Below are 72,089 nucleotides of genomic sequence, written 5' to 3'. Positions count from 1 at the left end.
ATTCCTGCCTAGCTGCCACCGTAAAAATAATGATGTTAAAATTGATCTTACCCTGTTTTCCATTGTTACTGCAGAAAAATAGCATTTTTTATACATATAAATAAACAACTGCATTCCTGTCTGGCACATTTTATGACTAAGAATGAAAAAAAAACAACCAGAATTAGGGTTTTGAGCAAACTTTGGAAAACGCCTGAGGAAAATCCAAATTGTCACAGTTAGGTATTCCTCATTTGGTTAATGTGAACTGCCCAATTCTATCTTGGCCTAACAGATGACATTGTCGAGTCTTCATATAAAAATGTATGAAAAAATTTCCCAGCTTGCTGTGTCTGCAGTGACTGGAACTAGTTTTCAAAAATCTTTATTCTTAAGATTAGTACTCACCTAGTGCAGGTGTAATGGAAGTGGGAAAAGGTGAAAAGTTGCTTCATAAATTAGGCTTTCTAAAGGTCTTATAGAAATCTTGTTTTCTGAAGGAGGGATATTCCATTTTGCAGTGGTCAGTAATGATCTATTGAGGCAAAACCACTTTTTTATTATACCTGGAAACAGGCAAAAACTTAAAAGTGAATTCTTGAACCTCTGTTATTTAGTGAAGCTTTTAATCCAAAAGCTTCTTCTGAAGCATTTTTCATCTGAAAGTATAGGAAAATGAAACAGTACTGCATTTTGGCTATTGGCTTTATTTGCGGACAAGATGAGAGAACTGTATTTGGTGACCTAAGATATTTCTTCTTTTCTGTTCGCAAATTAGTCCTGATCAACATCTTAAGCAGATTTTTCTCTTGAAAAATTTCACTCCTAAAGTCCTTACTGATACAGCTGGAGTCTATAAAGAACTTGAATAATATACATGTAATCCATTGTTTGTGAAAATATCCTATAAGATAGATCATATGCTCACAAGATTGTGGAATTTGGGATCTGGCTGAGTATGCTGAAGCTTATTAGTAAGATAAAAGTCTTATATTTTAGAAGAGCAAACTTCAGCTTACTCAGATCTCAGCTTGGAAGTATTCCATGGGAAGCTTCCATGGAGTAAAAAAAGAGCTAGCAAGTCCTGGGAATTTTTCAAGAACACTCTCCTGGAAACTCAAAGCCAGTTCATCCCCTTTAAAGGTAACAGAAGTAGATGGAACTCGGCATAACTGTGAGCTTCTGTGTCTGCTCAAAACAGAAAAGTGTACCAGAGAAGCATACAAAGGCATTGATGAGGTATGCAGAGATGCAGTTACTAAAGCAAAAGCTCAGCTTAGATTGAAATTATCCAGAGATGTCAAAAACTATAAGAGTTCTTTAGCCAAGAACAAGCAGAAACAGAAGGAAAATACTGGCGTGCTGTTAACCAGGAGAGAGGAATTAGTTACCAACGGCACTGAAAAGGCAGATTCCTAGCATTTTATTCACCTCTGTCTTTACCAGCACTGTTGGGCCCCAGGCCCAGGGAGCAAACCTCCAGGGCTGATTCAACACAGACCCACCATCAGTGAAGGAAGAGTTGATATATGAATTATTAAAGGACTTTGATCCTTACAAATCAATGGGTCCTGACAATATCCACCCAAGGGCGTTAAGAAAGTTGGCTGACATCATTGCAAAGCTACTTTACATAATCTTTGAGAAGTCGTGGAGGTTGGGGGACATCCCAGAAGACTGGAAGAAGGTTAACATCACCTCCATATACAAGAAGGGCTCCAAGGGATATCCAGGAAATTACAGGCCTATTAGTCTTACTTCAGTCCCCAGGAAAGTTATAGAATAAATCCTCTTGGGGGCTATCACAAGTCTAATGAAGCATGTGATTGGGAAAAGCCAGCACAGATTCACCAAGGGTGCTTGATGAACCTACCTTTTACAAGAAAATAACATGCTCAGTTAATGTGAGGTGAGGGGCAGGCATTGTCTAGGTCACAAAGATGATCAAAGTATCGGGAAGCCAGCTGTATGAGGAAAGGCTGAGAGAACTGGGTTTGTTCGGCCTTGAGGAAAGAAGGCTTAGGGAGACCTCATCACCATGTTCTGGTATCTAAAGGGTGGGTACAAAGAAGACGGAATCCCTTTTCTACAAGTAGTCACATGGAAAAGATGATGGTTAGTGGGTGCAGGTTATTCCCAGGAAGATTCTGATTTGATACAGAGGAAATTTTTTCACAATGAGAAGAATCATTCTTAAAGACTTAAAAGATTCATCTGGACATCTTGTCTAAACCATGCTTTAGCCAAGAAAGATTGGACCAGATGATCTTTGAGGTTTCTTCCAACACGGTATTCTATGATATGCTGTGACCTTATGTTTCAGGGATTTCTACCTAATTTAATAAATTCACATGTAATGTGTTTCTTTTTGTCATCTTAATTTGGATCCTCTCATTTTTAAGATTTGATTATCCATCCTGCTAGGTAGGATAATGATATCTCCTCTGTCTTCTGAAATTAATGCTTATGAAAAAGTTACTTTTGCCTTCAAAAATATTAATAGTCAAGTCATATAAAAAATTTGGAAATTTGAAAACATAATATAATAAAGACCAAAGGGGAGACTGGGGAGGCAGGAGGGGTTGACAAACAGAACTACCCAGAACATCCTTTACTCACCATGAGAAATTCTCTATTCTGAGCATTTGCTCACTTGAAGCACCCATACCCTATCTCAAATCCAGCAAATCAAACAACTATAAGAAACAAAAAGTTTATATGTGAAAAGCTTTAAGAAATACCGTCAATATAGAAGGAATAAACAGAATGAAGAAGTGTGTGTGTGTGTTGCTTTTTTCTCTGGGTGGTCTCTACAGCTGATTTCAGCACTTTATCTTTTTGGGGGTTGTTGGTTTGGTTTTTTTTTTATCTATTAGCCCCAATCCAACAATATTAAAACCCAAGAGGTAACTTATGAACATGTGTATTTGCCAGAAGTGGATAGCAAGAAATGTGCAGCAATTTATAGACAGTTCAGAGGATTTGTGTTAGTCTCTTCCTCAGTGGAGGAGACAGAGAATTCTAGAAGAATCTAAGCACATTTAATTTGCTTCTTTGAGACAGAAATAAAGTGATATGTAGTCAGTGACACGTAAGCAAACAACTGAGCATCATTGATTTTTCTTATTTGTGGAATAATTATAATTTGAAGTGAGTCTTGTTCGAAGCTAGTTGGATGAACGGTAATGGCATCGGACATCTTCAGTTCTAATTTATGTGTGTATGTGTTACAGCTCAGTAAACTGCATGTTATCATGCAGTTTGTCAACATCCTAACTTGTATAATCTTACGTCTTTCTCTTGCATGTCACTATCCCTAGGCATAGGGATACACATAACACATAACACAAATGACAACAAAACATGGTTTCAAATTGTAATATTTGTCAAGTTCATTAACATCTGCAATTAATATGAATAAATTTTACCCATGCCTGAAAAAGAAAATCTTGATCATCTTTAAAGATAAGCAGTTATTAGCTTTATGATACCTCCATCCCATTAGCAGCTCGCTTAGCTCCAGTATTTCTAATTAATAAATACAAACATAAAATAAAATTGCTGGCTAAGATTCCTGAAGTATATTTAGATACATACCAGAACTAATGATGATTTATAATGTGTAAGTTACAGCAATAAATATTTTCCTACTTGGAAAAGACCAGAAGTTGCATGTTGAGCAGGGCTTGTGGTGTGGTCCATTCCTAAATCTGATTTTCACAATTTCATCTATACTGAATTTGTCTCTCTCACCTCCTAGAAAAAAAAGAATAATGCTGCAAAGGCCCTACTAGGGAATATGGGAGTGGCAACATGAGAAGATGGAAGTCAAAAGACTGCAGAACTATTAGCTTAGCTAAATAATCAGCTGAAACTCCATTTTATCATCCAACGTAAGCAATGTAAAGAATAACAGGTCTGTAAATACCTGAGCAAGCTAGAAAGAAAAGAGAAAACTATTATTTTTTTAGGAACAAAATCCAATCTTATAAACCTAGTGGTGAATAAAATATTTCTTCTTGATGTTTTTAGTCTTTTTGTGGCTAACAGTGTTGATATGTGTTTTGATACAAGTGACCCTACCCCTTTTGCAAAGCAAAGCTCTGGTCCTGAGGGTATGATCTTTCCACTGGGAATCTGCTTTCAGTGTTACATTCAGTGATCAATGAAGTGTATCACTGAAATTAAAAATGCAGTTTATATCCATTATCTCATTTGCATTAGATTTTATAAATTAAAATTTGAAAAGACCTGAAAGTTTTAATGTCAATATGTCATTTCAAGTAATTTGCTTGTTCTTTTCCTTTCTTCATTTTGGCACCAGTTTTGAGAAAATATGAAAGCATCTGTGAGAGATTAAACTGTGCTATGCTTAGTGCATACTAAAGCCACACTTAAGTCATCTTACAATCATCCTATATTCATTTTGTCTTTAAAGCTGTAGTAAGACATTGTTAACAGTGTGAAAGGCAGCAGATATAACTGCATATTATATCATAAGAAGAGACAATTATAAAAAGGGTATGAGATGAAGTACTTGCTTAGGAAGTTGTAATTTTAACCAGTAATTAAACTCATTTCATTTTCCCAGTCAGCTCATCAGTGACTCTAGAAAATATATGATCTGAAAGTGAAATCCTTTGGGGAAACAATAGTAATTAATTACATTACTCAAGGGACAATATATTCCCAAAGATTGTTTCTGGGTAACCTCTTGAGCAACAGACATTACAATATACAGGTGGCAAAGTAGGGAGGATAAGAAAAGATAATTTAATTTGACTACTCATGAAGTTTCCAGTCGGGCTTACAGTCTACCATCATTTTCTTCAAAATCACAGAATCAATACGTTACCCATAGTATGTCAAAGTTAATATCTATCACCTTTGCTGATATGAAAATAAGGGAACAGTATTCCACAGGATTTGCTGCAGTATGTCCTCTGGCATTCTTCCAAAAGTTAGTTACACTTACAGAGGAATTAGTGATAAAAGCAACAGAGTAGGCCAGAAAGTAATATCTCTTTGCAATGCAGGAATTCTCCCAGGAGAGCATCCTACTATGGTTTTCCTCTATATTGGATTTAAGACTTGAAGTATTGGGAATTCCCCTTTTGTTCTGGGAAATTAATCAATTATACTTTTCCTATTTTTTTTTCTGACTAATTTTTCTTCTGATTAATTTCCTTCAGTTGCCTCAAGTTATTGCGTTTACTCCCTGCATGGCTATCAATCCCTTCTTTGTTTTTGTTTAGCTACTCTACACATATTAAAATTTTAATTTATTCTTGTATGTCAATCCCTTCAGACCTCTTACACATTTCAGTATTTTTCTACATAATCCTCCCATTCTACATACTTGTTCTAGTTACCAGTCACCCACAGTGAAAGCTGAATTTAAAATCTCTGTTACTGAAACCAGAGATTTTACGGAACAAGGTAAAGACACCTTCTGAAAGAGAAATAGCAATCCTGAAATTGTTGAGGTAAAATACCAACTTGTTTTTTTCCTTCCCACCTGCAGAAAAGATGTAAAACTGTGTCCTTAATGGCTATTTCATATTGTTTGCTTGTTATTAAAGTGACCTTAAAAACGGAAATCAAGATGAAGCTTTTCATGACAGCTGAAAAGTGGACAAGACATGTTTCACAGCCAATATGAAAGATAAACAAGCATGCTCTCACAATACCTCCCAGGACAGGCAGCAAAAGTAGTCATGCTGAGAACTGCAGATTTTTAGCTCAGACAAAGCTCCACAATAATTTGGATGAATCAGTTTTGGGGCATGAGTGTGTTTCTTACTTGTAGCAGCATGTAGCTTTATCTACCTATAGCAAGTGAGATACCACAGCTACCCAGCTGTCCACGAAAAGGCAGAAGTTTGCTGCTTGGGCAGGAGCAGTATGGTATCATCCTTCTTCACAGCCCATTACGCCAGCCTCAAAGTAGCATTTTTGCTATTTTCAGTCAAGCATTGCCAGCATGCAGAATCTTTCAGAATAAGGGACCACATGTGACACATTCACAGTGCCCTGATCAAGCACTAAATGAGGTTGCGGGAGAGATTAGATTAGCTGAACTATCAATAACACAAAACCCATGATAAAAGTTAGAGACTCTTAGGAATTATTCACTGAACATCAGCATTTTCTACCTTATGAACAGGGTTTTTTTTTTCTACCCTTGCCATTGGAGCTATTATAAATTAGAATATGTCAAGGGGATGTGTTTCCAGTTGCTCAGTCTTCTATCTTCAACATGTGATCCCTCAGACATCTTGCACCACTTGAGGAGCTATCGATAGCTTTATTTAGGAGCGTAATAAATATTTAGAGAAATAAAATCTGCATTACCAGTCTATACCTCACTGAAAACATCTTTGCTTATTACAGACAAAAATTTATCCTGCACTTCCACATCCAGAATGACATGGTTTAAATTAAAAAATTGAAACTTAAAATTTTAACAGCATAGTGAAAGAAACTAAGGTGATTTCAAGACTCTTCCTAAGCATCTGAGATATATCCTTTCACCTGACATTACATCCTGAAAGTTTAGTTGATCAAAGAAAATTCTCATATATCTTTTAATTTGCTCACTTTTATAGTTAAAACACATTGCTAGAGCATCATTCATATTTAAAGTAGCCAAAGTTATGAGATAGCTAGCTTGTAAGGAAGAGTCCCTAGTGTTTTATGCACTTAAGAGTCATATTATGACAAAGATGAAAAAGCAACCTGTTTGAAATCAGTGGCCTGTGGATAGAATCCAGCTGTTCTGAGACAGAGTTTCAACGCAGGGGTCCTAAAACCGACCAATGCACCAAGATGACACAGTTTATGATGGACTCAGTGACTAAAAGTAATCATACTGATGCATGAAGCTAGAGGAGTGTTCTTATCCTTGTGACCTGTCTAAAAAGCAAAGATAGGATGACATAAGCAGCAAGAGTCAAAACTGAGAATAACAAATTGTATAACATAATATGTATTTCTTTGAGTTTCTAAAGCAAAACTTTAGCAACAGATTCTTAATCTCAATTGTATACAAGATTTCAAAAAACTGAGGCATATCAAAAACTCTGAACTCAATTGCAATATTGTATTTGTTGTTTGTATATTTATGTATTTCTTCGTTTTTTTGTATTTCTTCTTGCCCAGGGGCAATTGTACTAAACAGGCAAGTACATTGCAGATTGATTACCGTTCCCCAGGATATCTTGGAGTGTAAAATAAGACGACAAACAGATAAAGGGACCTTGGTCACTGAGCTATTTCTTTGCACCTGCAGATCTCAGAATACACCGCAGATCTATGAGTAAAAACAGGGAAAAGAAAGCACAATAGAAGTGCAAGAAGTACAGGGATGTGTGACTGTAGCAATACATGAAGTGCTTTGACGAAGGAAAGCATTTAAGCATATACCTTGACTTAAACATATGAGGGATTTCACTGGCTTTGGCTATAATGTTTGGTGGAACTAGATAAAAAATTTGCAAAAGCATGAGAAAGTAAAATAAAAAAAAATAAGAAAATCCAATAAAGCAATTACTAACCCAGTAAATTCATTGAATTTCTAGTTTAGCCAACTATTGCCTAATTAATATCTATATTTACATGAAATTATTTCTTTAAATATACTCAAAATCAAGACCCATAGAAAACCATCATAGTGAATCCAAATATTTGCTATACTCATTTGAATTATTTTTGAACTATGTTATTTACAGTCTTTGTTAACCTCCAGTGAAATATGGTTAACAAATCTTGACCTGACTTTGATCTTTTTGGAGAATAATTTATTTTCACTTTTAGTCTCTTCAAACTATTTAGTTAATTTAGTTAATTTGTAATATCAAACTAAAAATTAAATGGGATTAGAGTGCATTCTTTTGGTAAACATTGCAGTTTAGGGAGTTCAATTTACAATGAGAGGAAAAGAGATAATTTTTCTGCCTGACGAAGAGAATATACTTAGGTTCTCCTGTGATTTCTTTTCATGCATGTATGCAGTGTCCGTTTAGAATCTAGCACAGGACTAAAGCCTTATATGCGGGAAACAGAGAAAAAACACTTTTTTGTTGGGATTTTCTGAGCCTGACAGGTATCACTGAAATTTAAAAGAAATTAAAACTTAGACCCTATTCTCATAGAGATTTTTTTTTAAGGATTATCTTTATGTTTACTGAAGAGGAAAAATCCTTAGGCTAGCACCCTAGCTGCACAAAGGAAGTGAGAGGAAAGAATGTGCTCAAATCTTTGTTCTTTAAAGACTGCTTACAGCGCAGTATGGGAATAAAATACTACCCCAAGGAAACAGATTAATTTTGTACAGACTTAAATGACTACAGGCAATGAAGAATGAAGGCCAAAGTAAGATCACATGTACATAATCAATTTTGCTTGCTAAAATACCTCTTTGCTCATGTATGTAACAACTATTCTCTAAGAACAGAACAAAACCACTATTTTTGATATATGGCTAAAGAAGCAGATTGAAATTTATTTGAGCAGATAAAATAATCCAAAACTTGCTGCAATTCATTTTGAGCTGCCTGGCCACTTCCAAAGTCAATAGCACCAAATAAAAACAGTGGTTCACTTTCAACACCGGTTTAGCATAAATTTACATGCAAAATCTACAAGTTTTTTCTGTGTTTTCAGAATTATAAGAATAAATGTGAAAAATAAAAATCAGACATAATGAAAAATTACAAATCACAAAAGAAAATAGCAACCTTACTCCTTAATTCAAAGGATGTTTTTTTTAAACCAAGTTTATATTCATTGGTTAAAATATTTCTGAGATGGTTTTGTTGCTCAGATAAAACGGAACAAAAAATCTTGTAGAGCTGATCATAAAACTCACTAAGACTTTGATAAAGAATTCTTTCACTACTGATTTTATTTTTGTTATTTTTACTTTTAGAATATTTTTTCTTCTACTATGGTTTAATACTTGGGTTTGTTTCCATGATTTTTTTCATACTTCAGAGGTTTGGTTATAAAATTATCTTACTGAAGTTTTCTATGTTGGGCAGGTATTTCCAACATACTATAAATTTTTATTTCAAAGGATATATTTTTCCTTAATGCTGCACCCTGTGATCTATTCTGTCTTCAACATTCAATGGCCTGTGTTGTAGTGGTGTAGCTACATCCTCCAGCTCTTGTAGCTTCATTTGGAATGTTCTTAAGGTTTATGTGTTCCCAGCCCAAGGTCTCCTTATGAGTATGAGCACTGTAAGTTGTTATTGTGATTATCTGTCTTCAGAAAGCACTCGCAACTAGCTCCACATTCTGCAAAACATAAAAGAAGACATAGCTTTTGCCCTACAAGTTTACAGACAGAGTAGATGGACAATGACTGGACATACAAATTAGACACAAAAATACTGATAAATCTTCTTTCCTAATGCTCTCAGAAAGGTCCATAACCAGGTATCTATGCTAGACTATTATCATTCATGTCAGTTCCTTAGTAATACCATTAAAATATCTGGCTAGAATCTGTGGATGATCTCTGAGAAGGGATGTTGAAGAGGAATTGGAAAGGAGAGGGGCAAGACTGGGCAAATGCTACATTAGCAGCTGTGTGAAAAAAAATTAACTGAAGAAGAAAGTTGGACAGGCAAAGTGAAAAAATTAAATTTGAGATATAATTGGAAAAAGGCCAAACATACAATATATTCTAAAATTAATAGTAGTGTTAGCGTAAGAACTGACACATAACCACCGGAATGGTTATATGAGGTGCTTTATTGCAGCGCTGGGAAACCAGGGGCACCTACCCAAATCTGGCTTCAACCCCGTCACATCGCGCTCACAATTTATACACTAAGAATTTCGTAGCTAATGCATATTCAACACAGATTGCATCATTGACTAATACATATACATCAAAAATTGCCACATCAGTCTATTATGACATCAGCCTCTTCTGCGCTTGCGCAGCCCCCTCTGGTGGTCGTCCTGGTGAAGTAAGGAGTCTTCCTCGGATGAAGTAAGAAGTCTTCCTCAGCTTGTCCTGTTCACCTTTCTGTTCCTTGGACATGTCCCAACCATTATGTGGACGCCAGCATTCTCTTATTTTCACTTGACTACTCCTGGTACTTTCGTGAGTTCTGCTTCGGTAGAGTTTCACAATACTCCCCTAAATCCACCCATATACACTTTCCCATATATGGCTATGTTAATTGCTTATCATTATAGCTACCATTGTAATGCTTAGTTATAAAGTAACTAAGATACACAATAGAAGAATTTCAGCTTGTTCTTAAACTTTCCTAATACATAAAACCCCTCTACTGTTTAACAGATTTTCAAATATAATAATCTTCTCTTTTTCCTTCTCTATTATTGTTTCAACACACAATTTCACCTATTACTAACAGTAGGGTGGCACAGGGAACAGTGACTTTCTGTCCTTCCTGCAGCATGTTTTTACAAAACTTCCTGGATAGTACATCTAGAAGAGGCTAGACAAAGCCAGCCACTCTTTGAATGCAGATATCACTTGCTGGCAGTCAGGAAAAGGACTCTTGATATAGCACCTAAGCAATACAGCTAATGGCAGCACATAAGGAGGATGACAACCTGACCTTTGCAAGAGCCATGACTCTTCAGCCCTGAAAGAAAAGGGAGGGAATGTAATTTTGTGAGAATTACTGCTCCTCCTGGGCTGTTGAATCAGGCAAAAGGCTCAAACTAGCTATTAAGACTAAATAGTCAGGAAAATACATGAAAATAGCAGTAATGTATAGCTTCTATTTTCCTTAGCTTTGAATATTATGTTGAAAATTCCAATAAACCCTTACAGGCAGTGGTGTTCGAAAATGACATATGAACATAAACTTGTAGTTTTTAATTACTTTCTTACTTGCTGTACAAGAAACAAGATTTAAAAACCTGTTCCTATAATTTGCTCTTATCTTTTTACAATATTACCAGTAAGTAAATAAGATACTTGGTTCTGACTTTTTTTTATGCTATTATTTTATAGCATATGCTTCACACACACAAATACCCTTTTTGTACTACATCAGGAAAACAGAACATATAATCTAACACAACATAAAATATATAACTGATAAATTGCAAAAATAAAATGACTGCAATAAGGCAGCACTGTGGGTTGAACTTGTGAAGGGTTGGGGCATCCAACAAATGTTAGATTCTGCACTACAAAGAATCTTCCGAGACTGCTTTCCAAGTTCCTATTGTTTGAGATAGATATTCAAATAGTCCAGCTTACATGCTGAAGGCATCTTATGAAATCAACAGAATTTAGACTCAGTAGCAGCTGTAATATTTGGCCTCTGCATAGTGTAAAAGAACAAGAAAAAATTATTCAGGAATTGCATATATTTTATGAGTAGAAACAGCAATGCTAATTGAATTCTACAAAGAGACTATCATTGAATTGTGAAGAGCCTTTGAGCAAATTTATGGCCACATTATGCCTTTTTTTTTTTTTATCCTATTGTGCTCATCTGGCTCATAATTTGGCTCCAAGAGCCAGATCCTCAGCTGCTATAAATTGGTGTAATTCCACTGAAGAGAGAGAAGCTGCATTGGTGTATGCCATCTGTGGACCAGGCATGTTCATTCCTTCTATTTTTTTTTTTTAATATATTTGAATGAAGGTATAGGCAGAAAAGCTACTATGGACTAAAAAGCAGATGAATAAGCATAATTTGAAACAGATCCAGCGTGGCTATAGCATTTCAATTACTTGAATAAAAAAGATAAGCCCTAGACTACAACTGGAAGTCAATTAATTGGAGATTCAGAAATCTTCCTCGCATTATAACCATCTGCCATATAAGCAGATGCATTCAGCTCAGGATCATTTAAACCTTCATTTTATTTGTAGAAAACCAATTAAAAACAAGATTTTTGGGTTTTTTTTCTGAGGAAATTTAGGTCTTGTGTGTTTGGTTTTATATTTTGTTCACCAGGACAAATTAAGGATATAGTCTTTTGTGTGTCTTTTGTGACAGGCTGGTACTGACCCAAACACAGGCTGCACACCAAAAGGATTGGTGGGAGCAGGGGTTCCCTCTTAAAAAATATAGTGAAGAAAATAAATACAAAAGAAATTCTGAGAAAGGTGAAAAGTGTCCCTTTGTGAAGGAAGAGGTTATTGCTCTTAGGTAATTAATAGTGATTGCTGGCATTAGAGGTGTGAACTTCAACCTGTGGGGAAGGCTCTGTCTGGATCTCTGTCCTTGCAGATGAGCTCAAACACCTGTGGCTGCTGCTGGCTCCAATACCAAGGCTTTCTCCCTGTGCTATTAAAAATGCTGCAGTGAACTGCATGTATAGTACAATTCAGTGTATGTAGAGTATGCTCACCCATTCCTATTCTGAAGATGTGCCAGTTCCTTGGTGTATGAAATGGAAAGCTACAGTAGGTTATAAAACTGTAATGGATGATTTAGGTGGCTGTATTCAGCTGTAAGCAATAAATGCTGAGCTTGGCAGAAACTACTAAAGGCAAAACCACAAGTGATTTACTAGCAATTTAAAGCACATGAGATTTGTAATGCATGAGGCCCTCAGGCCCATCACTTCTCTTCAGTAATAGAAAACAATATTTTGGTGAAAAATGGCACATTTAATTTCAACCTTGTGTTGTAAAATATAAAAGCAGCCTAGTTTTCTTCATTTCTCAGGGTATAACCATTTGAATCTTACTCAAACTGCAAGTACATGTTGAAAAAGTTGGCAATATTAATATCTCTTGAGTAAATTTTATTATGAAGGACAAATAAGTTATTTCAGGATAACTAAACCACCACAGTTTTAAAATTAAGTGATTCAAATTTTATCTTGCATATGATAAACTTGTGTACGATTAACTCCATAGCGAGCCAATACAGTTATCCTTTGAAGGAGAAAATGAAAATGTCATCTATTTCTACCCGAGTACTAAACAGCTAAGTAGTTCAAATATTAATTTTAATTTAAGGGGCCATGGTGGGTGGAGGGATGCTGGCATGAAGCTGAATACTGAGACATCAAATATTTGGTGTGACAGAGAGAAACACCATTCAGCTGGGAACATATGCTGAAGTTTTCTTGGTATGTAAAATTTTCAGTTCACAATGCAACCTTTAAAAAATACCATTTTGAACAGTGAGCATATGAAAATGATGTAGTAGATCCCACTGTGTGTTTGGAGGACTGGAGATAAAGGTACAAAGCATCTTTTAATTTTCAAAATGCCCTGTATGACCTAGAGACTGGAAGGCACAATAAACCTTACAACATTGCATTCTGAGAAAACTGGCATTTCCACTCAGCAAAGCTGTTCAGGTTTTGCCAGTTTTCCATGGGTTATTTCCAACATGGTCATGTTGCTTAATTCTTGACTTATCACCTCTTCTCTGAAAAATGTGTTGATGTAGGTGAGTTTTTCAAACAGCCAGGTGATGAGCTAATGGCTGCAAATCCTCCCCTAGCTAGAAAATATCAGGTATCTGTTTTCTCCTGTGCTATCAGTAGCTGAGCAACAGGTTACTGATAATCCAAGATTTGGTTTGGTCAACTTCCTATGCACTCCTCTATATATGCCACCTCATTTGCATCTCTGCTGTATGCAATACATTGCCCTCCCCTCTGCTCCCATGCCTCTATGGTGCCCACCATACATATGTGTACCTTTGCAGAAAGGATTTTTTTAGTCATAAAATAGCTGTTGTAAATATTCCAGATTCCAATGGTAATAAAGATGTCCTGAAATACTTCTTCTAGACAGATAAAATAGATTAAAATCGTATCCATTCATGCATTTGCTAATGGAGATTAAAACTCAGTAATAGGCAATGAAGAAATGATGCTTCTAATTATTTTTCTTTTAAGACCTTAGTGGAGTCTTTCCATTACTGAAAACTTTAACCTTTCTAAACTTTATTTATCACAGCTAAGCTCTGTCTGAGAAAGTTTCGAACTAGAAATAGAAGTTACAAAAATAGAAGTTACAAAACCCTAGACCAGCAACATGAGGACTGGGGGAGTGAGTTAAAGCTATGAACTAGATATTTATACTTTTATATCTGAATCTATTGAAACCATAGTCATACATCAGTCATTCTATTCTGCCCATGTAACCCCTCCTAACTTTGTTAATAGAAAGAAGATGAAAAGGAAGTAGTAAAAGCACTTGTTGTCAAGTGGTAGTATAGATACCCACTTAAAATCTAGTATCTGTACAAGGAGCCATAACTGACTAAGAGGCAGTTTTCATGTCCTACAATGATTTCCCCAACCCCCCAGATTATTCAATTGGAATAAAAAAAAAATCAAAATCACAAAAGCTTTTAAGAACTGAAACCTCAAGGTAAGTCAGATCAGTCAAAACTTTTCAATATAGTTTTTGACCTTATCCTTTTAAAATTTTGTTTCCATTTTTAAACAAAACTCCATTTCTTTTTCCAGCAAAAGGTTTACCTTATTAAAAGACTGTGCTGAACTTAATTATTTGGACTAATTTAGGAGCAACAAACTGTTTAGATAATAAAAAAATAATAATAGTAAGAACATTGAATAAGGAATTAATGAAAGTATTTTTGAATGGCCTTGCAGGTGGGGACATGAAGGATTTTGATATTCAAAGCTGCTTTCAGAGAAGCTGATCTTAGTAACCAGGTTTTTATGAGAATGGGTAAGAACGTTTTAAATGACTGCCAGAGGGAAGGCTGTAGAAATTAGATGAGATGTTGTGGATCTTCAGAGTTTAGGGATGTTAGGAAAGGACAGATATCACAAAAACCATGGAAGAAAATAACAAGAGTTAGATACATTATACACTGATGGCATGAGAAAGAGCAAGAGCTGTATCTCCTCGCAGTTGCTTTCCATCTGTCACACACAAGCAAGCACCAGTCCAAGGACATATTATGCTCCCTTTCCCTTGCGTGCAGAAAAAAAAAAGTGAAGTGGTATTTTTACCCAATTCTTCCCCATTCTCAGAAATGTCTAAACATCCAAATCTTTGAAGGTGTTAAGACATTTCCTTTTGACCTCTTTAATATCATTTCCTCTTTTACTTCTCCCTCACCCCTCATTCCCCACTCCCACCCCCACTATCTAGCTTCTGTGGAGTCCTCTTTTTTTCATTTTTATGGGCAGTGTGTTTACAGCATTTGAATTCAAAGAGATCAGATCACAGGGTACAAGAGATCACTGTTCTTCTTGAATCATACTTCAATGGAAGTCTAGGAATAGGAAATGATTTGCAATTTATGATCAATAAGTGGAGGAGAACACCTGGTAAGGAAAATATTAGATCTTCTCATTTAGTGACAAACAATTAAACAGTGGTGTCCAATGGCTCTTGTAATGTAAATTGATTTCAAATTATTATGGAGTCTCTCTTTAGTTGACCATGATTGCATAGATATCCATTTAAAAGAGCCAGTGTGCTCTAAGTCCATGTTTTTTAAATCCATGTGTTTGGGTTTAAGTATCATGTTTTTCAGTGAAGACTGTTGAAGCTGTGACTGCAGAATTTACTTTGAATACAATTCCTTTCCCTACTAGTAGATTTTTTTTTTTATTTGTTTCCATGAAATGTGCAATATCTGACCACAGTAGTCAATTACTATCATTTCACACTCTAGAGTCTGCTGAAAGGCAATAGTCATATTTTTCTCACCTCTTTCTCTTGGCTGCTGCCTCTAGTCTTTAGTCCCTGGAAAATTCTTACAAAGTTGCTCAGAAACAGAAGGCAAGGAGTCAGAAGCTGCAGTGCCCACATAGCAGGGTGTCTGCTTAAACTGTACCTGGCATTCAGATGAAATTATGGTATGCATTAGCAACAGAACCATTTCTGCAAGTGTTTGGTCCCAGGAAGATTGTAGTATCATTTACCATTGTATGTCAATCTATTTCAAACTTCCTGTTATAACAATATAAACCCAATGGCATACCCAGATTGTGTTCATGAAGAAATCAACTATTGTTTTTTATTTAGCAGAGCAACAACAAAGATAGTAACATCCAAACAATGGATTATTTTTTTCAGATCTATTTGCCTGAAATTCCCTTTTTATAGGATATATTTTAGTAATGAAATTGTAATACAGTAATTGAATTTTAGTAATGAAAATTACTAAGTCAAAGCAAATTAAGTCAAATGTCTGTTTTCAGGAATGGTGTCATATGTTAATAGTATTAATATGTTTTTAACATAAGTCATATGTTAATAGTATTTCAATAGACGCATATCTTCCAGGATGTGATGGAAAGATAGAGAAGGATTAAATAGCTTTTTATAACATTTTTGTCAGTCATTTGAAATGATTCACACTTTAATAAATGATACATTATATACGGGCATACTATTAACCTGAAGTTTCAGCCTTTAGTCATTGAAAACCAGAACTGTACAAATTAAACATTTCAGAGTAACTTACATGGGGGCAGACACTATCTTTCCCTTTTCACTTACAATTTCAATTACTTTTGAAAACATGTGGGCACAGCTGAGCCTAATACTTTTAAGTTCCTGTCTTTAAGATCTTTAAAATAGAAGTCTTACTGTGTTACATCATGTATGTTTTTAATTATTCTTCATTCAAGAAAAAATGACATTATTAAACTTTAGATTTGGAGGGACATTGTGATATCAATAAAAAGGTAACTTTTATGAAATATTCAACGTTCACTCTTTTTGAAAGATTGTGCTACTTTGCTATACTCAGATATATATGTTTAACATAGTAAATTATGCTTAAAATTTGTTTTCCATGGCTATGCTCTTACTATATGAATTTAAACTACAGTGAAAAATTTGGAAATGCTCATAAACAAAAACTTTTAAGTTTGATCTAAAAATGGTGTTTTCTTCTCATGGTCCTGGAAATAGCCTGTAATTATTTTTGCTAAGCATAATTTTCTATTGGAAATCATCTCCAAGTTTGGTTTAGTTAAATATCTCTTTCTTTATGTCCTTATTTGAGAGTTCAGATATGTACTTGTTTGGTTCTACAGTTGAACTAATAACTTATTTGTAACCTTATTTTGCAGTGGAGGCTTTTCTGATGAATCACAAAGCAGAAATCCTAGCATTGCCCTCCAAATGCCTGGGACAATTCTTCAACCAGCTTATGTAATATGAATCTGGAAGTCCAAACATTAAAAAAAAAAAAAAAAAAAGAATCTCTAAGCAAAAAGTTATTAAAAATATCATTCTATGTAGCCTATATGGGTATGGGCTACATAGGGTGCAAACAGAAAGAATGACCCACATAGTGAGCATGGTAATTCATGCCAGTTAATATCCTGTTTGAGATTATTAAATCTGAATGACAGAGGTGTATGGAATAGGGCAGAAAATCATTTTTTATTTGAAATGCAAGTCAAACTCCAAATTCCAAATGCAAGCCATTGTCTTGATGGTTCAGCAAATTTTAACACCTTTTGTCTATTCTTATGACATTCACAAGTAATTCTCCTAGGTAAAACAAAAAAATTACCTCAATTTGAGATGCTGAAAGCATGGTAACCTGTACAGAAAATGTTCAGTAATGGCACAATTTATTCCAGGTGTAAGAATTCATAGCTAAATTTAAATTTTGGTACACCACTAAAATGTTTTTTTCTCTTTTTTTTTTTTTTTTTTGTGTGTGTGTGTGTGTGCCATGGATAGCCACAGACAAAATTCTCTTGGCCAAAATACTCTAAAATCTGTTGTTGATCTGGAGATATGTTGCCCAGATAAAATCAGAACCTACAGAAAATCTATTTCCATATGTTTTTTCCATGTCCTTTGGTTAAATCTGTTGGTTTTAAAATACTGAGTAGTCAAGCAAAATCCATTGAGGCTCTGTGTAATTATGTCCACATCCAGCAGGAAGACAGTGACCATACAAACATGTAATCTGTTATGAGTCACTCACATGACATATTTTGAAGGAAATTTGAACTTACAGAAGTTAGTTTAGCCAAGACAAATCCTCTGCAGATTTATCCATGACTGTTAGGTTGGGGCCTTCCAGTAAGTGTATTCTGAGCAAGATTACATTATATACCACTGCCATTCTGTCACATCTGAGATATAAAGACTGTCAGAATAAATTCCTACACAGTTTTTAATGGAAATTCTGGATGTTTTCTGCATGCTTCTGTACAAATCCAAGGGACTTAAGGGCATGTGGAGTGTTATATTGTGTTTACATATCTCACTTCTTCACAGAACTCAAATATCTGGAGATTAGATACCTCTTTCTTTCCTCTTGCTTTGCCAAATACCATTTGCCTGAAAAGCTAGGCTATGGAGAAAAGACAGTTTAGATAAAGGAGCTTAATAACTTAAAGAAGTCTGTTCTCACATTAATAATCACAATTCAACCCCTGTGTTTCGAGCTTGCCAAGTGTCAATATTTGGATGAGAAATTAGAGTGCAATTTTTAGGGGTGAAATTAAATAATCTTTCTGGAATATTTAGCACCACAATGATGCAGTATATAGTTTTGGAATAGCCAGCTCTTTCATGCAACACAAAACAATAAGCTTCATTTCCTTTTGAGTTTTTTCAGTCCCCTTTGAAAAAAAAAAATCCTTTGTCAGGGTAGGCAATTTCTCAAAATAAAATAAATTAGAAACATTGACAAACTTTATTTGAAAATGTCAAAAGACCTCTATTGATATTTTCTACCTTTCTTTTGCATCTTTATTCCTTTTTTTTTTTTTAATTTGACATTCACTGAAAAAACACATTGCCTTGGTCAAGGCAAAGTGAATTGTATGCAAGCTTTGTGTACATCTGAGGAAGCAGGCACAGTCATATGGTCTTTTACTGGGAATTTTGTGGTTTGCAGTCTTGACTAACTCAAATAGTCACAGTTCTGAAAGAGAGCTAGTGCACCCTGCTTAGCATCTGGACAGACTTTGCCTGTCTCTGTTTGCAAATGAGCCTTACATGACTAGTACATATTTCTTCCTTTTACCAACTCCGGTCTCTCCTATCTGTAAAGAAATTCCCCTTTCCACCAACAGAATTACAAATTGCATCTTATCTTTATTATCATCCTTGAATAGTTCCAAGCAATTTATATACATGAACCTTTTAATTAACTTAAGATGCCTTTCTCAAGAAAATAAGAATTAGTTAGGAAGCATTACTAAGTAGGTCAATTTCCATGATGTTGTAGTCTCTGGATAGTCGTCCTTTTTATGCATCAAAAAACCCAAAGGATTTTTCTTACCTCATCTTTAACATGTGGAAAACTAATGTTCCCTGTGAATTCAGAAGAAGAGGAAGAAAGAATTAATATTTAAACTGAATTATTACCCATACCCCCCCCCAACAAGAATATATAACTTGAATCCAAGCAAGCAACAGAGATTACTGGCAAAACTGGTGAAGAAGCCATTACCAGAACTGTTTTATTAGGAAGCTGAGAAGAGAATGAGAATAAGCATTTATTTCATGAGGGCAGATATTCCCTCCATTACTCTTCCACAGGGAACATATTTTAATCTACTAATAAAGGGGATACAGTCAGAGAATTTTAAAGCGTTATAGTGAATAATTACTAATTATATAGTGTTTAATCCAAAAGCATTTGTCTTGGCTTCTGTCCAAATCTCTCACATAGTTATGCAACTTTCTCGCTGGTCTTTTGGCTAAGCTCCAGTAAAACATCAGTTTAATATTTACTAAGTAGGTTAGAAGTGTGAAAACTACATCCTGTCCTAAGGACGTGGACTCAGTGGTCTGAAAGTTCTCTGCTGCAGCCACCATGTTTCCATGACTACCTTTTGTATAACAGTAAGTGTTCATCCCCTAAGACCAGAAATAAAATTCTTTCTTGCAAGGTATGGGTTGATTTTGGTTTTCTTTCCTCACAATTAGTGACTTCTCCAGCTGACTTTCATCTTGGCTCTCAAAAGAACTACTCTCATATTCCAGTTCCCTGTTAACCACACTCTTTTTTTTTTGTGGTAATCACAAATGCATTTGGGGTAGAAGTCATAGAAGTCAGGCAGTGTTTGACTAGTCTGGCTGTAGTTTGACTAGTCTGGCTCTAGTTGATAACATAAGCCAGAAATACAAGACGCACATCAGTAATTGTGAGCCGTGAAAATTATTCAGTGACCCATGGATGAAAGATTGACTAACCTCCCACTTTTTAGTCCACATAAATACCAAAATTCCATTTTCCTACTGTTCACCCATAAAAAAACACTCCAAGGTGATACACCTTTTCATGGAAAGAGTAATATGGACTGTCCTCATGCATTTATCTTATAACAATAGAAGCCTTAAGTGGTTTTATATTTTATTATACTGCTACAGCTGTTGAGCTGGGCAGTGGTAATGATGAGAGCTACTTTGCCAACCAACAGATGGCGTATTACTTTGCAAATTGCTGCAATGCTGCGAAGACCGTGGAATCCCAGACTAGGACGAGAGTTTTGCTTTCAGCCGGGGTAGTACTTTAACAATTAGTTTCTCATCATGATAGCAATCATAAAAGTGTATTATTTATGTTCTATCCTTCAGAAAACATAAAGACAGCCATTTGTATCAAAGAAGTTGTTATGCTATTTTAAGAGCGCTGTAGAGTACCTTAGATAGCACAACTACAACTATGAAGGCAGTATAGAAATACAAAATGCTGTCCATAACAGAAGAGGTGAAATTCATAATTTGTGAAAAGAAGCAGGTCAAAGTTTATGTAACTTGGAGGCCTATGTTTTCCCCCTGGGTAGTGTAAATAGGAAAAAAGGAAAAATGTGAAAAAATAGAACCCCCCCCTGCTCATTGTAGGAGGGTTGGACTAGATGTCTTGGGAGGTCCCTTCCAACCCTACTATTCTACGCTCTTTTGCTTCTATGAATTTATATATGAGGCACACACTGGCAATATAACATAGAAGTGAGAATGATTTTAATTAGAGGTGGACAGGACAAGTGTTTATTCTAACTTTGTGATGAATGTTTCAATTCCCTCACATTTGCATCTTCTAGCGAATATTGTTTGTAACCAGTAAAACCCCATCAGATAATATTTTTAGGGTCCAAATTCATCCCCTATTGTAATACAACTCACAACAGTAATTATGCTTTCAGGGTGTATTTTAAAAGACCTATACACATACTGGATGAAAAAACTTAGAATCTGGTATCAGTACTAGAACACTTAAATAGCACCTGGACACCCATGTAAAATTATATACCTATTTCTATATCATATGCAGCTAGATTTTTTATCTTGATTGAAGTGTTGTGGTTTAAACCCAGTCAGGTAATTCGTTCGCTCACTTCCCCCCCTCCTTTCTTGCCCTCCCCCTGCTCTCGGAGGGACGGAGAGGAGAATCAAAAGAATGCAACTCCCACGGGTTGAGATAAGAACAGTTTAGTAACTAAGGTATAACACAAATCACTACTGCTACCACCAATGATAATAATGATGAAGGAAATAACAAGGGAAGAGAATACAACACCTCACCACCCGCTGACCGATAACTCGCCCCCCAGGCCCAACCAAGCTCCGACCGATACCTCCTCCAACCCTGCAGTAGTGATTTGTGTTATACCTTAGTTACTAAACTGTTCTTATCTCAACCCGTGGGAGTTGCATTCTTTTGATTCTCCTCTCCGTCCCTCCGAGAGCAGGGGGAGGGCAAGAAAGGAGGGGGGGAAGTGAGCGAACGAATTACCTGACTGGGTTTAAACCACAACAGTTCTTTTTGGCGCCCAACGTGGGGCACGAAGGGTTGAGATAACGACAGATTTGACTGGATTAATAGTCATTCGTCACAATGCTGATTTATTGGGTATCAGAATTGTTCTTCTTGATCTCACAGCTTCAGACCGTTGTAACTTACGTAGAGCCGGTATTTGCTGTGATAGTGTTTATCAAGTGTGGGGCCTGGGCTAAGGTTCTTGTCTCACTGTGCTTTATGGCAATGTCTTGTAATAAGGGTGGGCTCCAGCAGCAGGGCGGGACGGATGTGGCCGTGGACTTGTACCCAGCCCTTCCGGCTAACTCCCAGTTACATCCTGGGCATGACGTGCTGTGGTATGGAATAGCTCTTTGGTCAGTTTGGGTCAGGTGTCCTGTCTCCGCTTCCTCCTGGCTTACCCTCCTCCCTGGCAGAGCATGAGCCTCACAAAGTCCTTGGCCAAACCAAAACATCGCTATCAGCTGTTCCCGAGCTGAAAGTCAAAACACTGCACTACACCAGCTACCAAGAAGGAGAAAAATGACTGCTACTGCTGAACCCAGGACATTGAAGATTAATGACATGGGGCATCAATTTAAGATTAACAGAATAGTTACCAGTGCACACTTTCCTTCTTCATATAATTCCTTCTGTAATAAAATGAATTAAATTACAATCTATTTTCCCTGATCTTTATATTTTTGTCTTTTTAAATTTTACCCGTGCCTTTCTTTCTAATAAAAAAATCATCTAGAAAGCAGTATGTTTGTTACAAGTCAATAGTGAAAAGTAAAGGAAGCAAAAATATATCTGGGATGTTATAACAGTTATTGCAAAATTATTCCTACTAGAAGCAGAAAGATTTCTAGAAAAAAGAATGAAGTTTTATGTATGTGATGAGCATGAGAGAAATTATTCTCTTCCCCCGTGAAGCTTATGATCCAACACCCCCACCTGTAAACAGTTACGTAAATGCTTAATTTGAAGCATATGAGTCATCTCGTAGCTTACAGAGTGTTAAGCAGTTTCCTCATTGAAGAAGTGAGGCCTAGATCAGAGTGATAACAAGGGTGCTTTTTGCTAAGGTTTCAGTAGCAATTTGCTTAGATCCCTTTCCAGTGTCTAGCTATTCAAGTTTTATTTATTCTTTTTCTAATAAGCTGAAAATAATACTGCCCTACAGATTATAGAATTAAACTTGACACCCTTTGTATAAATGCATTAATAAGTCTTCCCCTTTCTTCACACTTCTTTATGTAGCCTGTCAAAACAAGTAACCTCTTTGAGGAACAGATGAAGAAATAGTGACTGAAGAAATGAACAGTCACAAATGTAACTAGCAATACTTGTTAGCACAGCGACATTTACTGCTGCCCACCAGAAGGAGGATCCATTGCAATTTTATTCTGGTTTGTACAGAAGAAGCAGTAATGATAGATCTACAGTATGTAATGCATCCTACAGTTACATTGCCAATGTGGTTCAGACTGAGTGGCCTCTGGTACAGAAGCAGTACGGAGGATCTAACACAGCATTTACAGCTATATGGCTTTCAGGACTTTAGCCATTATATCTGCATATTGCTTTACTATGTAATGTACCCAGGCTTACCCATTCATTCAGCTGGGGCTGGACAGTCTCAATTGTGGAGTCTCATTGACGTGCTGCCCTTGCATTTTAATTAAACACCAGCCCCAATTAAGTTACTGTCCTTAACAGAAAAACCCTGGAAACAAAGATTGGCCAAAGGTCCAATAGTGTTTCCAAGCCTCTTCTGCAGCACTTGAATTCAAAACCTGTAAATCCTGGGAGAGATCCCAGCATCTTGGCTTAACAGGTCAGTCTTGATCCTGGGACTGTCCTGGGCTAAAAGCTCTGAGGTGCTGTCTATTCAAATTAAATAAACTAATCAGAAAAAAAAAAACAAAAAAAAAAAACAGAATTGCAAGGCTATTTTACCAAAAATCCTGTCTCCTGGTAACCTCTGCTTTTCCATCCCATTGTCTAAATTATGGAAACTTAATTCTATTGAACCCAGTGTGTCCAGAATATGTATCATTCATTTATGGTCAGTTTATAAATAAAAATGTAAAAATTCTATACAAGGTATGGTTTTCTTCCTGTCTAACCAGTCTAACAATTTGCCTTGGTAATTTTAAATAATCTATTGGAGCATTTAATGTTTCCACTTAGTGAAAGGATGAGCTAGTAGCTTTGTATTTTTTGTCTGTCTTTGTGAAAATCTGGGGTTTTGCAGCTCTACACAAACAAGAGCTCATCTGCAATATCTCCCATGTCACCAAGATAAGTTTTTATTCATAAAAGTGACATTTAAGTAACTAATAGCTTTTTAACAGTAATATCTCTAAAATGAACAAAAAAAAGGAGGTTTTTTTCCTTCAAAGTCTTCATTTATGCAGAAAATGTCATGTCAACCTTTTTTCTTCTGCCTTTTTGACAAATGCTCTTTTCAAATTTACACTTCATTCTAATACGTAACATGTGCTAATCATATTAGGAATGATTCATTTTATTCAGGATTGCAAACTGCTTCTCTTACCTAGTTCTTATTTGTAATGCCACTTGTAAACCTGCTGTCAGCCAGTTTTCCCATGCCTCTTTTGCAGTGTTGCTTTATTTTGTTGGGGTTTTTTGATTCCTTATTACTCTTCCAACAAATTATTTTCATAATATTTGACGATCTCTTATGCTAGGAGCCTGGCAGATTCCAGTCTTCATAACTTTATGTGTGAAGACCAAAGTGTAAGATGTATTTCCATGTTAACAGGGTTCAGGCTGCCTCTCACCTGATCTGGGTGCTGGAAGTCAGTCTTGGAGTTGTCTCTAGGCAGAGAGGGGCTGGCAATTGCAGAAGATCTTTCAGGATGGGAAGGAAGGGATGGGATGAGAAAAGGTGACTGTGGAAACATGAGGCAATGGGAGTGTTGTGGGGTTTTGTTTTAAGGAGAAAAAACAATACCTTTCTCTTTCATCTAAGCCTTTTACCGGAATCTGCTCTTTGACTACTGCAGTGACACCAAGTAGGTGCCAGAAACCCATCTCGAAGGGGATATCACTACCATAGACACACCCATGAAGAGGTCAAGTCCTGATCTCAACAGCAACAGTCTTTTTCTGCTTCCCAGTTACTCCTTCCACACATTGCTGACCTAAACACTGAAAGCAGAAATAGCTTTTAAAAAAGTCCCTATTCAGCAGGACAGTTAAAAGTTACTACTGATCCCAATGAGTTAGCTTTTCTCTCACGCTCATTGGAACAGGTATTAGTTGTTTGTAACAGCACTTACAAATTATTACATCAATAAAAATCAAAGCCTATAGCTGCAGTGGTATTCTTTAGACTTGATGATGGGCTATGCAATGCTAATGTTAACATAGACTCTTCTTCCCCAGATCTGGATTAAAATTCTAGCTCCAGGTCACAAGTGAAAAGGGGTTTTGCCAGTCTACCCTGGTACCTCTTGGGTTTTTAGTGTTTCAATGCTAAAAGCCATCATGCAGCTTGGAATGATTGGCAGCCTCAAATCTGGAGGGGCAGAGGACTGAGTGAATAGTAGAGCAGCTGCTCAGAATGGCATTCTGCACCTCTGAAGAGAGATGCGCTGTCAGAGACACCAGCCTGCCACTTCCCTACTTTCACAGTTTGTATTGTAAATATTGCGTAATGAATATTTGTCTCTGTTCCTATAACCAGCAGCTGTTGTACTTTACAAAGTCTGGTTTTAGTCCTTTCTTTGAGACTGCAAAAAAAGTTAAAAAACAAAAACAACATTATAGACAGCATTCTGCATTCCTGGGGCTTGAATGGGGCAAGGTGAAAGTTTCCTTTACTTTCACCTACTTCTGAGACATGTCACAATTCACATACTTCTCTGAGAACTTAGAAAATTAAAACAAAAATTACAGTACTGGTGAGGAGGGTAGATTGTGTAAATCGATCAGGAAATTCACAATTATGCTAGTAATAAGGATTGATATTCTGCTTGCTGACCTCAGGTATTTGGCTTCAGATATAGGAGCCCTTAATCTCTCAGATGTTTGGCTGGCAGGACCCTATACAGTACAACTGTGGAAATTACAGCTAAAGGAGAATGAAGGCGGATTAGAGAAACAAGGCCGATGCAGCTGCTGCAAGAACATAAATAATTTAAGCCTTACTGTTGTCCAGACATTCCAGTACTGAAGAACATTGGCAAAAACATGCCAGAAAACAAAATAATTTGATGACTAATTGTTCTTGAGAAGGAAGTTGTTTTGGATGAATCACATTTTATGATGCCTAGCACCACACCTACTTCAAAACACACATGGGGACATCAGGCATGCTTCTTTCTATTGCACCTGCTCAGGCCATTTTCCTGTTAAAGGAAAATAATAACCAATGTAAAGCCAGCCCTCGAGCAGGTGTTATTTAGGAGTACAAGAGCAACTCTCCCCTTCTTGACTGTGTGGCACAAGAACAGCTACTATCTGTGGAGGAGGAGAGAGATCACAGGTCTTCACCTCTCCCAAAATCAGAGTGATGACGGGGCTGGGAGAAGTGGGCAGGCCCCATGGTGGAGCAGAAGCTCTCATGTAGAGCAAGGACCAAGACAGAGAATCTGCTGTCTGGCCCAGGAGCATGAGGCAGGAATCCTGCATTCCGCCAGACCCATCTTTTTTCCTGTGGGAATTCTGGTTATAACACAGGTCCTCTCCTCCACTCGTATACCTGTAGGTCAGAAAGAAGGGTATGGCATTGAAAATTCAAGTTTTTCCCCCATTTCTATACTTCTTTCCTCTAAGGTCAGGCAGCACATATGGAGTGCTCAGTGGAGTCTTTTTATTTATTCCATTGGTGACATTTATGCAGCTTCCCTCACTAAGTGACATCTATAAACGGGCAATTACATAGAAGTAAATACTGAAAAAGCCTGTCTGCCTTTCGTGTGGAAAGGAAGATGATTAATAGCAGTAAATTCCAGCATGTTTATGGTCCATATATATGGTACATATTTGTCATGGACAAGCAACTGAGTTGGTCCATTTGCATTTTTGTGAATGAGAGGGTTTTGTTTTCATGGATTTTGTTTCAAGGGCTTCTTTGGAAAACAGGTGACTAACTCACACATGCAAGAGAAATAGAAAGACTACATGGTGTAATGACCATGGTATAAAACCAGAAAACCTAGTGCAGTTAGAAACAGCATGCAGTCACATTTTTATGCAATTGAAATATCTGATGTGTTGGGACTTTTGAATTATATGAAAAAAATAATAGTCCATGTGATAATTAAATGGTAAACCAGCTATTTCTGAGGTTAGGCTAAGAATTAGTATTTTCTCTCTCCATTGCACTATCTTCATGACATCAGGATTTAAAGCAGAGGTACATCTAAACTATACATATATCATTCTTTTCTTTACAGAGAAAAGCACAGTATGAATAAGCATGAAATAACTTCCCACCCTCAGAAGCTTTATTGCAGTAAAAGGGAAAGTTGGTGTTTATTTTATTTATCTGTTTATTAATAATCGACAGGATCAGTTAACCAGAGCTTATATTTTCAGTGGTGTTTAATGACTTTCCCGGTGAAAATTTGAACAGTGGTTTAACACAATTTTGTACCAAATCGAAATATTTTGATTCACCTAATAGATGTGTTTTATTTCAGTTGTGTTTATCCTGTTGTGCCACACTGCTTCATGGGAATGGTAATTTTCCCCATCCAAATGCTTGCTAAACTAGCCTCAGTCTTTTCCAAATGACATTTTCCATCATGTGGTGTGATCTGACAGAACTGATTAGTTCATGAAAATCTTAGAACTGCTGTTGTTTTCAGTGTGTGCTGAAGAGTAAAGTTTGTCAGAGGAAGAGATAGTGTTTAATTATTTGTTGTTAGTTATTCGGAATCTCAGTTTCCTTAATACTCACCTAGCAGGTTTAGATAACTCTGTGTCTGTTACTTTCCAAAAGCTCCACTTTAATAAGAAATCTTCCAAATGCAGCCTGTTTCTGTCATATTTCTCAGAATACTTCCCTTGCTGAACAATCCCCTGCAACCTCCATGTCTTGCTTCCTTATGAGGAAAGATAAAAGGGAGAGGAAAACTGTAGAGAGGCTGACCAATGAAAAATAAACCCATAACTTACTATTTAACATATATGTATGAGTCCAAAGCCGAGGATTTGCTATCTGTACTTGAATTACCTAATGATTGCATGAACACTACAATCCCTCTTTCCAAAGCAATAAAAGAGCAGGTATTATGAGACATTACAGTAAAACACAGTTTCTAACACTCTTCATTAAGTGCTATGTCTGAAGAAATCAACTGGCTGAATAGTTAGGGGCTGAAATAACCGCAAGAGTTATTAATAGCTGGCAATTTGTATGAAAACTGAATTGTGTGATCTGTTCCTTAAGATTATTGATATTGTCATTTAACTGTGATCTGACACAATAATTTGTTTGCTACAGATCCCCAGAGGTAACCTCTTTTGGAAAATAAGTGTGTTATTTATCATTATCTAGAATCCAGAACATAGCCTGCATTCACCTTGTACAGAAAGTGTTGTGCAGTGCACCTGAGACAGATACTGTGAGAAGGTTCTGAGGCTGCTGCTGGTTGTCATGATTTATGTGCAGGGGTTTTTTGACATGGAGTAGCACTCACTAGAGACTGAAGCAAACCCACTATATTCTGTTCAGAAAGAGCAAGAAAACAGGATTTATAAGAAAACCTCCACAGCAAGTCATTTGAATGTTTTTATCTTCTAAGCCAACATTCTTCAGGTTTTTAAAAAAAAAAAAAAGAAAGAAAGAAAGGAAGGAAGGAAAAAGGTCAATTATTTCTACAGTTTTCACAGTTAAAGATAGTAAAGTGAAAAGAAAGCTGTGCTATTGCAAGTGTTCTTTATTAGAAAATTATTGTCACTGTAGTCATGGGTGGACTGGATTTATCATTGTGTTCAAGTAGCTCCTTAGCATAACAAGTCTACCAACAGCTGCATTCTGAGAGGAGCCGCCTAAGTCCCACTTCCATTCTGCTGTTGCTTTGCCTCTAGATTTGGTATGGGAAGGAAGAAAATGTTGTCAGAGCTGTAATGGCTTGAAACTTCCTTAACTAATAGAGAAATTATTACAGCTTTGTAATTTCTTGGGCCCCACAGTAACATCCAGGAGGCTACAGTCCTTAATATATTTATAATCAATAAATACTCTTTACCAGAGGGATACATATTGGTTTTGGTTTGTTTTCTTTTTTTTGGGGGGGGGGTGTGTTTTTTTGTTGTTTTTTTTTCTCCTAATCTAACCTCTTTGAAATGTGAAAAGATCAACAGTAAAGCCCTCCTGCTTTTCTAGGTGTTTCCAAAGACGTAACCCAGACCAGGACTTCACAAAGCTGAAGTTCCAAGAGGCCATTCTGGTGGTCAGAGACTGCTGAGGGGCCGTGGTATCCCTGGGTGCCTGACCTACCTGCCTCAATTTCAATGCACAGAGACCATAAGGAATAAGGTGTTTATATGGGACTACTTACAGCAGTCCTTATGGGACTCCTTTATGCAAAAGGAACTTCAGGCTGCTAGCTCACGTTGTTTTCTTACTAATGTAGCATCATTAGAAAGCAAAAGCCACAGCACCATTGTCAACAGCAGCACGGTTGAAAAAGAATCCGGAAACAACACACTGAACAATATTGAGCTATGCACAGTGTTGCCAGATGTAAAGTTCCCAAGTCATGTCTGTAACGGCTAAAAAATTGTGGCTTTACATTTAAAGCCACCTCCATATTTTATATTTGTTTTAATTTTTTTTTCCCATTGGATCTGTTTTGTTGTCTAGGATATTTTCTTGTGACTTGTATCTAAAAATAGCTATGCTTTTAAAACAAAACCTACTTTTTGATTTGACAGAGAGGGCACAGGAAAAAAAGCATTTGAGAAATGCATTTGTCTAAAACTAAATCATGAGAAAAATATGAGCTCCTAGAGTAAAAGTTAAGTCAAGCTTGTAAATCAATTGCAGTGACTTTCTTTTCTTTAGCAACTCTTGCTTTATGCTTGTGATAGTTGTTTCCCACTCCAGCTTCAACTTCTGAAGAGGAAGGAATGAAAAATACTTGCTGAATAACTAATTTACCAACCTGACATTACCATCTATCAAGAGGAGAGACCTGCTGTTAGGAAAATCAAGATTATTGGTTCAGGGGTTTTGTTACCTCTTGTGAAATGACGGTTAGTTTAACAATGTATGTACCTGAGAGATGTTCTGGGCATCTTGAGGCCAAAGTCCCATACATCAATTCTTTTTCTGCAGTCTGCTGTGGTGGTTGCTTTCTTCATTGACTTTCTCTCTGACAGTCCTGCTGCTAAAGAGCTCATTCAAAGCAGAAAGGATCTGGGTTTCTTTTCCTTCACAAGCTATGAAGCAGTCCACAAAAAAAGTTTAATATTCTTAGGTTAATCTTAGATCTTACCATATATGTTTCAATACAGCACCTATTAAGTGTTGAAGACTTGAATATCTCACAGCTGACAGCAAGGAAGATGTGAACAGCAACATAGAGACACATACAGACCTTCATTAAGTTTTCTGCATTGAACTGTATTTCAGCAGCTGGAAGCCTTGCAGCGTAAAGGGCTCGTCATATGGCAGTGGATGACTGTCAGAGGTCAAAAGAGTTTAGCCCTATGGTAAATGAGGGCTAGTTTATAAGTAAAAAGCCCCAAACAACCAAAACCAAAACAACAAAGAAAATCCTTATGAAAGAACACTTTTTCCAATTAAAAAAAAAAAAAAAGGGGGGGGAAAATTCAGGGAAGTGATTTTTTAATGTCACAAATAAATAGTCATATCTTCAAATTCAGTGAAAGTTCAAGAGCTACAGTCTCTCTCTGATCTTGTTGCAAACCTTTAGCTGATTTTTTTTTTTCTTTGGTGGATGAATGGTAATGTGTACTCTAAATTTACACATTTATAGCCTGAAGAACTTATTCACTATGTAGTTCGCAGTCCCGTGGAACCAACATACTGCTCTGCAGCATAGTAAAATATGGACAGGTTTATTAATGAGGAGATATACCTGCATAATCACACTCAGCCACTTTGTATGATGCATGCATGATAGTATTTAGTGAAATGATAATACCCAGCCCTTTCAAACCTACATTCAGTGAATTCAGAGAAGAGGGAATTTGTACATTTTATCTTCACATTTGTATGAATGTAAGGCGATGGCTTTCCAGACTTCACAACACACCACTCAGTGATGAGACTAGAGCTTAGCAGTTCCAAGCTTACAGTTACATTTCAGAAAACACTTTTTTTAATGATTTATATTTTAATTTGGCCTAACCTGCTATATGAAACATGCAGCAAGACAGTTACAATCTGGTGAGACAGCACAAGATACCAACGTGTGAAAATACGTACGTAAACTAGAGACCAGCATAGCAGTAGGTGATGCTTTATTTAGGCAAGAAAGGAATCAAGAGGAACCTCTGCAGTTCACCCTGCTCTAAGGGAAGACTTACAGATCCCAACAATATAATCATCTGATGAAGGCTCATGGCTCAAAAATATATTGTACCTTATTTTCTTTTGGGTTTTGTTGTTTGGGTTTTTTCTTAATCATGTTTACAAGAAGACTTTCAAGAAGGGTTGAACTGGTTTAGGACATGGGACTCTGAATACATGAGCAGCTTCTACTTACCTGCCAGCTGGGCTTGGCAGATGACACTGGTAAAAGAAGTGGGTTATTGACTTTGTGAGGAGTTGCCACCTATTCCTCACACCTAAGAACAGCTTTAACATCCCTCCACTTGGAAGACTGATATTTCATCAGTACTTTTCTCTTATATGAGCAGAAAGAATTATTTTAATTCATGTGTGAGAGATTTTGACTGCATCTGCCTTGCCCTTTTATAATTTCATTTTGGAACATTAACATTACAAGCAAATGGCATACTTACATTATAAATGGCATACTTATAAGTGTGTATGTATTGCCTGTGCATTAGTGTTATAAATGTTTTATGTTGTACAGTAAAAGAAAGTCCTGCATTTCAGTACACTTAACATTTCCACTTCCATAATACATCTTTGAGGATTCTTCTAAAAAACGATAGCAGAACTCTGATAATTGTCATTGCTTCCAACAAAAATCGTTGTCCTTCACTGAAGAATCTGTCAAATCTAAGACTAGAATGAGTTCCATTACAGTGTATGCTAACTTATATGACTAATGGTGCAAGTGTAATTTAGACTGCCCATACAAAATGACATTTCACTAACCACAAAACATTCACTATTTGCTAATTACAACTAACAGATTCTTAGCAGGGTGATGTTTTTAATTATAGCTTATGCACTAGGAATTTACTTAGATTTTTTTTTGTTTTTAATGTTTAGAAGGTAAACAGTGCCCTCTCCTGCACATAGGGTCCCATAGCAGTAGTTTTCATGGTGCCCCAAATGTTTCCAGTTAGAGAAAATGGATGCAAAACCGGTGTGTTGCTCTGCTGAAGGGATTTGTTGGTTTCAGGGAAGTACACTTTGTTGTGGTCCCTCCTTGCATTCTGCTTTACTTGGAAGCATACTATGTAACAAAAATTGCTCTCCACTTAGAGGGCAAAGAGCTTTTGATTAATTTAGCTTGAACCAAGTTGGCTGGAATTGATAGTGCAAGTTTATCACAGTGAACAGCAGGAATATGTAGTACTATATATTCCAGTTTCTACAAACATCAGCTCAGTAAAAGCATATTCATCATCAGAAATAAGACTGATGGAGAAATATTCAGTTGAAGCTTACTTTTGGGGTGTTCTTTTACATGTATTTATTACATTATTTCACAGTAAAATATGATAATCATACTGAGAAGTCAAAAGCCTCATTTTTTTATCCCTTCTTGAGGATGCTGTGTTTTGATTTGATGGTTTTTTTTTTCCTTGGGGGGGGGGGGGCTGTTAATAAAAACACTATCAGTTTCACTTACTAATTCTAATCTCATGCCTTTTGACTTTTCCAGGGTCCATAAAATAATCAGTTTACACAAGACACAACCTGAGACAGAACATTCTCAAGAATTTACAGCATCTCACAGCAAAGGGGACAGAGAGAAAGAGATAGATTTCCCTACTAATTTAATTTAAAACATGTAGTTAATTTAAAACATGTAGTTAATTTAAAATCTGTATTTATATTCCATCAAAAATAGACTATAAAACTGCAATAATCCAGCATTTACAGGAAATTTGAAAATATTGTCATAAAAAGCATTACATATCCATTCATCAAACTTTTACAGTTCTTAAATCACTTCTATAGTTTCTCCCAGCACACAAAATACATGTAGAGGAATAGTTGTGTAGGGTTAACTGAGAGCGATTTCTATTGATTGGCTGACAGGTTGATTTATACATTAACTTAAACATGAAGCTACGCAGCTCTTGTATTTGTTTACTTAAATTTTGAATGCTTTCTAAAAATCTGCAGGCTTCTTAAAACCAGACTGCCCATGCAGAGCAGCTGCAGCTGCCAAATTAGGCATTATCTGTCTTCTCACTCCAAAGGTGTACTTCTAGGGAAAAATGCAGCCCAACCTACAGCATACACTTACTCACATGAGGGCAGGTCTGGAGCAGAGATCAAGATGCAGTTCAAAAATACTCTGTCCACTCCTAAAAAAGCCCTTCAGCCGGCCTTTGTCCATTACTTACATGCGCCTACAGTTGTAAGCATCTCTGCTCCACCAAGTGAACTCTACTGCCCTCTGCAATGAGCTGTGAGCTTTGCAATAACAGACCTCTTCATTAATTGTCACAGTTGGTCATTAGCTGGTCACTGAATCTTTCTTGATGACCTGCTAATGAACTTCCCACTGGCTTACTGTGAAGATTGCTTAAGGTAGATGGTATGGGTAATTTATAGCTGAACACCCTGCACACTAATGGCCTTTGCTCAGTGGCTGCAATTGACACAGAACTACTAAGAGGTGTTACATCCTTCCTATTGTATTTCTCAGGTATAAATATTTCTTGATGAATAGAACCTTTGAATTCCATGTTTAAAAATATGTTTACTTATGTTTTTTCAAGGGAGAATTTTCTTCAAGAATTTTATAAGGCAAAACAATTAATGTTACAAATTATTTTTTTCTTACATTTTTTGCCCTTTACAGAAGAAGTTTATTTTTAAAAAACAAACCCGTGTCCATTAATATTCAACTATAAAAGGCTTTGAGGTCTGTACAGCACAAAAATCAGCTCTCAGTGGATATCTGTTAGCTGTAGGAGCCCGGAGAGCTTCGGTGCTTCAGCACCTGTGGTGCCTAATTTGTGTGAATCATGGATAAGGTCACCAGAAGCTACAGTCCCTTTAACTGTGATCTTGACAGCTCTTAAAAGCTGAAAAGTTTCAACAGGGCCTTGACTTGGTGGGAAAGCTCCAGAAGAAAAAGCCCAAGAACTGAGAGTAATGCATTAGGTAGCACTCTTCCCTTTAATACAGGGAGATAACCACAATTATCACAGGGACCTGCTTTTGATTCTGATGTGCAGGTACCTTCTGCTTTAAGAGTGATCAGAATCCACCAGTGCTGTGGTTATGAAGCATTTCACAGCCCTGAATTTGTGCTAGATTGGATGACTGTGGCAAGATATTCATAATCCTTTAAGGTTTTGTATTTTCATATTCACATTTCAGGTATGATAATTATAATGCACGGCATGACAAAAATCCAGTTTATATCTGCTGTGCAACTGCTATAATAAACTGGGTTTGCATCTGTTAAAATGTCCAGGCAACAACCAGAAAGTTTGTCATGTTCTATTACAGGTTTTCATGCACTTGACCCGTGTTAAGTGGTTCCCAAGGCTTATCTCACATGTTAGTCAAAGATTCATTTTCATACTTTTTGATTATGAATGAGACTCTCCTCTCCATCTTACTTTCAAGAACTGGGATACTCCTGTCTCCTTAGCAAGTGTTCCTGACAAAGAGTGTGCCACTAACCAAAGGTTCATGAGATGTTTAAAAGCAATTTAATTCCTAAATAGCTTGTGAAAGCAACATAGATGGTACTTGGCTTGGTGTTGCACATTTTAATTACAAACATTTGATTCTGCACCTTTTACAGTGTGGATGTGAGAGTTCAAACCAGACAGAAGAGTCAGATGCTTTTACAGAAAACCAGAAATAGTTCCAGATAAATAAGGCATTTATTTAATAATTACTCATCTTCTTTTTATACATAATCTTGTATTTGTTTCCATACTGAAAAGTAATAAGATGTTCAAAATAAATGTTTGAAGAAGGTTTGAGAAGGACCAGGTCCTGACCCAAAGCAGTATGTTTTTAAGAAAATTCATTGAACCCAGATGGACTTCTCATGGCATCTCGATACAAAGTGAAGTAGTGTTAACAATGCAGTTTTTATTTTTTTATTTTTATTTTTTTTTAATTTCCAGGAGCTGTGGTCAGTCAGCTTTACAATCATTAGATCGAAAATTGAAGTGTAAATAAAGTATAAGTTTCATCTCAGCAGGAATATAAACTCCATGAAAATACTCTCCTCGGGGAAAAAAAACACTCCTTAAATCACAAAACTTCTTTAAATCACTGTGTAGTTATCTGCTAAAGAAATTGAAATAGTGGTTTAGAAGAGTTGTTGTATGTATCCACAAACATCTTTACAGGAGCGAATGGGAGATCTTTAAGTGTGGTTGTCCTCTAGTTTTATCCCACTTTAGCAATACAAAAAATGCCTGCAAAGCACTATCTCGATCCCTATATGTGCTCTAGTTGAAACCCAAAACCAAGAACTGCTAACACAATGTAAAACTCAACAATGAAAATAAACCAAAGTGAAGGTGTATTACCTTTTTAAATTTCACTCAATTAATTATGCTGCATACATATTGAATTTCTACTCTTTCCTGCATACACTTAATGGTTATTCCTATTCATACAGCAAGACATGTCCTATAATATACAGAATGAGATCACATGTATTCCTTTTTCAAGTTTCAGTGTTCAATACTTGTCTGCTAAGTTAATTCAGCAATGAGCACTCATCTTTCTACTGGCTTTCCCCTCGAAATGGTACCCTACAGGAATCTACCAGCCTCTTTGCAGAAGCCATTGCAAAGCTGAACTCACACAGATGTGATTGCATGTCTATTTTACCTCATCTTTATCTGTTCTCAAAGAAAACATGGAAAATCGAGTTAAATTAGCTCTTTCTGAGAAAAAACAGTCTTTCATTTCCTTACCAAACAGAAAGCTTGGTGAAAGAATTCAAAATTGAATCCTGTTCTCATGTAACATTTAATTTCATTTTTATTTTATTCATTTTCAGAAAATAAATTGAACACTAGTTCAATAAGTAGTTACTTCTGGATGCTTTCAACAGCAGCTGGAAATTGAGGGTCTCTACAGATTATTTTTTTTTAATCAACAAAAGCAACTGATTCAAAACTTTTTGTTTTTAATTGATTTTGAAATAATAAATTGTCTTACATTCTTTGTAACAGGCAGTTCTACTAATCTAACCTGCCGAGCTTTCTTTGGGTATAGTGGAGATGTCAGTCCTTTAATCTACTGGATGAAAGGGGAGAAGTTTATTGAAGATTTGGATGACAGTCGAGTCTGGGAAAGTGACATCAGGTAAAAGAAATTTTTTTTTTTTTTCCAGTTAATATATTTTCTTGGTACTGTAATACTTGTTATCACAGACTAACTCAGGAACACTTTGTTTCTGATCCCTGGTTTTGCAACATCCGTTCTTTACCTTTTCAACTCCACCCGTACAAAACAGAAAAATGCATGCCTTGGCCAGGTCTGATCTTAGAAATATGCAAAAGCAGAACAGCATCCCAATGAGTATTGTGGTGTTAAAGGACTAGAACTTGCACAGTGACTTTTAAAAACTGTGGCAATCTACAATAACAACCACTAAGACAGTTACTAAGATGAAATACAGAAAAATAAACACAGCAAGAAAAACAGCTCAAAAGAAGTCTTTTAAAGCATGGAGCCATCATAAATACTGATGTCTGGCTTCTCTTTGAAATATTTTGCTTTCTTCTCTTCAAGGCAAAAACTGAATTTCCTGAGATGTTATCTGGCCTGTGAGAGCCAAGCATCCTGTTATGTGAGCTGCCTTTATCTGCTGAAATACATGTTTTAGAGAGGATCTGGCAATTCGCACCATGTACTTCTATGGTTCCTAAAAGTACTGCCTCATTTGGAAAATAAGAAAAAAGTGGTTTTGTATTGGGAATTACATGCTTGACATAGCATACCAACTTCTATTCAGTATAAAGTATCTACTTGGATCTGAAGAGAGTTCTTTTTCATTTAGAATTCTGCATGTGTGTATGTCACTGTGTCTATATATCATGGATAAACCCAGAAATTAAGGCAAATCTAAATGTGCATTAAAAAAAGACGATAAATAATCATGGTTATGTTATCTACATGATTGTTTATAATAAAACAAAATAAGATTATTTATACTTCACCTTTTACATAAGGGTTTACTATATCATCAAAAGACATGAAGTCGCGCTCATTGTCACCTAAATCTTGGGATTCTTGATTGTAATCGAAACAACAGACAATTCTTTTAACAAAATCAAGAAGGCCACATAGACATTCGAGTTCATCATCCCAGATGCAGGCAAAATGAAAGTGTATTTCACCCCAACATACTTTAGGTTTATTTTATAAATACACTAAATGGCACATGACAACCAGATCAGCTGTATTTCACGTCTAAAGCTCTTCCTAACCCTTCAACCAAAGACTTGCTATTTTGAAGGCTGACAAAAAGGTGGCAAGAACCTCATTACAATTCTCTTGTTTTGTGGAGGGAGGAGCAGGAAAGCTAGTTTCCACTTCTTTTGCCAGGTGTGAGGTGAGAGAGCAGCCTGGAAAGTTTTGTCATTTGCTTTCCTGGGTTTCTAAAACCACTGATGGTCTTGCTAATAGGGAAAGAAAGCAATGTGAAGACAGGCATGGTCTTATGCAGGAGGTCTTTTATTTATCATCTGTATGAATGAGCAGCATGTGGTATACACATTCTTTCTATTGATTTATAATACCTAGTCAAATTTCATAATACATTCTATAAATAATTTTTCAGACCATAGCATGAACACGTTGTTTCAGAGTGACACATTGAAGAACCTCAGAAAGTGCACAAATAGTGTGTTTGGTCCAGACACCTAATGTGACTCTAAACCCCAAAATAATTGTTTTCACTTTTCTAACATTACAAGACTTCACATACTACTGACCAGGGGCTCCATCAGAGTGTGCAATGATATATTACCAGTGTGTCCATCATTCCTCTTACAGAAGACAATTAACTGAAGCTGTCATTAACATTTACAAAGCCAAATCTCCTCATTAGAAGTGAGGAAGAAAAGGGCATGATAGAATTAAGATTACATCAAACCATAGCCAAATTTGAAGCCAGAGAGTTGTGAATTGAAAGGAGCATTATTATGTCATGATGATGTCGTGCTCTGCTGATACAAGCAGAATAGCAGAGATGGTTGCTTTTTTTCTCAGGGTTCTCAAGGAACATCTTGGGGAACAGGAGGTTTCCATCTCATTGATTATTGACTCTGTGGAAGAGGCAGACCTGGGGAATTACTCATGCTATGTCGAGAATGGAAATGGACGCCGGCATGCCAGTATTCTTCTACATAAAAGGGGTAAATATGCAGCTTTTCACCATGAAATGGTATAATATAGGAGTGGTCTGTTTATAGAGCTTCTTTCTGATGAAAGCATGCATTTTGGCCTCATGAGATATTAATAGACAACAATTATTTTTCTCCGGGAATTTGTTTCAAAATAAAACAAAAAGGTGATTGCTAATTATGCATGTCACTGGGAAGAATACAGTCACACCTTTTAATTGTATTTATATGAAAGGTGCATTTAATAATTCATCAACTTTAAAACTAATAGAGGCTCAATGGAAAAAAAGAGGTGGTAAGAACCCAGAGGTGACAAAACTGTAATAATTTTCTGAAAGAAATAAAATCAAATATTAGAAAAGCCAAGAATAAATACATTCTACCAGAAATGCCACCTAAACCCCATGCCAGGGCAGTTCTTGCATAGCCTATCTATGGACATTTTCCTTCTAACACATTTGTTTAACACCAATGTTTCTGAAGTGAAGCATCATGACAGAAACTGCTAAGGACCTTCGTGTTTCTACTCACCACTTACATCCCATGATTCCCATGGGATCTCCCCATGGAGATAATTATGGAGAGGTGGAGAATCTCTTGCAAAGCAAGGTTCTCAGATCCACTTTGTTCACTTTACCTCCCAGAGGGTGCTCCACATGCTTGGGCTTGTCAGTCACCATCCTCATGCACTATTCTGCTGGTTTATGAGAGCAGTGAAAATCAGGAGCACTGTCTGTATTTTGCTGTCATTACTATGCTTGTTTTCTTATGCTGTGTACCTCCAATTAATAGAACTAATTTGTAGCCATTTTTCTGAACTCTTGTCATTGCTTCCTAAGGGAAGCAGATATAAATAATCAGGTGTTCTACTTTGGTATATTTTCCTGAATTTACTGATATGGGAAATTAACTTATTAAGTAATTGAACCTCAACAATTTACCTGCTAATAGTCATATACTTCTAATTCAGAGAGGTTTGAACCCAGAGAAAGAGCTTAACCCAACACTGAAATCCAGTGATTGTCTTTAATAATGAAATTAGTGCATGGGAGATGGAAAATAAAGGATTTTTAAGGTTCAAATTACTTTGAAACCAGTACTTAACTGACATGTATTGAGCCACATGCTGATGGTGAGTCCTTATTTTCCCTTCCATAGAAGCAGTAACTCCAAGACTGACAACACATAAATCTTTTCTGTTCTATGCCTACCAGCTTTTTAATCTAACAATACCCATGCATAAATTTTGCAAGGGTCTACTTTCCTTGCTTCCTTTCTGGGAGAAATCAGTATGTCAAACAAACCACAGCATGTGGCCTCATGATAGCATGCTTAAGAGGAAGCAATCTCAATATTTAATTGCCCTTATAAATAGCAAAAAGCTAAAAATAGCAAAAAAAAAAATCCCCCCAGTATTTTTTTCCTTCTTTAAGTAAGGCTGAACCTGAAATTTTGATTTGGAAACAAAGTCTGTTGTGCCCTCAGAAAACAAAAGGTACCTGATAGAAGCCTTCTACTTACTTTCCATGTTGACAACTGTTTCAGTGAAATGATAAATTAACCATGACAGATAAAAATTTGAGCTAGTCTCTCAGGTCTCCTAGGAATAGGAGCTTTGCACTGCTTGCTTAGTCTCCTGTATAACACCATGACAACATTTTGGTTTAGGTTTCCTTGTTTAGATGCACATTTAGTTGCTGCTAAGAATGAGTTAGCTATTTATTAGTTTTTGATTATTGGCTCACTTAGAACAATTGGGACCTAAGAATTAGGTAAATTTGCTTCCTGAACACTGAGGCATTTGTAGAGGTATTAGTTGTGACTGGTTTTCTAGTTGGTGGTCTTTTTTTCCCAGCAGTATAAGCCAACAAAAATGCTGAATCTGGAATGTTCACTGGATACCTGAAAAAGAAATTATAATCCTTCATGATCCTGGGAATAAATTTATTTAGGGTTAAATTGCAGTGAGGATTCAGGTATAAAATTTAAGCCTTTCAAACATCCTTGCAACTGCTGTTTCACATTGTCAATATATTCTCTGTAAACTTAAACTTCCAAAGGGAGTTTTGGATATTCCTGCAATTACACAGACCCTGAAAGGGCAAAAAGTTCAGAGTAAATAGCCAGCAAAACTGTGGATGCATCTTCCTTACTCTTCCTGATGGTCAGCCCAGCAGGGACGCACATTCACCTCACAAAAAACACAAGGAGGGTCCACCTGATCGTGGTCCCCACCACAAAACAGTGCCTGGCACATTCAGTCAGAGACAGGGAGCTTCTGCTCTGTCCCCCACATTGCACTGGAACAGGAACCCAGAGCCTCCCAAGAGGAATTTGAGGAGGGGAGCAGGACACAGCTCCTCTGGGCTCCAGCACCGCCTGTGCAGGAAAAGCAAACCTGGTTTGGTCATCCAGCACTGGGACAAACCTGGAGCCTTTGGTATCTCTGCATCTCGAGGAGGTGAGCCCCCATTTTCTTCTGAGCTTCTTCTACTTTCATACTGCCAGTGGTGAAAACCTATGATCTGTGGTTTTGTGCAGCCAGCTAACCATTTTTAGACTCCTAACTTTCTTAAGACCCTATGCAGAGGGAGAATTTAACTCAGAGCTAAAGGCAGTAGAGCATTTTAAGCATGAAAATACCGATACTGTTTTCTTTTCTGGGCCAGTCATACAAAAATTGTAAAAGATAATAAAAAAGAAGAGGGATCAGAACCCTTCCTCCAGCTGTTGGCCAAATCTCTATTACTTTTACAATAACAATTTTCTCTTTTGTGTGAGAAATAAAACATACCTACTTGTTATAATCTGAGGATGATTTTCTTACTTATGCGTGATAGCTATCATTGATCATTTGTAGCAGCTACAGGTTAATCTTCAGCCATGTAAAGCAATCTTCTAGAAATTAATTTTGAGAGTGGTATTGACAGCAGCTAAGCACAAATTTATTAACAACAGACCACATATTGCAGATGATAAAAGGAGTGGATCACACACTATGATTTGATTTTTTTCATGGGTTTTTAATTCAAGAAGACAAGCCTATAGTCTATCAATATAGTAGATAGAAATGTAATGCATGAAGAGAAAGAATGCTCTTCCACAATGTTATGTATTGAAAAGTATGACCTTCATTCCAGAGCAAAGCCTTCATAGTCTTATTCAATTATTATCTAATTTTGTGATTATTTTTCTGAAAATTCTTATCTACATGTCTGCAGTTGAAACGCTAAAGCAAAAATAATGTCAAATTCTATCGGCGTTATTCTTTAATGTTGCTGATATTATTTTAAAAGTTTAATAATATACTACCTCTACTTTTCATGAGAAAGACTCAAAAACTAAGAACAGGTAACATACTTTATACTTTTTTTTTCTAAGTGTCACCTGTACTTTCTTCCCATTTTCTCAGTGTTGTCTAATTTCCTATCCTGGGCCTCTTTTATGCTCTGGGCTTGCTTTCCTCTTATAGGTGTTTTCAGTGGACATACATGGGTTTTGTTGACTATAAGATAATGAGGGATGGTTAAAACAACTCTTTTTCTGTTGAAAAGAAACAAAAAAGACCTTCACTGAAATAAATTGCTTAGAGGAAGAGATTTATTCTGTTTGAAATAGCCCATAAGAATATATGTTTGAAAAAGAAACAATATTTCTTATAGGAAATGCATCTTGAAGAAACCTCCGAATAGGTAGGCCTTCTTTAAACTCATGACTTATTAGTGCATAAACATCAAATTAATATTTCCTGTACAGTTTAATACAATTTCCTGTATAATTTAATAGCAAATTCTTAACAGTAATTCTCAATTTTCTTCATATGGTTATTATTAACAATACCAGAATTGCTGATGAGCACCTTAAATTACTGTGTCATTCATATAATAGTGTAGATATGTTATATTACTTATGTACTTGAATATGTTAAGGCTTTGATCTCATGAGCATTTTCAGTCACTAGGACACAACTTCACACAATGGTAGTGATGAGTGACAATTAAAAGAGAAAAGAAACTAGTCCTTTTCTAACCTCTGCAGAGAAACCACGTTTGTCATAACTTCATTTGTCATAAACCTTCAGGATGCTTCTGAAATTTCTGAATGGGAGATCATAGTTTAAGATGTGAGTGCAACGTGATTTTATATTTCTGCTTCTGCTGAACTGGTTCTAATTACCTCAGAATTCCAGCAAATCTCTGAGACTCAGTAGAAGCAAAGCTGTTGTAAAACTCTGACCCACTTGATCAGTTAAGGCCTTACAGATACTTATCATCCAGTGTATAAAGCATTCGGGTTTTATTCTGCACAGCAGGAAAAACTTTTCTGAGTTCCTCACCAAGTTTTAGAATCGGAATTGAAATTTGGTTTGATGGGAATTGATTTTTCAGTGGCCCCTGTGGCCACTGAAGAAGCCTTCAGACTGTCACTGTGCTGGGCACTGCAAAGGTTTAGTCACCAAAAAGGTCATGACACAGGGTCAAAAGTTTAATATCTCCTCCTTTCCTGTCCCAAACCTAACTGAAAGTGACTGTTCTTTTTACACTCAGTCTCATCTAAAATCAGTAAATAAGTAAAATACTAAAGACTACTCCCTGAGCAAAATTCTTCATAAGACTACTTTCTTCATCTTTCAGAAATCTGGAGTAAAACATCTCCAGTAAAAAGATTACACAGATTATCAGATTACGTAGCATCTGCCTAAATCTGATTTTCCTCTGACAAATCTAATTTTCCTCTGATACTGTCAAACAAGGTGGTTTGTTTAACAGATTCATTTTAAAAACAGATTTTGTACCACTTTGTCATAGATCTTCTCTTTATATAACACCTATGTGCAATTCTAATCTTGATTGCAAGGATGAAAATATTTTAAAATAAAATGTCACAAATTGTTCTCATAACCATGCAGAGCTAAATTATTCATTAATGCTATCCTCAGAAAAAAATGTAAACAGTATGTTTTATGATCTTAAATCACTGGAAATTTAGCACCTCCCAGTGCTTCATACATTCATTTATTTCAGAAGCTCTAAAAGAAGTAGTTGTGTGGGCTGTCTGATTTCTGTAGTGCAATAAGCAAATAGAAGCTCTCCTAGTCAGTAAGGTTTTAAATCATACACAATTCATTTGTCTGGGGAAGCTAACCAAAGATTAATGCAATTCTGCAGCATGACACTTTTTTCCTTCAACCTAATGTATAAATTGCCTTTAAAATTCAGTGTTCTGTATTTAAATGTAATAAAATTCAGTAACATTGCAGCATCTATGTGTTTTCCACCTTATCCTCTTTTGAGCTAACATACTGTTGGAGCTAGTCATTGTAATTAGTCTCCTGCTGGGAACAGGTATCCTTCACTTTTCAGAAGAAATAAAAATGTCATCAGTAAGAATATACTTTTATTATAATAATTTACTATCTCTATTCTAATAATACTGGAAATCCAGCAGCACCAAGACTCAGATATGCTGCCTGCCATACTAATGAACAGGTTAACAAGATCCCTGTCTTGCATTTGAACACGCATATACATATTCATATATATTCCCAAACCTGACTGTCTTCTTCATAGATGAATTGGGAATATATATTAGGTATTGATCTAAAAACTAAAGTGAGAAGCCAGTTCGCAATAGTTGTAATAAATAAAATGAAATTACTGCATTGAAAACCACATTAAAAACTGCAACTAAATTTAGCCACCTTAAGTCAATTCTACAAACACCTTCAAGCTTGTATGGGCTATGCTGGAAGAAAGCATATACTTTGTGCTAAGAAATTATTTCATAGTCAAGCTAATGAACATCCCAAATCTATTTCTATTAATATAAGAAGTATTATTCTCCTACAGTAACCATCCACAACAGAATCCACAAAGCCATCTAGGTGCCTTAAATACAAACAGATTTTGTTTGGCTTGTTGAAACAAACAAACAAAAAATCCCATATAATGTAATATTTGTCTGAAATAAGACTCAGACAAGTAATTGTGTGTTAGTCAGCCTCCTTCCTTTAGGAAAAACATGTCCATTTATAACCAAAGCTGCATGTTATTACACATCAGTCTTGCTCTGTTTGTTGGGATCTGCTTTCTTTACCTTCTCTCAGATGTCATCAAAGGAGCTTTAGTATTCTTCAACTGCTCCCTAACATATACCCCCCTTTATATTTATTATCTTAATGTTTCATTTAATAATTTCAGTTCATGAAAGCATACCTAGACAAACAGACTGTCTCTAACCAAACCTTGTAGCTTTGTGAGTTAAATTATCCAAGACAGGCAGAGAATGGAAATGAATTTAGGCCACAAAGATGCAAAGATTTATGTATGCATTAACCTGAAGCTCTGTGAATAGTCCTGTTGACTTTAGAGGGATTACTTATATTCCATAAAGTTAAGGAATCTGCGTAAGTGGTTGAAAAATTGAAATCTTAGATAGACTGTAATTGGATTTTGAAAAAGGCTCAGAAATTGAATACACAACTATAAATCACATCCTTGAAGAGTTATAAATCACAAAAAAAAGAATGTTTAAAATATAATTATTTTTCTTTGTAGCTCAGCTGTATGTGGACTAATGAATAGAATAAGATTAATTTTAAATTATCACAGATCATTACATGTGAAGTCCCTGAAGCATGTTGTATAAGTCAAAAGATATGAATCTTTGAAGGCACCCTTTTACTTACTTTCTTGTTACAGCTCCAGCTACAATAAGTGAATTACCTTCATGACACAGTGAAAGGAAGTTCATAAAATATTAAAGCCAGGTGAAGATCAAAATTATATTCTAAAAATATGCTTAATAATTAGGATATAATCAGTATAAACCAAGTAGATTTAGTATGAGAAATATGCTGGATATTTGGAGAAAACACATACTTTGCTTTAATTAACTATCTCTTTCAATGGGTTGGTTGGCCAAAGCCTCCTGATAAGAAAAAACAAAATGTAGCTATTGGTCAAAATGCTTGTAACAAATCTTGTTTTAAATCTGAATTTTATTCAGAAACCAATCTACTACTGCTGCAGTAATCAATGTGTTTTCCCTTGGAGTAGAACAGTTCCTGTGCTACTGGAGGAGTATTGTTAATTGCCTGTAACTAAATGATTGCTGTGCTTCTGGATGTAACTCCCTGGCACTCACTCATTTGTTGTGTTTAACAGAATGCCTGTCCCCCTAAGGGTTAGCTGAGTAATTTTCCTCTACTATTTTCAACATTCAGTCTCAGCTCCTTAAGGAGGGCCAAGTCTGTAATTTGAGCAATGTAACAGAGAGGCTAAATAGATTTTAAAAGGTTTGCACTTTTTGTCTCTCCCCTCTGATGTGGAACTGGGCTGAAATTGAATCTTTTTAGCATGTAGCTACTACAGGAAACTTGAATTTCAGCAAGAAATAAAAATCACACTTCAAAGAGAGTGTAATGCCTGCTGGAGCATCCCTGCTCAAATCACAATTTGCAGCAGCAGAAAAAAATGTTATTGTGAACGTAACCTTACACTCTAACCTTGCTGTTACACTTTAACTGAGCTTTAACAGTCACTGCATCATTGTTGACATTGCTAGCATAAACATCACCAATACCTTTGGTGTTCTCATACAAAGGACTCAGAAGCATCCTCCCCAATTCACTTTGGGAAAACTAAGGCACAGAAATGTGAAATGGCTTCTATCACCCAAGAGGCCAACACCAGAGGCAGGACCAAGCCTTTTGCTCTTCACACCTTCTCCAGTTCAGTGCAACATATATTGCTCATAAAATCCCTACAATTCAGGCAGTGTCCCCTTAGGGCAGGGTTTAGGGTTTATCATCCTGCAGAAACACTAACTCAAGGCCTGAATGCAATCAACTCAGTGTGGCACTGTGCCCAGGCCAATCTGTCCCTCCTCCCACGGCACTACACAGATGTAGTTGTCTTCCTCTCAGCACTTTGGGGATTAGTTTAGGCATTTGCAGGGCTGGGTGTGAGGATGCTGGGCTAATCACAACTCCTGTCTGTCTCTGAACCCTGAAATATAACACCTAAGGCGAAGTGCAAACATATGCTGATAGACATTGTCCAGCACAGAGGAAAATACAACCCTGCTCTGCAAGGTGGGTAGATCATGAAACTCATTTTGCAAACAAATCTGTTTAAGAACAAAATACCATATCTTTTTGATTGTAAGTGATCATGATGGCCTAGAAGCAGGTGATTTCGAGTACAGAGTGACTTAGAGAACTTTGTTGTTGGCTTTGGTTGCCTAAATTAGGACATTTTCTTGTATGTTCTGATAGACTACTGCAGTAAAAATATATGCATAATCTTGAATTATTTGATGTGAAAAAAGATAACTAAGAGGGACTCTTTGATGGCAAAAATGATGCAGTGCATTAGCCTAATTACATGCACAGTGACAGAGAACAGTTGACTACCTGCAGTTATTTTTGTGACATAATCTCAAAATCATTAATTTAGGAAAAACTTCTGTGTTCCAGTTTTAAAGTTTTTCCTTGCCTTTAATGAGTCATAACAGTAAGCACATAAATAGAATATTTTGTGCCTAGCAACTTGAAATACTAAAGCCTTTCTTCTAGTTACCATTGAACAGCTACATCACCTGTAGTACAAAATGATAAACAAGGTATACTAGGCCAGTGCAGAGTAATTTCCCCTTCCATTTGCATTCTAAAATACTGTATTACTTGTCTATGCAAACAATTTTTTGGAGGGTGTTTTTAATAATATTCCCTTCTCAGGACCAGAGAAGTATTGAAAGTCTGAAATAAGCATGTTGGCTTGAAAAATAACACAACAGAATTTCCATCACAGTTTTGGAGGGAATGACATGGAATATAAATGTCTTTTATCTTATTGCATTTTTAGTGTCTTCCAGAGAGAAATGACTTTTTCTTACTTTTGCCTCAAAAAGTGTGTGATTCTCAGTAGATGTAGTCAAAATAAATGGAATTGTTACTTTTTCCTCTAACCTTTTATTTCTCTAATTGAATTGTATTGTGCTAGAGTATCATATCTGTATAACCACACACGCACATATAAGGTTATTTTAGGGTTACCCTTCTTCACTCGGACAGAAGCTGCCCACTGGTAGAGGATACTGTGAAAATAACATGGAACTGAGCTTTCTCTGCCACAGATTTTTATGAAGCAAATTGCGTATCTTAGATTTCCAAGACTCATTTTCTTGGCGTTCCTCAAAATTGAATGATATTGGAAAAGTATTGGTTGGTGGTCTTAAGATTTGCCATCTACTACTCATTTCAAATTATGAAATTGTTAGCAATGCTCCTCTCCTTCCACCCTCCTTTTTTTAACCTTGCAGTTTTCAGTCAATAAGCAAATTAAAAGTAACAACAAAATGGATGCCACAAATCTGTGTAGGCTGCCTGGAACATGCAACAGTTAAGACTGGGAGAGGTGAAAGTCCGTGATAGCATATTACTTATGTAATGATAAGTGGCCCCACTAAGAATACTGCTGGTGGTAGCTGGTTTTGGCCATATCTGACCAGATGGAATGGAGCTACACGGCAACATCATGTGAGATGCCAGTGGTAGAGTGCAGCAAAGGCATCAGGGAGTCACAGTATGAATGAGAATGCCAGAAGGACAAATTGTGGTGGTTTGCTGTGACTACATATAAAGTAACCCCAACTGAGGGAAAGGGAAATTAAAGATGAACTACAGAATGTTGGGAAACTGTTATAGATATTAAAACATAACTGAGATGTGAGGATGTGGGATTCTTTGGATGATTTGCCTTCACATCTCTCAATTTGATTTTTTTTAAATTTATTTTTATTTAAAAAAAATAATCAAATCCTTAGTTTAATCTTATCTAGAACACTGAAACTCATTTTTTGTGTGAAAAAAAGAGAAGCTGTATTTGCATTATAGTCCTCCCCCCAAAAAAGCCATTAATCTCTGCTTTCATTGTAAGTAGAATCTCAACATTATCTGTGTAAAGCAAACTGTGATCTATCTACAGAGAAAATGGAGTTATCAAATGTCTTGTATATATTCTCACACTCATACATATACACGCACAATCCCAGCAACTGTTATGTTTCAAATGAGCAACTCAAATGGCTTACCAGAGGAAAAAATAGTTTATTCAAGGAAAAAAAACAAACCACCTTATAATTATGTAATTCTTCAAGGGCTTTATAACACAATAAATACATGATTACCCCATCATTCATTATTTTATTTTAATTTTTAATATGAGTGTGAGATCTGCTGCTAGTATTTCTCTGTTTTGGAATGTGGTGGTTATTGCATTTTGTAATTCTTTGCAGAGCTGATGTACACAGTTGAGCTTGCTGGTGGACTTGGTGCTATTCTGCTGCTGCTCGTTTGTTTAGTGACTATCTACAAGTGTTACAAGATAGAGATTATGCTCTTCTACAGGAATCATTTTGGAGCTGAAGAACTAGATGGAGGTAAGGAAGATTCTTAGTATGCTTCCTACTTTCTAAGTATGCTTTTTTAGTTCTCTCCACCAAGGCCCAAATTTCATTTCAGTTCAAGATATGTAAACAACTGCAGTTTTTATTTCTCACTGCATTAGGCACTGACTTGAATATGCAGTCCTCATACAGCACATTAGCAGCAGTGATTGCTGAGCTGATGTACTTGCTGCCCTCTGGAGCTCCAGTAGACACCCAAGTCTTTCAGATTTTTATTCCTTACACTGAATGCAAATTACCAACATTGATGCATTAAAGATTTTCACTTTGTGTCAGTACTGTAAGCCAGCTTCACTTCTCCAGAAGCGAGGGAGTCTTCCCTAATTGTATTCACCAAATAGATAGAGGTTGAAGTGAATCTCAACTTACTATTTGTGTAACTTGATCAGTTTCAATAAACTGCACCAAGTGTTTGGGAATCTACTCAGCAGTTAATTTTGTTGAGTTCATTTACTTAATCACTGAAAGAGCTGTTAATGGTCATTAAAGTTGTTCTGTGTTTCAGGGGCACCCAGCCTAAACAAAAGTAATCCACAATGTATGCACCAGTTTGTGTCAAATGTATACACCTATCTTCTTCTCTTTTTAAGCACTCAAGAGAAAGGTGGTCTTTGCCTCCAGCCTTACTAATCAAAACTGCTGTCAAACAGTGAACTGGATTGAGCTGCAGGCTTTGATTAATTAGTTTTGGTATCTTGGGTCAGAGTTCCTGATGTTTTATGCTACCACTATATCTTTGGTGACAGGACCTTCTTTTTAACTGAAACACTAATAAAAGTTATTTTACAGTTCAAGGCAATAATCTGTGGGGAGAAGTCACTGTAACATAATAAAATAAATTAAAATAAGCAAACACTTGCAAAATCTGTCACTGATAAGGGAGAAGAGCAGCAGGAGAATTAGAGGTCCTTATATAAGGGAAAGACTTCCATAATAAGATCACTAGGGAATGACCCATTTCTGCCTCCCATCTAGAAATGCACAAGCATTCAAAATAGAAAATGCTCAAAACAACAAGATGAAGAGCATTAGAACATTTTGTATCCTTGTACTGGATTTACAAAAAAGGATTCATTAATATAGCAGATCAGTGGAGGAAAAAATCAGGTTATTCTACTTGTTTTACAGAGGAGGAAACTGAGGCCCAGAGGGCTTGTGACTCAGGAGGATTTTGGCAGACACCTTTGTTTTTCAAGAGCTAAGACCCTCTCTTTTCCACAAGCAGCTCCCAGCTTAAAATGAGCATGCTTACTTGCATGAATTGTGCAAATTTTATAATGGTCATATAATGCAATGCAGAAATAGTTTAATTATAATTGTTTAAATCAATGCAATTAAATGTTTTCTCTCTCAGTATCAGGAATTCTTACCTTCACTGCTGTCATTTATTGTTATCTCAAATCATTCCAATCCCTTTGCAATATTCCTCTACCAGGTGTTACACGCTTGCTTCTCTCTCTTTTCCCATTTCAAACATTGGTCACCTGGAAACATCAATACTTTAATCACACATTTTAAACAAAAAAAAAAAAAGTGACCTCTAAAGGATACTGTTCTGGGATTCAGAAGGAGAAAAACCAATATCCATTCAGTTTATCCTTCTGAACAAAGGTCATTGTTAAAAAAGGTAAAGCATGGATTCTCCTTAGATGATCAATGCAAAGACTGATAGCTTTGGTGCTTAATCACAATAATATAACAATAAAAATACTGCTTTCAGATTCTTAATGCTTCTACTTGTATTCAGTGTGCTAGCAACGTGGTTATAACCCATTGTGCAAATAAAGTTACTGCAGCTGGACTTTTTTATTCTGTCTCTTTCACTTGCACTCTTGAAAAAGCAAGAAGACAGAGAGAAAATGCCCCACAGAAGACCAAGCCACAGCTTCTGCAGAAATAAATTGCAGACATACAGTGGCATCCTTTCCTTTGGCTTAGTTTGTTGCTGAGAGATACAAAATGGTGAACTCTAGTATCTTCTTCTAACTACATCTCCTGCAGTGCAACAGCAGAGTGCCCACATATTATTCATAATTTTCACCATGTTCTGTCATACAGGAGAATATGTGGAGAAGCAAACATCAAAATATCACAGGCTCTTTTTTTGTGTGTGTGCTATGTTGTACTTAGAGAGGATTTGAAACACTCTAAAAGTGAGGTCCAATTAAAATCCTCAGTCGAAAATCTCTTTTAAAATGCAATGCTTCATTTATTCCCTGATCAGAGAACAAGCCCTTCAAGATATCAAATCTCATCACAGTTCCTCTTTCCTTTCCAAGCCTTAGATACATCAGTTTTTCTCAGGCTAACATACACATTTCTGTGGGAGGCATGGGTAAATTGAGAGAAAAATTTGAAAACAAAGTATTTAATTGTTACAGCTAACATAATTTATTACTTTCTGTGAGGGTACTGTAGATTAAGCAAGTGATCACCCCTGCTTATTCCTCATTTCTCTAGCTTGCAGCTTTGAATTCCCCATCTTCTTTCTCATACTGGGGACTAGACTCTCCTGCTTTTTTCTCACTCCTGCAGACACTTTAGCTCAGTTTTGTCTTTATTGTCTCCTGGGAATGGGCATTGCAGCCCCCTTTTTTTTTCATGGTGAATTCCCTGCCTTTCCTACTAAATTAGAGTATGACCAAATCCAGCTCAAATTTTATTGCTTTTCCTCCCACTCTGTGCCCATGCTTTCCAGCCTCCTGGGAGCTGACTCCATACTGGGGGACTGTGTGACAGACACCCTGTCATGTCCTTCAGTATGGAGGAACACAAAATGACATGCTGATGTTTAATCAGGGGACCTCACTGTGAATGTCTGACAGATTCCCTGGGAGCTGGAGCACAGGGGCAAGAGGAACACTCCAACCCTTGGCAAAGCTGTAGCTTTCTCACCTGCAGGTGTTTGACATGGCCTTGCATCTTAGAGATGTAACTCACACCTACCAGTTTGGTAGTATGAAATTCCCAAATCTGTATAAGTGGAGAACCTTAGTTCAAAATCTCTCCATAGACACAATGAAGATGATACCTTGAAGTAGCATGTAACCAAAGAAATATCCAGTATTATTCTGAAAAACAGTAAAATTTTCAGTTAGATACTTAAATGGGAACTTCTGGTTATTGCTAGACATCAGGCAACCTTTTTAGTTTTGCAGCTCTAAACTTAAAAGATTATTTTAAAACACCTTGTCCAGAAAGTGCACCGTAATGACTAACGCACTATTAGTGAAAACTACTTTTAGAATTGATATTTTCTTCTATTTTGCTGTACACTCAGCTCCAGGACAATGATTTTATGTGACCTTCATCCTTTGAGGAGTGTTTTAGCCTTTAGTTTTAGTGTCTTAGTTTATGTATTTTTATTTTCCAAGGATCTTCTTTTGCTGCCTTTTCCAGTTTTTAAATGACTTCATGAACAAGCAAACATACTTTAACAGAGAAGAGTAAAAATGCAAGTAAACATTTACAAGCAACTGTGTCAACACATGCTCTGACTTCTTTCTACCTTGCACTCTGTGATATTACCACTGTACAGAAATCTACTCTTTGCCTACATACAAATTGACTTCCAGGCCACCTAAAATCTATGGAAATTTTCCCAGGATTTTACCTGAAGACTGCTGCTGCTTTATTAAATTGTGCAAGGATCAGTCCCCAGGCATGACAGCCACAGAAGATGCAGTGAGGGTGAAGAAGGGAGTCAGACCACTTCTCTAAGCAGTACCATTTATGATGCTGCCTTATAGCGGACAGGAAGCTGAAAGTCACCAAAACAGCTTTTTTTCAACATTTTTTTTTTTTTTTTGCTATTTCAAGACCTGTGAGTTTCCAGTAGATATGCAGATGTCTGTATGCCAGATGTAAGGTATACTAAGGATAAATCCACAGGTCTACAGATGACAGGCTGAAAACCTGTGGACATGGTCAGATAGGCAAGATTACTCAAAATTATGAATTTACATATGTGTTTACATTCCCAAGTCCAGTTTCAGAGGAAAGAGTATATGATACAGTTGACAGCAGAAACAGTCTGCAGGCACCAGCCACTACCACTATGGGGGTACATTAGTAACCATTTAAATAGGTGGAAGTGTTTGTATGAATGAATTAGTAAGCAAGGACACTATGATTGAAAAAAAAAAAAAAAAACAAAAAACAGTAAGAGGCTGGCATTAAAATTCATAAGAATAAAAAAGTAGCAATTAAATTCTGAACAAATATGCTGTAAATAGTTTTTTAATTAAATTTACATAAGTACCCTTTCTCACAACTAGGCTGACAAGAAGCCAAGCTTTAGGCTCAAGAACAAAAGGGAGAGCTTTTCTTAGCAGCCGATATGATGACCTTCACAATGACCCTTGGTGCCTTTAGGTCCCATCAGCTGTTTCTACAATGTTGGGCCAGAGCTCTACATGGTGTCCTCAATCTTATTCTCAGCTTTCCTTGCCGAGGAAACCTTGGTGAACTGAAGGAAGACAGCCTCTGCGTAGCTGGGGTGCTGCCAGAAAATGCACCTGGGAGACAGGGCTGGGGAGTTCCTCTGGGTTTCACTTTCAGTCCTGCAGGTTCCTGCTGCTACCATGATTAAAATGTGTCACTGGTGAGCTCTCTACATTAAGAGAATTCTGTTTGGATTTGGTACATAGTGGCTGTTTCTTGGCTGGGCGGGTTGCACTTTCTTGAGATGAATTTCTACTGCTTGCTGAGAAGAAAAATCTCAGATTAAGAGACTGATGAAACAGTTTCTGTCTTGAAGTCTCTGTTGCACCTGTGAGTCCTTAGGTAATCATACTTTTGCCCTTATTATTTACCTGCAGATCCTAGCATGGTTCATGGGATATGTACAGTCTTATTAACTCTACGAACAGGTAGAATATACTTGTTAGTGGTTTCCTGGGTTTCATCCCAGTAAACCTCTTATAAAGCAAGGAAAGGCAACATTTTGAGATTCTTAATGCTTCAGTGTAACTTAGTTGCTAACTTGCAAATATAACTTTAACCAATGGTTTAGATGCCACCAAAGCACTTGTGTTAATGATTATGCTATGCAGGTACGGCTAAACTGAAATTACTGCTCAAGTTACTGACTTTGCAATTAAAGAATCTTCCCTGGGGACCCATAGAGCAAGTTTTTAATAACAGCTTCACCACGGTCTATGTAGTTTTATTGGCTATTGGCAAATTGTGGCAATAAGAAATCCTACTCTATGAATATCAATTTCAAATTCTATTAAAATCACCCTTATAAAAAAGCAGCTTTCATCTTTCTAAATATTACTGGTTACAAAAAGGGTGTTTCCTCTTATTTAATTACAGTTTTATTGTTGAAGAACTGATTTCTCTTAACTCTTCTTGTTTATGCTATTTATTTACATCTGAAATACAATTTAAACCATAAAATCTCAATTTATGCCTCAAGTGAATATGGGTTTTTCTAGATTCTGCCCATGAAACTTACTAATTCAAATAAAAACTTCTGTATTTTTCTCTTGTCCTATTTTCTAGCATCTAAAGTACATGTGTAGCATATACATATGTGTATATATATATAAACCCCCCCAAACAATAACACAAGAACATCTTTATATTTCAAACTGAAAAATAGTTATAGGTTATAAAGTCCAGATGTAAAGTAGAAAAAAAAACAAACAAAAAACAAAAACCTACCATATATAAAACAATGAAAACTGAGGTTTCCTTGAATTTTTTTTTTTATTGAAGTCCAAAGCACCTGTATATTTCCAAGGCAGATGAGATGAACACAGAATATTGGCATCTGATTTCAAAAATCTTGGTTTGAAAGTCTGTTCCAAGCCATCCCTTGAGGGGTTTTATATTATATACATTTTTATAATGATATACTTTTCACTGATTTTGCCTAGGTCAAGGCTGTCTCAGCTCCAGTTTTCAAAATACTTAACCCAGTGCAAAGATACAGGCACTGTCACTGGTATCAAGAGAACTAAGGAATGCACATAAAATTGAGCATGTATTTTATACAGGTAACAAGTTGCTTTGCTGAATTAAGATCATAATAAGAGCATCAATTCTTGATGTTTCTTCCATTTTTCAGAGTTTACATAACACTTTCCATCAACACCTAGTTTCTCCTTTTTTAAATAGTAGCTAGTTTCTTCTAGTCTTTCATAGATAACTGTTATGCTATGTTTCTGCTAGGTAGTTAATGTTCAGTCCTTCGGTATCTATTAATAATACATTTTTTCTTAGTTTGGTGTTTGACCTCTAAATAATTTATAGCAACGAGGGGAATAGTATCTATCATCATCTTTTAACTTTTAGTAAGATTTTTTAGTAGTCTGTCATGGTTTAAGGCCAGCCTATCACTCAGAAACGACACAGCTGTTCGCTTCTCCTCCCACTTCCTCCCCACACTCCCGGAGGGATGGGGAGGAGAATTGAAAGCATGCAACTCCCACGGGCTGAGATAAGAACAGTCCAGTAACTAAGGTATAACACAAACCACTGCTGCTACCACCAGTAATAATAATGATGATAAGGGAAATAACAAGGGAAGAGAACACAACCGCTCACCACCCACCGATGGATACCCAGCCCGACCGAGCAGTGATCTAACCCTTTCAGGTAACTGCCCCCAGTTTATATAGTGGGCATGACGTGCTGTCGTATGGAATACCCCTTTGGTTAGTTTGGATCAGGTGTCCTGTCTCTGCTTCCTCCTGGCTTCCCCTCTTCCCTGGCAAAGCATGCGGCTCAGAATGTCCTTCGTCAAACTAAACATTACTAAGCAGCAACTAAAAACATTGGTGTTATCAGCGTCATTCCCAGGTTGAAAGTAGCACTGCACCATCTACTAAGAAGGAGAAAAATAACTGCTACTGCTGAACCCAGGACAAACTCTGATAAAGACTTCTCAGTTTTCATATCTACCAATAGCAACTAAGAGTAATGGTTTATCAGTCTCTTATATTAAACGTAGAATGTCTTCAGCAGTAGTAATAAATTTGAACTTCCACATTAATGAGAATGACTGAGAATGTTTGAGATACACTTTTCATTTAGTTAAGAATACAAAATTAGACTAAATAGAGAGGAAAAATTAACTTTAAAAATAGGTTATTTGTTTTAAATAAGTAATATTTTATCTTTTCTACCTGTCAATGACAAATTTTAGCTGTAATTACAGAAAACCAGGGCAAATATAGCTTATGGAAAATATTTGTTTGACACTTGAAATCATCTCACTGTATTTATTTTTTTGGGCTAAATTTTTATCTGCTGGGTTTCACTCCTTATTTTCAAGAAATGTCAAAAACAGTATTGATACTTAGGATTTTTCTCAAGTGTCCTTATAAAATCAACTTTCAAATCGGTATTTCTTTATTCAGTATGGCTTAATGTGGACTGAAAAAAAGGAGAAAAAAGAAATACATGTTGATTGCTTTAATGTCTTTATAAACGTGCTAGTAAGGACAAAGTAACTTTTTTTTTTTTCTGGTCTATGGTGTACTGAGAATACTCTAGATCCGCTTTAGAACTGATTACATTCTTTCTATCTCTTCTCCAGTGTTGCATTTACAAAACCTCCCACCAATCCACCATTACCCACTCTTCACATGGATATGAATTGTCATTAGGAATGTGATACTTAAGTGCTTTACCTTAGAAATAGCTATTATTGACAGTTCTTAATTTTTATTAACATTAAAAGGGCTTGTCATAAAAGAAAATGTTAAGGTGAGCTTCATAAGCAACAGTAAATAGCATGAGGAAAAGTATAAGCATTTTGGAAGACTTGGGATTTGGCCATTTTACTCAACTAAGTATTTAAATCACATTTTTCGTTACATTAAGGATGATGAACACTATTGCAATGTGTACACTAAATATGGCTCCACAAATAATAAAACAAATACAGATTATGAAATGCCATAGTAATAATTTTGAAGCCACTACAGTCTCTGGGAGACACTGAAAGCCCAGTACTTTGCAACCTTTCCTGAACACAGCATGATTTTTTAAAGAGGAAAGCCTCCTCCACTGGCTCAACTCCAACTCCCTGCAGCACTGAGAGGATCTGGCCTGTCATTTCTTAGAATCCCATTTGAAATTCTGAAACTTTGAGTTAAATCAGAACATTGCTCCTAGACTCCAGAAATGAGTATTTGAATCTTTAGTAGGCTGGCATGTGCTCTGGCAAAGGAGGGGAAGCAGCTGTCCAGTTTCCTATTGATCTAGAAATGGAAGATCTGCCAAAGCCAGATCTGTTGCCGGCTTACACCTAGCTGCAGAGCAGCCTGTATGTGGTCACTAACATTTCTGAAGGCACTTCTAATTACTCTGGAGAATTTCAGAATGCACAGAAGCATGGATTCACTCTGGTGTCTAGGCCTTACATCTTCATTAAAATAAGATTCATTATATTGTAGGATTTCTCTTTGCTTTAATCTATTAATCTGTATGGTGCTAAAACATATCACGCAGGCTGAAATTCAGTTTTTCATCTGTTTAACATAGTGGACTCTATGAAAGCTTTTTATTTTTTTTATTTTTTCATTCATATATATATGATTCTTCTGTCCCCAATTAGCAAAAATATTTGCAATGTTTAATAAATCTTCAAAGGCCCAAACTGCTGGCTTTTTGGGGTGCAATATGCAAACCATTAAAAAACATGTGCATCTTTAATACAAATTCAAAGTTTAATATATTTGGTGGTCCCAGTAGAAGAGGAAGTTTTATCTATATTTCTGTAGGCACCAGCTTACCATTTCTTCATGTGTAGCTGTTAAAAGAGCATGCACACAGATGAGTTCTTAGATGTCTGATGGCAATTTGCTTACCCAACATTTGCTTGTAACAAAATGGGTGCATATAGAGTTTGGGTTTCATTTTTTGATTACAATAAGCCTTTAAGTGACTGCTGCTGAGCACAACCTTTGAATAACAAGCAGCATTTGCAACTTCATCTCCTAGAAGTTTGTATTTCTTCTTCTGGATTAACACTGGAAAGTTACAGGGTGTATGATAACGTATTCTATATTTGGATGAGTTCCAAATTGAATGGACAACATTAAAGAATGCATGTTGAAGTGATGCAGCAGATGTTTTGGTTAAAACACTGGGCCACTAAATGAAGTAATGTTTCTGTGTGTTACTAATGAAGCTGGGAGTTCACCCTCAATGTTTACCCCTAAGATTGATCCTAACAATTTTGTCAGACCTGTGGCTGATATTACTCAGTGTCTTCACTTTCAACTCCATTAAATGGTTAAAATGATATACCAAAGTTTGTACCTCACAGTCTGTTTTGACCAAAAAGTCTTGCTGTAACAGTGGTTTGGGGGTCTGTGAAACATTTTTGGACTGAATGCATCCAAAACTTGAGCACAGACTGTATTTGACCCCATTATGATAAGCTAATCCAGAATTCCATATGCTCTCATGGTTGTCTGCAGTACAATAACAATTTTTTTTGCATCAAGTCTGGTTGAATTTGGCCATGCAAGGTCTGCTTTAGGTTTTGTTTCCATATTTTCAATTAATGGATACAAAAATATTTCACAGAAATGGAGACTGTTGAGTTGAAGAGCTCCATCCTAGTATAGTATAGTACCTGTGGGTAGCAGAAAACAAACCATATAACAGAAGATGATTATTTGTCCATTTACAAATAATGGGAAAAGGAAACTTATTACACCAAAATATTTCAAAGTATTGCTATTGCATGATATTCTATGTCACATTCATCTCTGTTCACTAAATTAAAGGGCAGCCATTACATAATACAGCTCTGCAGCATACCTGGAGTCAAAGCAAGATCAACTTGTCCTGATATGTTCCTAAATAAAGAAATCTGAAATGGTTAAGGAAATAAGAGTACTTTCAGGTACAAAAGTATACATAGATAAATACTTTCAGTCTCCTTGGGAAAGAAAAAAAAGGTTTCAGAAGAAATGATCAACAACCCTGTGTTTGGTTATTAGCAGGTATTTTTCTTCCTAAGTGTGGGAGGAAACAGTGAGTAACTATATTCCAGTTTATTGCTAAGGCACAGGAGCTTGAATAAAACAAATCTTTGAAATGGCATAATCTATATGTAAAGCCAGAGTGCAAGCAACAATCAATCACAGTTTCATTCTGATAATTCTTGGATAGAGGACATAATTGTTTGCTGATGAAGGGAAATAAGGAAATTATCATTTTATAAAGAAAAGCTTTGCTTTGGAGTTTTGCCTTTTCTTCCTGACACTGAATATTAGATCTGTCCAGGATCTGAACTTACCAAGCAGCCAAATCTGTAATTATCATACTACATAATTATATAATTAGTCTACGAACTCCTGGATGCATTGCTTAAAAGAATGCTCACATGGAAAATATCCCAAGAGCAAAGGGGTTGTGAGGAAAGCAGAGAGCCTTCTGCTTCCATGTGACATGGCTAAAAGACTGGTAAGATGTGAGCCCCAGTTCCCAGAGTTTGACTCAGCCATAAGATCTGGATGTCTGCAGTCTCCTATGTCTCCCTCTCAGTCCATTGGGACAGCACATTAAAAAAAAAAAAAAAAGAAAAGTTCTTTAGAAGGTAGGTATAAGTCCCACCCATTACAAGCAGGAGTAGGTGGGACCATTTAACTAAGAACCTGAGGTAGTTCTTAAAATGTTTCACAGAGCTGGCTATGTAACTCAAATAATTTTAATTAACTAAAAGCAGGCTAATATATAAATATCATAGAAGTAAAGAAAAGGCATACGTAAGCATCCCCTGTGTATCCCAGGCATTTCACAGTTTCCAAATTGTCTGCTTATGCCAGTACACCAGCCCATCAGATTACAAAATTACCATATAAGGTGATTCTGCTTTAAACTGATCTTTTTACTTTTAATGAAAAAAAGTTAAAATGACCCTGACAGATAGGGAGTATAATAACTCAGGTAAACCACTGTGCTAATGCAGCTGGCAGTTTCCCAAACCAGACTACCCATCTTGCTGTTTGAATAAATTCATGATTGCCTGAAGACATCTGTGCAGATCACAGAACCACAGAATCCTAAGGGTTGGAAGGGACCTCACAAGATCATCTAGTCCAACCCCCCCTGCAAGAGCAGGGTAACCTAGAGTACATCACACAGGAACTTGTCCAGGCAGGCCTTGAATATCTCCAACGTAGGAGACTCCACAACCCCCCTGGGCAACCTGTTCCAGTGCTCTGTCACTCTCACAGTAAAGAAATTTTTCCTGATGTTCACATGGAACCTCCTATGCTCCAGTTTACACCCACTGCCCCTTGTCCTATCACTGGACATCACTGAAAAAAACCTAGCTCCATCATCCTGACACTCACTCTTTACATATTTGTAAACATTGATGAGGTCACCCCTCAGTCTCCTCCAAGCTAAAGAGTCCCAGCTCCCTCAGCCTCTCCTCATAACAGAGATGTTCCATTCCCTTAATCATCTCTGTAGCTCTGCGCTGGACTCTTTCAAGCAATTCCCTGTCCTTCTTAAACTGAGGGGCCCAGAACTGGACACAATACTCCAGATGCGGCCTCACCAAGGCAGAGTAGAGGGGGAGGAGAACCTCTCTTGACCTACTAACCACACCCTTTCTAATGCACCTTAGGATGCCATTGGCCTTCTTGGCCACAAGGGCACATTGCTGGCTCATGGTCATCCTCCTATCCACCAGGACCCCCAGGCCCCTTTCCCCTTCACTGCTCTCCAGCAGGTCAGCCCCCAACCTGTACTGGTACATGGGGTTGTTCTTCCCCAGATGCAAGACTCTACACTTGCCCTTGTTGAATTTCATCAAGTTCCTCTCTACCCAACTCTCCAGCCTGTCCAGGTCTCGCTGAATGGCAACACAGCCTTCTGGTGTGTCAGCCACTCCTCCCAGTTTAGTATCATCAGCAAACTTGCTGAGGGTACATTCAGTTCCCTCATCCACGTTGTTGATGAAAATATTAAACAGCACTGGTCCCAGCACCAACCCCTGAGGGAATCCACTAGTCACAGACCTCCAGCTAGATTCTGCCCCATTGACCACAACTCCCTGCCTTCTTCCTTCCAACCAGTTCTTGATCCACCTCACTACCTGATCATCAAGCCCACACTTCCTTAGCTTATCTATGAGGATGCTGTGGGAGTCAGTATCAAATGCCTTACTGAAATCAAGAAAAAACACATCTACCGCTCTACCATCATCCATCCACCTAGTTACTTGCTCATAGAAGGCTATAAGGTTGGTCAAACATGACTTCCCCTTGGTAAAGCCATGTTGGCTGCTCTTAACGACCCCCTCATCCTTGATATGCCTAGAGATGGTGTCAAGAATAAGTTGTTCCATCACCTTTCCAGGGATGGAGGTAAGGCTGACTGGTCTACAATTACCCAAGTTCTCCTTTCCCTTCTTATAGACCGGCGTGACATTTGCCATCCTCCAATCCTCAGGCACCTCACCTGTTTCCCACGACTTACCAAAGATGATGGAGAGTGCCTCAGCAATGACCTCCGCCAGCTCCTTATTCCATCTGGACCCATCGATTTATAGATGTCCAGATTACTTAACTGATTCCTAACCCAATCCTCATCTACCAAAGCAAACTCCTCCTTTATCCTGACTCCTTCTGGGGCTATAGGAATCTGGGTCCCCTGGGGAGAGTCTGCAGGAGTAAAGACAGAGGCAAAGAAGGCATTCAACACCTCTGCCTTCTTTATATCCTCTGTCTCCAGGGCACCCACCTCGTTCAGCAGTGGACCTATACTGCTTCTTGTGTTAGTTTTATTCACTATGTATTTGAAGAAGCCCTTTCTACTGTCCTTAACCCGACTTGCAAGATTAAGTTCCAAGGAGGCCTTAGCTGTCCTAATTGCTTCCCTACATCCTCTAACAGCTGTCCTAGATTCCTCCCAAGTGGCCAGCCCCTCCTTCCATAATCCATAGATTCTCTTTTTCCGTATGAGTTTGCCCAGCAGTTCCTTGTTTAACCATGCTGGTCTCCTGGCTCCCCTACTTGACTTCCTACTCACTGGGACACTCTGATCCTGAGCTCTGAAGAAGTGGTCCTTGAATGCTGACCAACTATCTTGAGCCCCTTTACCACCTAGTACCCTTTGCCATGATACTTCCCTTAGCAATTGATTGAAGAGGCCAAAGTTTGCCCTTCGGAAATCCAGAAATGTGGCCTTGCTATGTATTCTATTCCTCCCACACAAGATCCTAAACTCCACCATCTCATGGTCACTGCAGCCCAGGCTGCCATTGACCATCACTACTTCAACCAGACCCTCCTTGTAGCTGAGTACCAGATCCAGCAGCGCTCCTCTCCTAGTTGGTTCGTCCACCATTTGCATTAAGAAGTTATCATCAAGGCACTGGAGGAACCTCCTAGACTGTGAACAATTGGCTGTGTAAGTCTTCCAGCAAATATCGGGGTAGTTAAAATCCCCCATAAGGACCAAGGCATGTAGTCATGAGGCTGCTTTCAATTGCCTGTAGAAAGCCTCATCAACTCCTTCGTCCTGATCAGGAGGTCTGTAATAGACCCCCACAACTGTGCCACCCGTACCAGCCTGTCCCTTAATTCACACCCACAGACTTTCCACTTGGTCTTCACCTGTCCCTGGACAGAACTCAATACATTCTAGTTGCTCTTTCACATAAAGAGCAACTCCACCACCTCGCTTTGCTGATCTATCTTTCCTAAAAAGGACATAGCCATCCATAACCACATTCCAGTCATGTGAGCTGTCCCACCATGTCTCTGTAATTGCCACTAGGTCATAACCATTAGACCGCACACAGACTTCTAACTCCTCCTGTTTATTCCCCATGCTGCGTGCATTGGTGTACAGCCATTTCAGGGAGCGAGCAGAGCACACTAGTGGCACCCTTGGAAGGCGGGAGGCCTTCTGGTCTTCATTAATACTAGAACACTGCCCCACTAGTTCAAACCCAGCTACAACCCCCTCGCATTTCGAATCTAACCTAAAGCTCTGTGAGTGAGCTCTACTAACCCTTGCCCAGATACCCTTTTTCCCCTGCAGGACAGGGTTTAAACAACTACCCCTTCCATCAAATGAAACAATAGATTGAGAGTTCTCCCTAGTCTGCCATTCTTCAAGCCCTAGCATGTTTCTCTTGGGCTTGTCCCCAACAGGCCCAGTTATCTCCCCTTCCCCCTTCCTACCTAGTTTAAAGCCCTGTCAATGAGCCCTGCTAACTCCTGCCCCAGAAACCTTCTCCCCCTCTGGGACTGATGTATCCCACCTGCCACCAGCAAACCAGGTGTCTCATATAGCAGCCTATGACTGAAAAACCCAAACCCATGCCTTTGGCACCAGTCCCATAGCCATATATTGAGCTGCAGTCTCTTCCTATTTATCTCTTCACCTTTGCTTGCAACAGGTATGGAGGCAAACACCACTTGCCCTCCAGACCCTCTAACCAGCTGTCCCAGTGCCCTGAAGTCTCTCTTCATTGCCCTTGCCCTCCTTGTAATAATTTCATCACTGCCAACCTGAAAAACCAGCAGTGGATAGTAGTCAGAGGGCTGCACCAGATCAGAGAGTTTCCTTTTAACATCTCCAATCCAAGCCCCAGGTAGGCAGCAGACTTCCCTGTGGGATGGATCAGGTCAACAAATGGGCCCTTCTGTTCCCCTCAGAAGGGAGTCACCCACCACAATTACTCTTCTTCTTAGTTGAAGAAGTTCTAAGGCATGGGGGTGAATGACAAGCCCTAGGTGACTCACTAGATGGATCTACCCCTCCATCTCCATTTACCTGGCCCTGTAGTTCCAAGACCTCATACCTGTTACTGGGAGGAAGGAAGGGATTGTGAGGATTTTCACTTACCTCTCCAAGGAGGGACCTCCCTCCATACTTCCTTGTCCCTTAAGTTTACTCCTTCTATCTGAGGGTAGGAGGGAAGGGGATCTATCACTTGTTCAACCACTTCCTTCTGCCCCTGCCTTAGGCTGTGGCTCCACCACTCTATTTCACTTGCACACTCTCTGATAGGTCTCAACCTTTCTAGGTCCTCCCTCAGTTCAACCACCTGCTTTAGCAGGTCATCTACTTGCTGACAGCGCACACAAGTGGTGTCACTGGCTCTCTGATACAAGTGCCAGGCTCAGGCATTCACTGCAGCCAGAGACCTGCACAGCCACATGTCCGCAGGAAGGCTCAGTCTGGGTACCCACGTTATTCCTAACTACAGGTTTTGATCGAGTGGTGACCATGCTCTATGTGGTCGATCAGTCCATCTACGTCTCTTTGCACAAGCAAGCAGTCCTTCCTCCTCCTGCGCTCCAGCCGAGTCCTCTTCACCAGGCGGTCACCCCCACTCGCCTGCCCGCGCAAGCTGCCTCGGCCCGCTCTGTTCGCTGCGCTCCCTGGGCAGGTTTTTAACCGCTCACAGCTGCCGCTGAGCCTGCTGGCTCCGCCCCCGGTGAGTGAGATGTAGCCTAGATCCTGGTCATTCTTTCCCTTCAAATGCTATTAAAACTAGGGAACTAGAGGAGTAATAAATGTTCTCTACAATAGAGGATATTGCATTGTCTGCCTCCACGGTATGAAAAATGTATATGTCAAATAAATGGGTTAGTGTGATATTTATATAAGCAAGAAAACAATGGCATAGCAATAATAATTTTCCCTCTAAGTAAGGATTTGTAAACAATCTTAGCAGGCAATACTCTGAGCCTTTAAAACATTTTGAATACTGCATTTTTTCTTATTATTTATCCCTTCAAGAAGTGATATGTTCTCATCTTTACTCAAAGATTTTCAACAGAGCAGCACTGCTTTCAAGCACATGGTATGGTTATGACCACTGCTAAGGTGACAGCAGAAGATGGCATTACCTGATCTTCATTTTGTCAGTTGTCATACTTTTCCCACTTGACCTCTCTGTGTGTTAACTCAGTAGCTGGCTTAACAGTGTCCTACTGCAGAAACAAAAAACTGCTATGTAATCTCATGCTTGATCCGTTCAGTGTTATTTAAAGGCATTAGATGCTTGTCTGTTGTTAAGGATTGTTTCACATACACTCTGAAGAAAAATAGTGAAAAGAGTGAGCCATAGAAGGCGGTGCTTCTCTTTTTTCTTATTTTTCTTTGTTGTTGTTGTTGTTGGTTTTGTGTTTGTTTTTCTGTGGATACAACAATCCAACAAATAGTATCACACAAAAAGCATGCAGGGGAGCGAATGAGCCCACGGTCATTTCATGGGTTTGGAAAGCTTGGAAATAGTAACAGTATAATCAATTCTAATTTTATCATCTTCAAATGTTAATGAGCACAGTATGCATGATTCCTTGGAAAGAAGAGTGGACTGACCAAGATTATTACCATTGATTTCGCTTATACTCTTTCACACACTTGGCAGGCTTTTCTAAATAATACAGAATACAAACAGGTGTAAAATGAGGAAAGGAGTGGCTCACAAAATAAAGTCAACATTGACTGAATATAATGTTGCTTGTGACACACAGTATGCAGAGTATTCAGTCGGGTCTCTTTTACAAGCAATTGATACTCTTGATAGCTTGTGCATAATGTTGTCAAGAGAGTTAGAAGGATGTTAACGTTTCATTACTCTTGCCATTGATTTTTTTCCTGCTTTCTTCACAACACGTCAAAACATGACCTCTTATTCCACTGAATTAGTTCCAGAGCACTTGGCATTATTGACCCCCTAATGAAAATTAATGATGGCTCTTTTGAGCCAGTCTTTCAAGTAGGCACACCAAACACATTTAAGAAACAGGCACATTTATTTCTCATATTGAAATGAAATAACACACTGTTAATGTGTTTACAAAATGTACATTAATGCAACATTAAATTTGCAAATTTAAGCACACAGAATTCAAGAGATTAAAACTCCATTATCAGGAGCTGATGCAGCAAAGGTTTATGCTTGGCAATAATTTCAGACTGGGAAAGCCAGTGAGTTTTACAAGTAAACCTACACATACTCTTAGAACATTTCAGCCTCAGCCCTTAAATCTATAGTAAAAATCTGGCAAGACTGAAATGGTTTTACTATGCAACAGAGACAACTGCACATTAGCTTAGGTATTGCCATACTTTTCCCTTTTAAAGCTAGAGAAGAATTGAAATTATTCTCAGTGACTTTTTTCCTTTATGCTCACAAGGTGTCACTCACAGTAGAGTGGATTTCCTCCATACAGAGCCTTACACAAATATTTATACATAAACTGGCTTCAGTCTATGGATATGGATGCCTTCTCCCATGCATCTGTGTAAATAAGGATTACCTCTACCATGTGGAACAGGAAAGGTGAATAGATTCATACTGGGTGAAAGATTGCCATTTTATCTAAACAGTTTACTATTCCTGGGAAATTCTAGAAGTAATTCCTGGGCAATTGCCTAGGAAATCTGCAAGAATAATGAATAAGCCAACTTACTTGCTTCCACTCTTTCCTTAGACAACAAAGACTACGATGCATATCTATCTTATACCAAAGTGGATCCTGACCAGTGGAATCAAGAAACTGGAGAAGAAGAAAGATTTGCTCTTGAGATCCTACCAGATATGCTTGAAAAGCATTATGGATATAAGTTGTTCATACCAGACAGAGATTTGATTCCCACAGGAAGTAAGTAATGTCTTTATTCTTGTGTGTTCCCTAAACAGCAAATGCAGTGATTGCACTGGTTGGTTTAGTATCATTTCTATATCTACTTTCTATATACTTTCTATTCTATATCTTCAGAATGTCATCTTTCCTCCCTTATCTTACAGAATGGTGAAAATAAGCTACCAAGCATACTTAATATGTATTTCCCAGATAAGAAGATTGTGGTTTTGTATTATGTTGACTGAAGGTGAGATAGTGCAGAAAGGCCATGCATGATTAAAAGAAATGAATTAAATTAACATTTTTTCACAAATTTTTTGAGACCTTGCATATCTAGGAATGAATACAGACATCTTACCTGGAAAGATTTCCATGGTTCTGTTTGTTACGGAAATTCAGACAGGAAGGAAAAAGTTATGTTTGGACTAAAATAAGGGTTAAGTATTACATCTACACCAGAGCAAAGCAGTGAATTCTGTGAGTGTCCAGTGCAGATAAATGTGTAGTTGAGGTACTGGAACATTCTCAGAGACTGAAAACCAGAATTCATTCCAGCTGGTTCAAGTAAATCTTTTTTTATGTTTCTTTCACATGTTAGAATATACGTACAGTAATTTTTTTGTATATTGATGTATATTCTTCATTTAACTTCAGTTTAACCATATAGACAGCTACTGAGATCAGTATCTTTAACTAACAAAAAGAAAGGACGCTTGGTATAGGCAAAGCACAACAGAAAATAACTGCATGAATATTTTTTATATCTATAGCAAACTGAACATTGATTTGCAGGAGACCACACTGGTTTTGTGAATGTGTGTAGTGTAAGCATGAAAAGAAAGAAGAATGTAAGGCTACAGTATATCTTAGCATATAATTTTGGTTTGAGACTGAGCTCCTCAAGCACACAGTTGCTGCTCTGCTGGCTACCTGGGTGACTTTGCCTTTTTAAAGGAAAGGATGATGGTGGGCATGTTTGTTCTAATAAAGACACAGTTATTGATATGAAACCATGGCTCATGAGCAAGCACTCCTAACATATAGTGCATGCAGGAATACATGTTTCACAGTATTGTGGAATAGTTGAGGTAGGGAGGGATCTCTCGCGGTCATCTTGTCTAGCCCTGTACTCAAGCTGAGCCTCCAGAGCAGGTTGCCCAGGACCATGTCCTGCCAAGCCAGTCTGGTAAATCTGAGTATGTCAGCTCTTCTGGGAGCAGGGATTTGCCTCTGCTGTTTCTCCCAAGCCCATGGGAGCAGAGTTTTCTAGACTGTTTTTTCAGCAATTGTTTTATTTTGTAGCCTACATTGAAGACGTGGCAAGATGTGTAGACCAAAGCAAGCGACTGATCATCGTTATGACTCCAAATTATGTGGTAAGAAGAGGCTGGAGCATCTTTGAACTGGAAACGAGGCTTCGAAATATGTTAGTCACGGGTGAAATCAAAGTGATACTGATTGAATGCAGTGAACTGCGAGGAGTTATGAACTACCAGGAGGTTGAGGCCCTAAAACATACCATCAAGCTCCTCACTGTCATTAAATGGCATGGACCAAAATGCAACAAGTTGAATTCCAAGTTCTGGAAACGTTTACAGTACGAAATGCCTTTTAAGAGGATTGAACCCATCACACACGAGCAGGTTTTAGATGTTAGTGAGCAGGGGCCCTTTGGGGAACTGCAGACAGTCTCTGCAATTTCCATGGCTGCTGCCACCTCCACTGCTCTTGCCACTGCCCATCCAGACCTGCGCTCCACCTTTCATAACACATATCATTCACAGATGCGCCAGAAACACTATTATCGAAGCTATGAATACGATGTACCTCCTACCGGCACCCTGCCACTTACCTCAATAGGTAACCAGCATACCTACTGCAACATCCCTATGACACTTATAAATGGGCAGCGGCCGCAGACAAAAACTAACAGGGAGCAGAATCCAGAAGAGGCTCACACAAACAGTGCGATACTGCCCCTCTTGCCACGGGAGACCAGTATATCAAGTGTTATTTGGTGACCGAAATGCAAGGGGCTGTCAACAACCTTGAGTAGGAGCTGAGTCTGCAGTCCGGTGCCTGGAACTACATCCTCAACTGCTGCTGTTAAACATGCATTACAATCAATTAACATACGAGGAAAAACAGGGTCTTGTACATACGGTTTTTGCAATTTCTTTGTAGCATCAGTCTTCCTGTTTTACCCATGTCTCTTTCCATTTGCATTTTCAACTTTGTTTTATATGTCATTGGAATTTGTATATTTACATTTTTTTAAATGAAGAGACTAATGTATAGATAGGAAAATTTTTTGCTTCATTAGTATAGTTTTAGACTTCCTGTTTGTTTGTTTTTAACCTCTCTTGGGAATGCTTGGACAAAGTTATGTTGATATCAGAAGCACCATCCATTTTGTTGGCCTATCTAGCCTGATTTCTGAAGGCCATGCCTGCTGCAGTTCACCTCTTTCAGAGAATATTTGTTCTTAGAAGGACCCCGTCCTTCACTGAGATCTCCAGCTTCATTTCTACTCCTGTAATGTGCACTGCTCCTTCCCTGCCCTTACAATGACCCTCATTCGGGGTAACACTGCAGTCTGATCATCTAACATGTAACTTAGTAGATACCTGTCAAACAACAGAATATACCCAATCTCTATCGGTTGCTTCACAGTAGTCACTACAGAGTCTGTAGAAACTAGAGATGGTTTGGTTTTTGCTTTCTTGGGTTTGTTTGTTTTTTTTTTAATTATTATTTTCAGAATGAGTTGATTGTATCCCTTTTATAAATATAAAAGCAAACCCTATTTTTAACACTTCCTGGAAAAGTATTAATGTGGTTGTGGATTTTATTTTTAAGCATTTTTCTTCCCCCCCCTTTCAAAATCCTGCAAATAAGACCATTTACGATTGTAAGGCAAATAAGAAAAGTGAGGCAATAGGCACAGAAGTGCAATATCTTGCTGATATTTATAGTGATGGCTTCCAAACCAAAGGGGAATAAAAGGCAGTGTTGTAGATGGTTTGTCACTTTGTATTATAGAAAGTGTTATTTTCTAAAAAAGTAAGAGCAAAACATTATTTTGCTGTGGATTACAGAGTCCCCTTGTATTTTAATGTTTAAAAACCCCTGTATTATTTGCTTTAAAATCATATATTCAGGATTAAGAAATCTTCTTTCATTTGGTTTTAGCTTGTAACAAAAATTAAGACTTTCTTAATTTCAAAATAATTTTAGTGAGAACTCAGGCAGGAAAAAAATGACATGAATATCAACAAATATAATTGTTTTCAAAATAAACTTTATTTATACAAAATTAATATTTAAATCAGACCTGGAAGTATTAAAAAAATATTCACTTTAATGAATAAATAGTTTTATTTTTTATGTATGATTCTATCTTTGAGGAGTTGTAAATAATGCATGTACCATGGCTGCCAGGGAGGAAAAAAAACCCCACTAGATTTATATGTGGACATCTTTAAGGCAATAAGCATCTTACTCATACTTGCATTTTAAACAACAGAAAAGGCTTTTCTGGTTTTAGAAAGAGACAGGAGCAGTGTTGTATCTCTATAACATATCCAGGCCAAGCTCTCTGCTAGTCTCTGCTAGCAGAAGCAGAGGAGCTGGGGTTACTCGTTGCAGCACACTGTCATAGAGTCATGGGTTTGATTTGCCCTGGCAGAAACGTAACTGGTATCCTGACAAACAGACCTTATAGTCTATTTATGTGATTAATTTTCTTTATGTATTTTTATGGTAGCTAAATAATATTGACCAATATAATGGATATGTGGGGCTTTCTCACTGTCACAATGAGAAAAGTACAGCTTATAATACTTTGGTCTTCTTAATGAAAAGTGATGGGTAGAGAGTGGGTAAACTGCAGTGTGGAGGATGTTTGTGGGAGCAATCCAGAACTGACAGTGTGGGAGGAAATGACTGTGCTCCTGTTGTGAAAGTCAAGAAATCTCAGTATCTGCATAACAACCTAACAGAGCTTTGGGATGTGTACTGATTTTTAGTTGCTTAAAAATGTTTATTTCTCCGACAATTTGCTTTTCTACAATCTGTTCTTTACTATGGCGTCTCCCTCTGGACATGTGCCAAACATCCACAAAATGGAAATGAAGCTGCCAGGCCACATAAAATTTTAAGAGAGCTTTGCACATTTGATTATTTTCATAGTGTAAGAAAGAAAGCTAGTATTTATTTGCTTCTACAGACACCTGTCAGGCACCGATGGCATTTTCCTTCATTCATCTGTATGCCAAATACCCCAGTATCCCATGAAAGCAATGCATTATTTTTTTCCCCTTTCCTTCCTCTTTAACTTGGCATAAAGACTGGGATGTGAAATAAATGTAGGATGCAACTATCTGATCACAGTCATATTTAGATGATTGGTAGGCAATCCCTCATGGGGAGTACTTTTCTGTTGTTCTATTTTTAGTGTAGATTTAAGCACTTTGAATAGCATGATTCAGGGATTGACAGATACTCTTTGATATTCACACTACGTAAAAATTTTTCTTATAATGTTTTGTTATATTAAACAAAAGAAAAACGAAAAAAAAAAGAAAAAATCAACTACAAAACAAAACCTAAAACAAATGGAGAAGCTGCCTATGGCTTTAGAAACATTCCTCTTTAGAATTCCTCCTCTATGAACAGCTTTGTGCAGGAAATAGTGAAGAGAACTGTTTTGTGTTCACATGCTCTATGTTTGCAAAAAGTTGCTTGAATGCAAAATAAAATGAAAAAGAAAACCACAACAAAACAACAAAAAACAACCACACCTGTCGTTGCCCTAGCGCTTAGGCTCCATCCTTTTTGGTGAAGGTGTTCCAGTTTTTGACAACGCAGCCTGCAGTGTGCATGCAATAGCCACATATAAGGTTTAGCCATAAGCAAATAGCACTTTATTTTAAAAGCTTCACAGTTTGATGATTGGAAAAATTTACTCTGCCTGGTCAAGAACTTCAGGTTTGTATGTGTATTCTATGCACATTAATTATCCAAGTGTGGTGCTTTGTCTTTATAAGGCTCTCTATAACCAGGGTAGTCTTTGCTATAAAACTAAAGGACTCTATTCTACAACCTGTGGAAATTCAGTATATAGGTTCTCCGGACAACACATGTAGCTGAACAGTAATAGGGGGAAGTGTACAATATTCATCTAATTATTTTGAGGGTAAAGTGCATTGCTGGGTCTGATTCTGTTCTCAGTTGCAGCAGTATGATTTGAGAGTAAATCTAATAAAGCTGAATGAGTTTAAGATTGGTTTGTGTGGGAGAAGAAAATTGCAAAAGCAAAGAGAAAAAGAAACCATATTTGGAGCCTGTGACAAGCTGAAAGCTTGGCTGCAAGGGAAGCAGCAGCAAAATGTCTTCTGAATTTTAGTAGAGGCCCAGTTCTCACCTGGCAGCCGACTTCAAACACTTTCAAAATGATCTGGTGCAGAGCTAGATACTGTTAGGCTTAGATGCAAACTAAGATTTTTCTATTACTACACAGCTGTGAAAACCATGTGTACGTTACATAATGGGTGATAATCAGCTTCAGAATAATTGGAAAGCTTGTTATACCCGCCTAATTAAAATTCACAAAGTTTTACTTGGATATTGTGCATTAATGACACGTTTA

General features: G+C 37.3%; 1 protein-coding gene across 1 annotated transcript; it reads left to right on the top strand.

Annotated features, from left to right (window-relative positions):
• Positions 1-36,197: 36,197 nt before the first annotated feature.
• On the top strand, positions 36,198-69,258 carry IL1RAPL1 (interleukin 1 receptor accessory protein like 1; the record flags this gene model as incomplete). The annotated part of the gene is made up of 5 exons (XM_057411838.1): positions 36,198-36,330; positions 38,242-38,387; positions 48,675-48,818; positions 66,287-66,457; positions 67,742-69,258. Coding segments are annotated over 5 exons (1,313 nt in total), but the record flags the coding sequence as incomplete, so codon positions are not given.
• Positions 69,259-72,089: the final 2,831 nt, after the last annotated feature.

Source organism: Pezoporus wallicus, unplaced genomic scaffold, assembly GCF_028554395.1.
Source record: "Pezoporus wallicus isolate ANWC-B61680 ecotype Strahan unplaced genomic scaffold, APGP_CSIRO_Pwel_v1 contig_1438, whole genome shotgun sequence".
Classification (NCBI taxonomy): domain Eukaryota; kingdom Metazoa; phylum Chordata; class Aves; order Psittaciformes; family Psittacidae; genus Pezoporus; species Pezoporus wallicus.
This window is presented reverse-complemented; position numbering and strand designations above follow the sequence as displayed.